The sequence below is a fragment of the Ranitomeya imitator genome, chromosome 5 (assembly GCF_032444005.1).
Source record: "Ranitomeya imitator isolate aRanImi1 chromosome 5, aRanImi1.pri, whole genome shotgun sequence".
Classification (NCBI taxonomy): Eukaryota; Metazoa; Chordata; class Amphibia; order Anura; family Dendrobatidae; genus Ranitomeya; species Ranitomeya imitator.
This window is the reverse complement of record NC_091286.1, coordinates 673,129,615-673,201,703: the sequence shown is the minus strand read 5'-3', so window position 1 is coordinate 673,201,703 and position 72,089 is coordinate 673,129,615. Positions and strand designations below refer to the sequence as shown.

Below are 72,089 nucleotides of genomic sequence, written 5' to 3'. Positions count from 1 at the left end.
TGTCCGGGCCCGTCTGAAGTTTGCTAGAGAGCATTTGGATGATCCAGAGGAGTTTTGGGAGAATGTCCTATGGTCTGATGAAACCAAACTGGAACTGTTTGGTAGAAATACAACTTGTCGTGTTTGGAGGAAAAAGAATACTGAGTTGCATCCATCAAACACCATACCTACTGTAAAGCATGGTGGTGGAAACATCATGCTTTGGGGCTGTTTCTCTGCAAAGGGGCCAGGACGACTGATCCGGGTACATGAAAGAATGAATGGGGCCATGTATCGTGAGATTTTGAGTGCAAACCTCCTTCCATCAGCAAGGGCATTGAAGATGAAACGTGGCTGGGTCTTTCAACATGACAATGATCCAAAGCACACCACCAGGGCAACGAAGGAGTGGCTTCGTAAGAAGCATTTCAAGGTCCTGGAGTGGCCTAGCCAGTCTCCAGATCTCAACCCTATAGAAAACCTTTGGAGGGAGTTGAAAGTCCGTGTTGCCAAGCGAAAAGCCAAAAACATCACTGCTCTAGAGGAGATCTGCATGGAGGAATGGGCCAACATACCAACAACAGTGTGTGGCAACCTTGTGAAGACTTACAGAAAACATTTGACCTCTGTCATTGCCAACAAAGGATTTATTACAAAGTATTGAGATGAAATTTAGTTTCTGACCAAATACTTATTTTCCACCATAGTATGCAAATAAAATGTTAAAAAAACAGACAATGTGATTTTCTGGATTTTTTTTTCTCAGTTTGTCTCCCATAGTTGAGGTCTACCTATGATGTAAATTGCAGACGCCTCTCATCTTTTTAAGTGGTGGAACTTGCAGTATTGCTGACTGACTAAATACTTTTTTGCCCCACTGTATAGTGAAATAATTAAAATTTACTCCAGTAAAAAAATATTTAGAATTACAATTAAATACATTTATTAAATATATACATATGTATAAGATATCTAAATTATTTTGTTTTGAAATAAATATGAAATTAATCTTTATCTTTCATTTTCCCTTAGAATTTTTCTTTCAAAACAAGGATTGAACAAAAAAATACCTGTTTTATGAATTTATGACTTATTCACACAGGAAGCTATACTAACTGCATGATTTTTATATATATTTAACACTTAAAAAATAAATAATATATCTAACAACCTAAAAATGTGTGTACTACATGTTTTTTTTTTTACATATGTGAGTTAAAGATATCATATAGCCTTGTTTTAGTTTTAGGAATTTTCCTCAGCTTTACATGCAAATGGATTCCTGTACCGAAATAGCGTTGGAACATTCAACTCGGGTTTCATGTAAATGGGTACAGTCGTTTCTATAGGTTAAAACATAGTGTTAGATAATATTTGGGGAATATTCAAAGGAATATTAGAATACTAAATTTTATAGATTACAATGCGCATTGATTGATAATTAGGATACAATATTTTGGGTTAATATATGTGTATTTTTTGTATGTGAAATATACATTGTGAACGTCTATGTGTGTCACCGTCTGAGTGACAGATGACAGAAGTGTATGGGCAGCTGCTGAGTGAACTTATGATAAGTGTGTAATGTAAGAGTGACCAGAGCGTGGTATGTGGAATGTGGAATGTGTATGCACAGTTTGACAGAGGCCTTATGATTCATGGTATGTTGGGAGAAAGAAAAAAAAAAAAACTTTGTGTTTAATTTAATAATAGCATTCAGTTAAATTATTAGAATATTAAGATATATTTAAACATTATTATTCAACATATATTTCTTGAATGATTATTATTTAATAAGTACAATAATACATCAATATGATTTTTCTAGAAAACCTACATTTAGAATAATGTTTCCAAATTATAATTTTATGATATTCAGTGTTTTTTTTATGGTTACATAGATGAGTACACATCTTCAAACAAATATATGGCACGAGTTGATATGACAGTTATAAAAAGAATTATTTTTCACATGGGTTTTTACAAATTAATTTTTTCATAAAATAATATTTTTTTATATTAAGGGAGAAATGTGTTTTTGATCCTGATCACATCATCACATTTCATCAATACCTCTTTTTCTCACATTTTAATAAATAAGAAATATTAATAAGGTATTATTGGGTACAATAACAATAAATATTATAAATATCATTTTTTTTCTCTAATGAAGGGTATTATATGCAAAGTTGCATAATTTCAATATTTTGGTGATCCAAGGTTATGACAACATTTAGATGATGAAAATATTAAGGGAATGTGTTACTGAGACATAACCTCAGCATTTGTCATCAACATATAAAGGCCTTATTCTTATTTTTATTTTTTATTCTCATTTTTATTTTTCATTTTTCATCAACAAATGAAGGCCTTATTTTTATTTTTCATTTTTTTCACTTTTTCTTCAATTTTTATTCTTAATTTTTATTTTTCATCTCAAGAAAACATCTTTATTTAATAAAGTAATGTCTACAAGCATATTGCTTTATCAAATATAGTGATCATATGGTTTCATTATATAAGAAATGTTTCAATTCTAAGTTAAATACAACAATTCTTTCACTCATTCATTCATTTATTCATATACATATTCTTATTTTGGTTCATAACTATACATACTTACATATTATTGGTCTACTGAACATAAATTAATAAAGTTTTAATAATAAATATCAGCACTTGTTACATAAAAGACACACTGACATCTATGGGTTCAAAAAGAAATTACACCTATGACATAAAAATGTCCAATCACATGAAGAATATGGTTAATAATGAATTATCATTTATTATTATTATTACTATTATTATTATTTTATTTTTCCAAATATAAACTCCATTTTAATATCATTTAATAATTATATGAATATTATTGATTGCTATGGTACGCTGTGATATTATAAGTTAGGGAAATTACCAGATTTGGTATAGAATAGGGAATGAAGACTTCAATCAAGATATTGACGTTACGTTAATAAAGACATTTCATTTTTCTAAATTCAATTGATTCTAAAAAGTCGCAAGAAGAAAAGCCGTTATCCAGAAGTTCCACAAGGTAACAATGCTATGATTTCTGAGAAATAATAGACTGTGTCAAATACAATTCATGTCACCATTCACAACTACAGCATCCATCACTGACAACTGAGTACAGTATCAAAGATGAATTGTGTTATTACGTTTTTATCACGTTCCAGTGGTTTCCTATCACCTATAAGACTTCCATGAAAGCTGGTGAACACTCAGGTAATTGTCAGGACGCTACAACAACCCTGACATGTGTCCTGTGCACTAAGGACTGGTTATGGTGCTATGTTTGGCAAGGAAGAGTCAATGTAACCCTTGCTGTGCTGACCAAAGACGTCACACCTGTCCCAAGACCAGCGCGGATGATATGAAGATTCCAGATGATTTCCAAGGCGAGCCAATGTAAGTCCAGGTCTCTAAAGGTGACACTGCACAGATATTAAAGCTGCATTTCATCTATGAACTTTGTTTTCTTATCAACATTTGAATTTATGGACTTTGATTGACACATGACACACAGTCTCTACCTATCTACATGCTATCAACTATTTCAAAAGACTTATAATAAAGATTGTTTTAAAAGAACCAAGAAGAAGAACCAAGATGACATCAGACTTGAGATGCTTCAAGTAGATATAGGGAAGTATAATAATATATATTTTATATGAATATTAGTCACGGCTTACCATAACATGAAGTTACATATCATTATATTATTGAGAACATATAACAATATTATTGATATTACTATTTATTACATCATTTTGCCAAAGAAGAAAGTAGATTTTATTAATATTTTAATTTGAGGGTTCCAATCAATGTCTGTCACCCTCAAAAGGGGGAATTGTTAAATATTAATTATTCTTATTCTGTACCGAGCACATGGTTTATTGCTGACACTATCTAAAGCTATTTCTGTGTATGTAGCTCAGAGTATAAGTTATCACCATATACAGGGAACACGTGATCCGTGTTGAACATATATAAACGTCTCTTAGGAGGGTGTGGGGGCTTTTTGTCACGTGGGACGGTCACCTCCCTGCCTTCACCATCATTCTCCATGGAGACGAGACAAGACACGAGGAACAACAGCTGTTAGCTACTCCATGCCATGATGACTTCAGACTTCACACAGACAGATGACTTTTACCATTCAGGACCTTGGGAAAGATGAGTAACAAGAAAAGCGCTGATATTTACACATGGACACTCTGTTTGTAACTATTTCATCTACTTTTATGTTTTTGCTGCGATGGTGGATAACTCAATAAACCACTATACTTTCGTCAGAATATCATGACATTTTTCTTTTAAGAATAACGCACCTGGTTAAGTCTTGATTAGATATTTTTGCGCAATAACGATTTTTAACAGTTATATACTACGTAGTTCTGCTATATACTACGTACGCTGTGTTACATACTACGTAGCTCTGTTATATACTAAGTAGCTATGTTAGATACTACGTCGGTTGTGTTATATACTACGTCACTGTGCAATATAGTACGTAGCCTGTGCTGTATACTACCTACATTTTCTAGAATACCCGATACGTTAGAATCAGGCCACCATCTAGTATATATATATATATATATATACAGTGGGGCAAAAAAGTATTTAGTCAGTCAGCAATAGTGCAAGTTCCACCACTTAAAAAGATGAGAGGCGTCTGTAATTTACATCATAGGTAGACCTCAACTATGGGAGACAAACTGAGAAAAAAAAAATCCAGAAAATCACATTGTCTGTTTTTTTAACAATTTATTTGCATATTATGGTGGAAAATAAGTATTTGGTCAGAAACAAACAATCAAGATTTCTGGCTCTCACAGACATGTAATTTCTTCTTTAAGAGTCTCCTCTTTCCTCCACTCATTACCTGTAGTAATGGCACCTGTTTAAACTTGTTATCAGTATAAAAAGACACCTGTGCACACCCTCAAACAGTCTGACTCCAAACTCCACTATGGTGAAGACCAAAGAGCTGTCAAAGGACACCAGAAACAAAATTGTAGCCCTGCACCAGGCTGGGAAGACTGAATCTGCAATAGCCAACCAGCTTGGAGTGAAGAAATCAACAGTGGGAGCAATAATTAGAAAATGGAAGACATACAAGACCACTGATAATCTCCCTCGATCTGGGGCTCCACGCAAAATCCCACCCCGTGGGGTCAGAATGATCACAAGAACGGTGAGCAAAAATCCCAGAACCACCCGGGGGGGACCTAGTGAATGAACTGCAGAGAGCTGGGACCAATGTAACAAGGCCTACCATAAGAAACACACTATGCCACCATGGACTCAGATCCTGCAGTGCCAGACGTGTCCCACTGCTTAAGCCAGTACATGTCCGGGCCCGTCTGAAGTTTGCTAGAGAGCATTTGGATGATCCAGAGGAGTTTTGGGAGAATGTCCTATGGTCTGATGAAACCAAACTGGAACTGTTTGGTAGAAACACAACTTGTCGTGTTTGGAGGAAAAATAATACTGAGTTGCATCCATCAAACACCATACCTACTGTAAAGCATGGTGGTGGAAACATCATGCTTTGGGGCTGTTTCTCTGCAAAGGGGCCAGGACGACTGATCCGGGTACATGAAAGAATGAATGGGGCCATGTATCGTGAGATTTTGAGTGTAAACCTCCTTCCATCAGCAAGGGCATTGAAGATGAAACGTGGCTGGGTCTTTCAACATGACAATGATCCAAAGCACACCGCCAGGGCAACGAAGGAGTGGCTTCGTAAGAAGCATTTCAAGGTCCTGGAGTGGCCTTGCCAGTCTCCAGATCTCAACCCTATAGAAAACCTTTGGAGAGAGTTGAAAGTCCGTGTTGCCAAGCGAAAAGCCAAAAACATCACTGCTCTAGAGGAGATCTGCATGGTGGAATGGGCCAACATACCAACAACAGTGTGTGGCAACCTTGTGAAGACTTACAGAAAACGTTTGACCTCTGTCATTGCCAACAAAGGATATATTACAAAGTTTTGAGATGAAATTTTGTTTCTGACCAAATACTTATTTTCCACCATAATATGCAAATAAATTGTTAAAAAGACAGACAATGTGATTTTCTGGATTTTTTTTTCTCAGTTTGTCTCCCATAGTTGAGGTCTACCTATGATGTAAATTACAGACGCCTCTCATCTTTGTAAGTGGTGGAACTTGCACTATTGCTGACTGACTATATACTTTTTTGCCCCACTGTATATACACACTGTGTTCCAAATTATTATGCAAATAATATTTCCTCATATTTTCTCTAAATTATCTATCTGAATTGCAGTCATTGTTATTTTCCAGTCATTTACTACTCTAGTATAATTGCAATGTTTTGGAACAAACTGCCTATGAAAACAGTATCTTTTTAAAAAAAATAAACTCTCAAAATGCATCTTCCAAATTATTATGCACAGCAGAGTTTTCTACCTTTTTTGTTTTATTTTGAACAAAAAATGGTCAATTGTGAAGTTATAAGCATTATCAGCTTATTACAAAATGATAACAAACAGTTTTCAAGTGAAATCTTTATTCTAGGTGATGTTACATTTGCACATAGGACCCCTTGTTCGAAAGAAGCTTCTGCACTCTATCGTCCATTGAATTTGTCAGTTTTTGGATGGTTTCTGCTTCAATTGTTTTGTATGTGGACAGAATACCCTCCTAAAGCTACCAAAAACCATTCCTCTAAATAAAGGCACAACAATCCTCTCCACAACTCAATAGCTATAACCAATAGAGATGGTGAAGTAAACACGATCACTAGTAAATATAAATATCAGCTCTTTATTATATGTTTAGAAAAATACATTAAACAATAACAATACATATACATATATAGAAGTGTCAAGACTAATATATAAATAGTGACAACAGAGATGGAAATCCAGAACACTCTGCTATCAATGGACTCTCTAGTGTAGCAACAAAGACATCCAATCTGAGAACTCCCATAGATACCCTCACTAAAAAGGTCCCAAGTCAGAAGAAAATACTATCAATAATAAAAGCGCTACAGCGGACTATAACTACACATACATAAACAATGGGCATAGACCTCTAAGTAGTATAGTATACACCCAGAGTATAGCGGGTAATCAATAAAGAGGCTCTACCCCCCCAGAGGCTATATCCCATCTCCCTTATAAATAACTATGATGTGTCCATACCTGCAGCCATAGTGAGGGTAAATACGCGGCTCCCAGATGACCCCGACGCGCGTTTCGCTGTCCTGCAGCTTCGTCAGTAGGTCCTGACGAAGCTGCAGGACAGCGAAACGCGCGTCGGGGTCATCTATACTATACTACTTAGAGGTCTATGCCCATTGTTTATGTATGTGTAGTTATAGTCCGCTGTAGCGCTTTTATTATTGATAGTATTTTCTTCTGACTTGGGACCTTTTTAGTGAGGGTATCTATGGGAGTTCTCAGATTGGATGTCTTTGTTGCTACACTAGAGAGTCCATTGATAGCAGAGTGTTCTGGATTTCCATCTCTGTTGTCACTATTTATATATTAGTCTTGACACTTCTATATATGTATATGTATTGTTATTGTTTAATGTATTTTTCTAAACATATAATAAAGAGCTGATATTTATATTTACTAGTGATCGTGTTTACTTCACCATCTCTATTGGTTATACCCTCCCAAAGCTGTTGCTTAGATGTTAACTGCCTCCCGCCATCATAGACACTCCTTTTGATGATGCTCCAGAGGTTCTCAATGGGGTTGAGGTCAGGGGAAGATGGTGGCCACACCATACAGTTAGGTCCATATATATTTGGACAGAGACAACATTTTTCTAATTTTTGTTATAGACATTACCACAATGAATTTTAAGCAAAACAATTCAGATGCAGTTGAAGTTCAGACTTTTAGCTTTCATTTGAGGGTATCCACATTAAAATTGGATGAAGGGTTTAGGAGTTTCAGCTCCTTAACATGTGCCACCCTGTTTTTAAAGAGACCAAAAGTAATTGGACAGATTAAATAATTTTAAATAAAATGTTCATTTCTAGTATTTGGTTGAAAACCCTTTGTTGGCAATGACTGCCTGAAGTCTTGAACTCATAGACATCACCAGACACAGTGTTTCCTCCTTTTTGATGCTCTGCCAGGCCTCAACTGCGGTGGTTTTCAGTTGCTGTTTGTTTGTGGCCTTTCTGTCTGAAGTTTAGTCTTTAACAAGTGAAATGCATGCTCAATTGGGTTGAGATCAGGTGACTGACTTGGCCATTCAAGAATATTCCACTTATTTGCTTTAATAAACTCCTGGGTTGCTTTGGCTTTGTGTTTTGGGTCATTGTCCATCTGTAGTATGAAACGACGATCAATCAGTTTGGCTGCATTTGGCTGGATCTGAGCACACAGTATGTCTCTGAATACCTCAGAATTTATTCGGCTGCTTCTGTCCTGTGTCACATCATCAATAAACACTAGTGACCCAGTGCCACTGGCAGCCATGCATGCCCAAGCCATCACAGTGCCTCCGCCGTGTTTTACAGATGATGTGGTATGCTTTGGATCATGAGCTGTACCACGCCTTCGCCATACTTTTCTCTTTCCATCATTCTGGTAGAGGTTGATCTTGGCTTCATCTGTCCAAAGAATGTTATTCCAGAACTGTGCTGGCTTTTTTAGATGTTTTTTAGCAAAGTCCAGTCGAGCCTTATTATTCTTGATGCTTATGAGTGGCTTGCACCGTGCAGTGAACCCTCTGTATTTACTTTCCTGCAGTCTTCTCTTTATGGTAGATTTGGATATTGATACGCCGACCTCCTGGAGAGTGTTGTCACTTGGTTGGCTGTTGTGAAGGGGTTTCTCTTCATCCTGGAGATTATTCTGCGATCATCCACCACTGTTGTCTTCCGTGGGCGCCCAGGTCTTTTTGCATTGATGAGTTCACCAGTGCTTTCTTTCTTTCTCAGGATGTACCAAACTGTAGATTTTGCCACTTCTAATATTGTAGCAATTTCTCGGATGGGTGTTTTCTGTTTTCGCAGCTTAAGGATGGCTTGTTTCACCTGCATGGAGAGCTCCTTTAACCGCATGTTTACTTCACAGCAAAACCTTCCAAATGCAAGCACCATACCTCAAATCAACACCAGGCCTTTTATCTGCTTAATTGAGAATGACATAACGAAGGGATTGCCCACACCTGTCCATGAAATAGCCCTGGAGTCAATTGTCCAATTACTTTTGGTCCCTCTAAAAACAGGGTGGCACATGTTAAGGAGCTGAAACTCCTAAACCCTTCATCCAATTTTAATGTGGATACCCTCAAATGAAAGCTGAAAGTCTGAACTTCAACTGCATCTGAATTGTTTTGTTTAAAATTCATTGTGGTAATGTCTGTAACCAAAATTAGAAAAATGTTGTCTCTGTCCAAAATATATATGGACCTAACTGTAAGTTTGTCCTCTTTTATGCCCATAGCAGCCAGAGATGCAGATGTGTTTTTTGCAGCATGAGACGGTGCATTATCATGCATGAAAATGATCTTGCTGCGGAAAGCACGATTCTTCCTCTTGAACCATGGCAGGAAGTGTGGTTTTAGAAACTCCACATAGATTATGGAGTTCATCTTTACCCCTTCAGGGATCATAAAGGGGCCGACAATCTCTCTCCCCATGATTCCAGCCCAAAACATTACTCCACCTCCTCCTTGTTAGCGCCTTAGCCATGTTTTCATGGGGTGTCCATCAACCAGCCATCCTCCACTCCATCCATCTGGACCATCGAGTGCTGAACGGCACTCATCAGTGAACAAAACAGTTTGGAAGTCAGTCTTCATGTATCGTTTGGTTTACTGGAGCCATTTCTGCTTGTGTGCAGTGGATAGAGGTGGTCGACAGGATGGCTTACGCACAGATGCAAACCTCTGGAGGACCATGCATCTTGTTGTTCTGGGGACGTTGGAGGCACCAGCAGCTTCATAAACTTGTCTGCTGCTATGACAAGGCATTTTTGCAGCTGCTCTTTTAACCTTATGCAATTGCCTGTTGGAAAGAGTCCACAATTTTTCCTTATCAGCATGCCCACGTGTGTGCTGGGAATCAGCTACATACTTCTTGATTGTGCGATGATCAAGATGAAGTGTCTTGGCAAGGTTGATTGTAGTCATGCCTTGACCTAAATACTCCACAATTTGTTGCTTCTCAGCAGCCTGAGCCGACACATCCTTTTTCTTTCCCATTTTGGCCAAAAATGTAGGCTGATTAATAATGTGGAACAACCTTCTTGAGTAGTCTTGCCTTTATTTGGACACACCTGCCAAACTAATTTGCACAGGCATCTGCAATTGCTTTCAGTGATATAAAAAGCCCTGACACACATCACCATCAATGAGTTTAAATGACAAACAAAAAAAATTCTAACCTTATCACTCCTAAATTCTTTGTGCATAATAATTTGGAACACAGTGTATAGACTGTATATATGTTTTCACGAATATTTGAGGCCATGGATCCGTTATATGTCAATTTTGCAAGCCGACGAGAAAATCTCGCCATGCGGATGTCACACGGATACTTTAGCGAGAAAAAAAAATCGCATCCTCGCATTGCACATGGATGACATACGGATCACTGTTCGGGAACATTTATGCAAATCTCGGCCGTGAAAAATGGATCGATTTTTTTTATATTTTATGTGTGACCTTAGCTTAACTCTTAATCCGATTCAGCTTTCCTTTAAAAAATTAAGAATCTTGGTAAATTAGAAAAGCACTCAAGAAATGAGAGCGGCAGCATTCTTGTTAGTACACCTGATCTTATAAGGCTGCGGTAACACTAGCAGTATGTGGTCAGTATTTTACATCAGTATTTGTAGCCAAAACCAGGAGTGGAACAATTAGAGGAAAAGTATAATAGAAACATATTCACCACTTCTGCATTTATCACCCACTCCTGGTTTTGGCTTACAAATACTGATGTAAAAAACTGACCAAATACTGCTAGTGTGACGGCAGCCCAAGGCTGGAGGGTAATTTTCCATTGATTGACTTTGTTGCTTTCTAGTTTCATGTTAGTGTTGGATTTCGCATTGTTCTGAAGTATAGAAGTGAGAGCTTAGTAGACAGAGAGGTCAGACAGGTTTTGGAGGAGGAGGGAAGGTTGCATAATATAAAAAACTATTGGTAAGGTGAATAGAGATTTTCCTTTAGTAGAAAGGTAATAAATAATTGTACTTGTCCAGACATAGATAAGCATTGACTATCTGGAGTAGAGGAAAGGTAAAGCCGTCATTAGTAGTGAAATGTAATGTAAAAAGCTTAAAAAAAATTACTAATAAAAAGAAACTAGCAATAAAACAAATTATGTATATTATGTAAAATGGCTTGCTGTTTTCACAGTGAAGAAGCAATGGCTTTTCAATAAGCCCTTCAAATGATCTGCCCTATTTTGGTAACTGCTTCATGTTTGGGTACCCTGGCCTATAGATAGAAAGTTTCCCATACAGTCTAGCACTATAAAAACAGTGGGCAGCCAGGAGATGAGTGGAGGACCTGGTTGTTCAGTGGCAGCAGCAGAAGATGCAGAGTAGAATGAATGGATGGCTCAGGCGAGGAGAAGTCTGCCAGTTGTAGGACCAACAATGGCCACCCTGTCAGCTGCGGGATAGTATAGCATTATAGAACGCAGTGACCAACCAGGAAATATGTGACTGACATTGCTGGGCAGTGTCAGAAGCTGCATTAAAGACAACGATGATGGGGTAGTCATGGAAGAATCTGGTAGTGTGCAGCCATCATATCCAACAGCAGCATACTACAATACATAGTATAAATGACATGATGAACAGGGAGTCAATGCCTGGCTGAGCATGGCCCAATGCACTGACAACAGAAGAATGGTATAGACAATTGACATTAAGGCAGGCAGATGATTTGGCCGATTTAGGCTAGGTTCACACTTGCTTACAGGGTCTTTGTGGATGGCTGAGAATGTGGCATCCCTAGGGGTATTTCCACAAAAACAGTTACTGACACTAAATACAAATACTAAAATAGCAAGACTGCACTACCACCTCCGGCCAGAAGGGGGAGTTCCAGAGACTCACCTTGATCCATTCTGGTCTGAGAGAAGAACTGGCAGTTGGGCTAAGGAGCTGAAAGTGAGAGGTCATACAACTGAATTTCTAACAGCCCTATGACGGTTTCCAGGCCCAAATCACCGGCCTGAGGAGAAAAGGGACAGAGAAAAAGGACATTGTGAGAACCGGGTAGCATTAATCACTACCCAGAACAGGCGCAAAGACGGATACCGGATCCGTGGCTGTATTCATTATATATAATACAGCAACCGGAAAAACGTGAGGTGATATCAGCTTCACTAGGGCCGGACGCAGCAACAGACACAGAGTTCAGCGGTACTCCCAGAGGGGGTAAGCCGATAAAAGGACTCGGGTTGCCCGTCGAACCAGGACCCGGAGAGGACAGATTGGGCCGGCTGCCAGTTCACATACAGCAGCAGGGCCACACAGAAACTGCATACAATAAGAGGCGAAGACCCCGGCAGGGACAAAGTAACTCAGAGTTCCCATACCGACTCCGGTGACAGGACTGGTTGTAAATCCCTTTATGTTGAAGTAAACTGGTTAAACGTTTCAGTGCCTCAGACTTTCATTTGGACAATAGCTATCTATCCAGGATCAGGATCATCACCGCTGAGAGAACCTGCTGCTGATCAAGTAAGTGCCTGTTCCCTCATGATACCCCTTACACTGTGCATTGCCTGAGGCCACAGCACCGGGTCAAGCCACCCGTGACATCTCCCTCAAGAGACAGACCCCATTGGTCCGGTGCTGGGTACCCCGGTCTCCTGGGCGTCACAATTGGCGTCACGAACAGGATTCAGCCAGCCCGTATACCGGGTATTGTGTGCCGTGATTGGAGCCCAAAACTGTGAAAACTTGGATGAAAAATCTTGAAAATTGACTTTATTAAAGAAAATTCCGTTCCCCATTGAAAACTATTGAAAGTGACTTTTCTCCATTGGTTATAATAGAGTAAAGATGGCCGCCATCCCCTGAGGTAATCACCTCATAATCGTTAGGCACGAGACTGTTAATTGAGCTACGCCATTACCTGAGCCCCAGTCTGACTGAAAAACTTCAGAATCCGCCATTACAGAGCGCGCGGCCGGCAGGAGCAGCAGGGGGCGTGTCATTGTGGGCGGCACCAAGCTGAGCGCTCTGACATCAGAGCAAGGGGAAAACAAATCCTGCTGCACAGCGGAACGAATCTACACTATCCCGACGGAAGCGGAGGACCGGAAGGGTCCGGATTAACTAAGGGGGCACAGTATGTCGCAGCACGGAGACGCCGCAGCACCCGGCGACGCTAATGCAGCTGAAAGACAGAGTGTCGATAGAGAGTCCGGTAGCGCAGCGGTGCAAGGAGTGGCGCCCATCATGCCGGTGCTGATGCCATATACCCCGGGTGGCCCATGGCTTCCAATGTATGAAGGTGAGCCTAATACCCTTGACGATTTCAAAGAAAAGATGCTGGCCCATTTTGACATGTTCCCCGTGGGTGAAGTTCAGCGTGTTAGTCTCCTGATGATGCAGTTAAGTGGCCATGCTAAGCGAGAAGTCACAGCATGGGCAGCTGATCTAAAAGGCACTGTTGAACGCATATTTGCTGGATTAAAAGCTACATTTGAAACCACTGCCGGCAGCAAAGCTAAAGTACGATTCTTTAATTGCAAACAAAAAGCTAATGAGGGCGTGAGAGACTTTGCCTTAAACCTGCAGGAAGCCCTTAAATCACTTACACTGGCTGAACTCATTTTTAACACCGGAGCGGATAAACTGCTAAGAGATCAATTTATTGAGGGACTCTACACCCCTTCTCACCGGGGGCATGTGAGTATGCTTGTTTTTAAGAACCCTGAATTGACATTTGCCCAATTAAAGGAGAGCGCTGTACGTCTCCAGGTGGCAGAGGCACCTCGGGATCAGGATCCTGCGCAACCCATGGCAGAGGCACCTCAACAACAGGGAGCGCAAGTGACATCAGCTATGTCTGGGGCCATTGCTAAGCCCCTGGGGCCCAGTACTAATGAGGCTCTTCAACAAAAGCTTGACTCTTTAACTGATGTTGTTGCTTCAATGGCTAAAACCATGCAGGAGATGAGAGGACCCAAGATGGAGTTGGCAAACCGTAGAGAGGATGTTCCATGGATGAGACCCCGGAAATACCCGACATGGAGAGGACGACCCCGCGACCGCTACCAACCGGATGGACAGCCCATTTGCCGTCGTTGCCAGGCCACTTTGCACGAGATTGTGATTTAAAAGGGAATCTCCTGGGAATGCGGGCCGCTTCACAGGAATGAACTTTCAAGGCCCAACACCCTGGCACGACAGGTACATCGGAGGACGACCCATTATCCCTATCGTTCTGGACGGAATTCCCCTCAACGCTTTGCTGGACACAGGTTCCCAGATTTCATCTATACCGTATATCCTTTATAAGAGGTACTGGGCTGATGCAGATATTGATAAAGGGCCCTCTGATGTTGAACTAGATATATGGGCCAGTAATGGTAAGTTGGTACCGAAACTAGGATTCAGGGAGATGACCATAAAGATTGGTAAAGTAGAATTGAAGAAACAGGGTATAATTGTTGTTGATGTTGACCGGCGTAACTGTGAACCAACTGTATTGATAGGAATGAATGTGTTAGAGAACTGCTTTGCCGAAGTTATTTCTGTCTTACAGCAAATTGCTGAAACTGCCCAATCCTACCAGCAGAGAGTTCTCCGGAGGGAAATAAAAGTATTGATGTTAAGGCAACAGGTAGAAGTTGCAGGTGGAGAAATCGGCAGTGTGAGGGTAAGTGATCCAACGTCTATTGTAATCCCACCAAAAACAGAAATGCTGGTATGGTGTAGAGCAGCCATTGGTACTAAGGGACAAGATTATCAAGCCTTAATAGAACCAGTGTACACCGACAGCAGGCCCACTATACTCACAGCACGAGGGGTAGTCGAGGTACACCGGGGACGAGTGCCGGTACGACTTTTGAACTGTGGAGAGGAAGAGGTCACTTTGCCAAGGTATGCTACAGTGGCAAAGCTATATACTGTTGACAACAATGCCATCACAACCATTGAGCCCTTAGAACCAACCTGTCAGGTGGAAGTCAACGGCTCAGATGGAGAATTGGAGGATTGGTGCCAACAGCTACACGTGGGCATAAATTCAACACCTACCCATCAAAAACAAGGGGTGTATAGGCTAGTGACGGAATATGAAAAAGTCTTCAGTAAACACCCATTGGACTTCGGACGGATAGAAGGGGTAGAACACACAATCCCCACCGGTGACCATCCCCCAATAAAAGAAAGATATAGACCCATACCGCCCGCTCACTATCAATGTGCAAAAGATATGCTGAGGGAGATGAAACAGGCCGGGGTAATAAGAGACAGCTGTAGCCCCTGGGTGGCCCCTCTAGTGATTGTAAAAAAAAAGGACGGAACCATGAGAATGTGCGTAGACTACCGGCGGATTAATAACATCACCCATAAAGATGCCTACCCCTTGCCTAGGATAGAAGAGTCCTTGACTGCTTTGAAATCTGCTAATTATTTTTCCACCTTAGACTTAACAAGCGGGTATTGGCAAGTCCCTGTGGCTGAGAGAGATAAGGAAAAGACGGCATTCACCACACCAATGGGTCTATGTGAATTTAATCGCATGCCATTCGGACTCTGCAACGCATCCGGTACCTTCCAGCGGCTGATGGAATGCTGCCTCGGACACAAGAACTTCGAGACCGTCCTCCTGTACCTAGATGATGTGATCATCTACTCAAAGACTTACGAACAACACTTAAAAGACCTGGCAAAAGTGTTCGAAGCATTTTCCCGGTATGGCATGAAAATCAAGCCATCCAAATGTCACCTTCTCAAGCCAAAGGTACAGTACCTGGGACACATCGTGAGTTCGGAGGGAGTAGCACCGGATCCCGAGAAAATAAGCGCCATAAGGGATTGGCCAAGACCTACCAACGCAAAAGAAGTGAGGCAATTCCTGGGATTGGTGGGTTACTATCGCAGATTTATAAAAGGATTTACCAAGTTGGCAGCACCCTTGCAAGACGCCTTGCAAGACGCCTTGGTAGGGCAGACGAAGAAACCTTCAAACCGAAACCCTCCTTTTCAGTGGAACGACGAAAGGGAAGACTCCTTTGAACAACTAAAGAAGGCACTAACCGGAGAAGAGGTTCTGGCATACCCAGATTACCATTAACCTTTCATCCTCTACACCAGTGTTCCCCAACTCCGGTCCTCAAGAGCCACCAACAGGTCATGTTTTGAGGATTTCCTTAGTATTGCACAGGTGATTGAATTCTTGCCTGTCCAGGTGATGCAATTATCACCTGTCCGATACTAAGGAAATCCTGAAAACATGACCTGTTGGTGGCTCTTGAGGACCGGAGTTGGGGAACACTGCTCTACACCGATGCCAGTAATGTGGGACTAGGAGCGGTGTTGTCACAAAAGCAAGAAGGTCGGGAGAAAGTCATCGCCTTTGCAAGTAGAAAGCTCCGGCCAACTGAAAGAAATTCAGAAAATTACAGCTCCTTCAAATTGGAACTACTGGCAGTAGTTTGGGCTGTGACTGAACGTTTCAAACACTATCTGGCCGCTGCAGAATTTATTGTCTATACTGACAACAATCCGTTGACCCATCTGGACACAGCAAAATTAGGTGCGTTAGAATAGCGATGGATAGCCCGGTTATCTAATTACAACTTCATAATCAAGTATCGAGCAGGTCGCAAGAATGGAAATGCCGATGCCCTATCCCGGATGTCACACTTGAGAGATGTAGAAGAAGAAACTGGGGAGCTTGAAGAAATTGAACTACCAGCCTTCCATCATCCCAAGGCAAAACATCATCAGTCAAGTACCTATCAGAAACAACAAGAGGTGAATTTTAATCCGTTAGCACACCATAGATGGGCTGACACCCAAGACAGCAATCCTGATGTGAAGTTGGTGAAGGAACTGCTGACTGAGCAAAGTGCATATCCCGATGAGGATGCCCCAGAAGAGACGCATCAACTCTGGAAAGAGAGAGGCAAAATGTTCCTGTATCAAGGGAAGCTCTGTAGAAGGTACACCAATCCGAAAACACATGAATTGGTTTGGCAGATTATCGTGCCTAAACAAGATGTGAAGATGGTCCTCGAAGCTTACCATAATGGTGCTGGTCACTTCGGTTGGAAAAAGTTAGAAGTACTTCTAAGATGAAGATTTTATTGGGTCGGGATGAGAAAATCAATCGAACAGTGGTGCAGAAATTGTGGCCCGTGCAACCTCAGAAGAAACGATCAAAAGAACCAAAGAGCACCACTGCAGCCCATAATCACCAAACAACCACTTGAACTTGTAGCCATGGACCACGTGAAGTTGACACCAAGCCGGTCCGGCTATGTCTATTCCTTGACCATCGTGGACCATTATTCACGCTTCTTGGTAGTAGTACCCGTAAAAGATCTGACAGCAAAAACAGCAGCCAAAGCATTCCAAACGTACTTTTGTAGACCCCATGGATATCCGGAACAGGTTCTCACCGACCAAGGTACAGCCTTTGAATCAGAGATCTTCAGAGAATTCTGTAATATGTATGGTTGCAAAAAGATCCGGACGACGGCCTATCATCCACAAACAAACGGCTTATGCGAGAAGATGAACCATATTGTAATAGACCTACTAAAGACTTTACCTGAGACAGAAAGGAATCAATGGCCAGAGAAATTGCCTGACTTGGTGGATCTGTATAATCATGTCCCGGTGAGCTCCACCAACTGCACCCCAGCTTACCTTATGCGTGCAATTACCAATCGATCTAGAAATGGGAATTCTGAAACCAGACGCAGAAGTTCAAGACTCCAATTGGGATATCATACGGAAAAAAGCAGTATCGCCAAGTGCAAGAGAGTGTGGAAAGAAGCCTTCAGCAAACTAGAGAAAGACAAGAGCGAACTTTCAACCAGAATGCTCTAGCGACCCCATTAAGACCGGGTGATCAAGTGCTCAAGAGAAATCGTCGAACCAATAAACTAGACAATCAGTGGGAAGCCGTACCCTACACAGTTTTACCAACAAGAATGGATAATCCTAAAATGTGTCTCATTAGCAAAAACGGAGGCTTAACATCTGTATTAGTGTCAAGAGACAATCTTAAATTGTGTCCGGAAGCATTGATAGAGCCCGAAGTTGTCCAGCCAGAACCAGAAGTTATTCAACCCATTTAGGTTCAACCAGTAAAGGAAAAAGAAGAGGAAATGTATCACACCTGTATAGGAGACTTTCCCAAAACCCTACTAACATACCATGGTGCAATAGTGGTTCCCATGGTGGCCTTTTACCCAACACCGAACCCAATACCAGAAGTCCCAAGACAGGAAGAGGCTGACCCCGTACTACAGGAGGTTCCAGGGCAGGAAGAACAGATTCCTGATCAGAGTAATCCCATTCACGGTGGACTTGCCAACTCCATAGTCATGGAATTATCTTTAGCAGAGTGGGCAGATACTACATCCGCAGTAGACAGTAGTACACCACATGAAGAGATACCGCTATTACGTAGATCACAGCGTAGTACCCAGGGTCAATTACCGGCCAGGTATGCAGATTACCAACTATAAAACTATAGTCATTGTTATCATTCTGCAACGTTTAAGCCCAGTGCCTACAGAGACTTGTCTGTATGAACTTCTTGCATATTCTTGAACTTGTTATCAACCCGGAGGCACTAAATCAAAGCTCCGGAAAGACTGCTTTTTGAACTTTGCTTTTTGCTCTTTTTGAACTTTCTTTAGACTTTATATTGACAACTCTGTTGGAAAAAATGGAACTAAATTCCTGGACACAAAGTGCAGTGCCTTTCCTAGTACCTTCAAGGATAGAACTGTATTAATGGACGCTATTTGAAGTGACTTTTTACAGAACTCTATTTTTGTTTCCTTGAGTGGTTTTTGTAACTTTTCATTTTTAAGACTCTGTACATATTAATTGTTATTTCAAAATGTTATCGTCCCACAGTCCCGGAGTACTGTTCTTTTACTAAGGGGGAATGTGGCACCCCTAGGGGTATTTGCCACAAAAACAGTTACTGACACTAAATACAAATACTAAAATAGCAAGACTGCACTACCACCTCCGGCCAGAAGGGGGAGTTCCAGAGACTCCCCTTGATCCATTCTGGTCTGAGAGAAGAACTGGCAGTTGGGCTAAGGAGCTGAAAGTGAGAGGTCATACAGCTGAATTTCTAACAGCCCTATGACGGTTTCCAGGCCCAAATCACCGGCCTGAGGAGAAAAGGGATGGAGAAAAAGGACATTGTGAGAACCGGGTAGCATTAATCACTACCCAGAACAGGCGCAAAGACGGATACCGGATCCGTGGCTGTATTCATTATATATAATACAGCAACCGGAAAAACGTGAGGTGATATCAGCTTCACTAGGGCCGGACGCAGCAACAGACACAGAGTTCAGCGGTACTCCCGGAGGGGGTAAGCCGATAAAAGGACTCGGGTTGCCCGTCGAACCAGGACCCGGAGGGGACAGATTGGGCTGGCAGCCAGTTCACATACAGCAGCAGGGCCACACAGAAACTGCGTACAATAAGAGGCGAAGACCCCGGCAGGGTCAAAGTAACTCAGAGTTCCCATACAGACTCCGGTGACAGGACTGGTTGTAAATCCCTTTATGTTGAAGTAAACTGGTTAAACGTTTCAGTGCCTCAGACTTTCATTTGGACAATAGCTATCTATCCAGGATCAGGATCATCACCGCTGAGAGAACCTGCTGCTGATCAAGTAAGTGCCTGTTCCCTCATGATACCCCTTACACTGTGCATTGCCTGAGGCCACAGCATCGGGTCAAGCCACCCGTGACATCTCCCTCAAGAGACAGACCCCATTGGTCCGGTGCTGGGTACCCCGGTCTCCTGGGCGTCACAAGTACTTCCTCCCTGAAGCTCCGCCCACTTCTGCACTTCTTCCGTTTAGGTCCACCTACTTCTGTATGCGTCCTGCGCTGCTATCTTCAACATTGGGTATGCAGGACATGCGGATGCAGGCGGATGTATGCGGATGAATCGTTTTGATGTGCCTGCTGACCCCAAGGCATCGCAACTTGTTGCGCAGGGCCGCGCTTAGTAACCCGATGTTTACCCTGGTTACAAGCGTAAAACTAAAAAAAAACAAACAGCACATACTTACATTCTGGTGTCCGTCAGGTCCCTTGCCGTCTGCTTCCCGCACTGTGACTGCCGGCCGTAAAGTGAAAGCAGAGCACAGCGGCTGTGCTTTCACTTTCACTTTACGGCCGGCAGTCAGTGAGTGCGGGAAGCAGACGGCAAGGGACCTGACGGACACCAGAATGTAAGTATGTGCTGTTTGTTTTTTTTTAGTTTAACGCTTGTAACCAGGGTAAACATCGGGTAACTAAGCGCGGTCCTGCGCTTAGTTACCCAATGTTTACCCTGGTTACCCAGGGACCTCGGCATCGTTGGTCGCTGGGGAGCTGTCTGTGTGACAGCTCCCCAGCGACCACACTACGATTTACCTACGATCACGGCCAGGTCATATCGCTGGTCGTGATCGTAGGTAAATCGTATAGTGTGACGGTACCCTTAGTGATGAAGGAGATAAGAATTCCTTTTTGATCCTGCTGGGATTCCATGTGGTTCTAATCTCAGGTGTTGCATCTTTTAGCCGCTCCTTTCCATTATTTAAACTCTTGCAAAGAAACAAGAGAAGGTAGCACACATGAGCAGGACCAGTGAGACCACGAACAGTTTAATGGCTGTGACAGACGAGAGGCCACTAACCTTCTAGGGTCATGCACCCCTGCATAACCTGGGTATAGAGTGAGGAAGGAGTGCTGTAACACCATAGAAATCATGGTTCAGTCTGTTGTGGACAATAAAGGTTGGTGCCTTTTTTAATGATATTTCCTTGCGTCATCTCTGCCTTAGCGCTCCGTTCAGACCGCACTGTTTCCTTTTCTCATTATTTAAACTCATTCCTAGCTCTCTACTTTGCCAGGTATAGGGTTTTTATTAGCTTACATAAAACTCTTCACGGCCGGGGGTGCAGATGTACAGAGTGCGGCAAGCCTGACGACGGCCCACCTGGCGCTTCCACGGGTCTTTTCTACTTGGATGGACTTTGTGATGTGTATTGGCTGAAGCACCCAAGAAGATCCGGCGGTCACACCCCCATCACAGGTGAGCAGGAGTAATTTTTCTACAGAGCGGTGGTGCGGTCAGCTGTATTTTCTCATAGATCGATAGGAAATTAAAGGGTTGAATATAAACATATGTTATTGATGTAATTGAAATTTACCATGTAAAACATTGTGTTCTGGTCGCAGAGGAGGTGAACTTACCAGTATACTGACTCCAGCTGATGGTGTTACTGACAGAGGTTACATTATCCTGCTGTAACTGAGATGGATGATGTGATGTTTATTCCTTTTACACCCACTCCTCTGTCACATTTAACACACTTGGCAGATGCAAAGGAGGTGATATATATTTGGCACAACCAGTGTTGGGATGGTTGCTGCCAGTAGTACTAGCGGTGGTGTTGCTGCTAGTGTTTTTACTGAGTTTTTTCTATGTGAGCTGTTTTTTGATATTAGTGGTAGGACCCGCAATATTATGAGGACCCTTGACGTTGGGTTGCGGGATTTACTTTATTTTGGCCAAAATATTAAACCAATACCTCATATAGTGTATGTGTGCATCATATGCATACATTTTTTTGCACTATATCATATCCTTTTTTGCAGGATGTGGCCAGGCCTTTTTATGTTGGTTAGGTTTTTCTGGGATGTCTGTCACTGTGGGCTGCATATTATAGTGCTGGGCAGCCCGCCTGTTAATACAAGGGGTGTCATTAATAGGTTGCATACAGACACTGTGCACCACACTTATCAGTGTGACTGGCGTCCTATGTGAGTTATATCAATGTGCATTTTTTCTACTAGGCAGCCAACCCCTGCAATGTTTGGTTGGTGTGGGGGTGGCTGTTTTTAATAAGTAGTTTGCACCTGTGCTGCTCCTAGCCTTTATCAGCGGAGGCTAGGGTTCAGACAGGGTTTTGGGAAGGCCGTATCTCATGGTATGTATTTTTTCTGAGTTTTTTCTATGTGAGCTGTTTATTCCTTTTACACCCACTCCTCTGTCACATTTAACACACTTGGCAAATGCAAAGGAGGTGATATATTTGGCATAACCAGTGTTGGGATGGATGCTGCCAGTAGTACTAGTGGTGGTGTTGCTGCTAGTGTGTGCCACATTTTTTGTCATGTTATGTTTTATTTATTCTCTCAAACTAACACGCTCATTGTCAGTGCTACAATTTGGCTTAATATACATTTTGAAAACAAGTAAAACATTTAAGTCATTTGTAAAAATCTTTTACCACACTTAGACAACCCAGAAAAAATATGAAATCAACTAGGAATGCTAAAAAGGGTTCAGGTGATGGCTAAATAGTTGCTGCTAGGGTTGAACGAAACTGATCGGACAAATTCAAAAATTCATGAAACCGGACCCGATCCTAGTGTGGGATTGGCCATGAGGTCGCCGATCTGCGTGCAAAAGTCGCGTTTCGTATGACGCTTTCAACGCCATTTTTCAGTCAATGAAGGAGGACGCAGAGTGTGGGCAGCGTGATGACATAGGTCTCGGTCCCCACCATCTTAGAGAAGGGCATGACAGTGATTAGCTTGCTTTCTGCGGTGTCACAGGGGCTATAAAGGGGCGTGCACGCCGACCGTCATCTTACTTCTGCCAATCTTAGCATAGGGAGAGGTTGCTGCAGCTTCATCAGAAGAAGGGATATAGTTAGGGAGGGAAGATTAACCCCCAAATTGCTTGTGCTGTAGCGATTTCCATTGTCCAACACCACCTTTTTTTTGCAGGGACAGTGGAGTTTATATTTTTGTGCATCAGCTCTGTAGCTTATTAAGCTGCCTTATAAGGCTCCCTGATAGCTGCATTCCTGTTTGTACGCCTCAGTGCAACCCAACTGCTTTTTTTAAAGCAAAAATCCTGTTGCTCCTTTCTGCACAGTTATCTTGTTTATTTGTCCACACTTTTGTGTGCAGCAGTCCTTTTTATTGCTGCAATACTTTTCCTGAGATTATTGTAGGGAGATTGAAATTGTACTACAGTCCTTGTATTTTTTCATATATCTTCCAGCCACGTTCTGCCACTTACATTGTGTTGTTTTATACACAGGGCCTGAGTTTTGGTTCAGTCTCCCCCCCAAAAAAAAAGGGAGATTTAAATTCTCAACAAGTTTATATACACCTTCTACCTTGTTTTACAGTACCATATAATGGTTGTTATTTTGGTTAGATTTTCCAAAAAATGAGGAAGTCTGGTGGAAGAGCCCGTGGGCGGTGGTTGCCACCTGGTACTGATGGTGGTGATGGTGCATCTGGTGGTAGTGGCAAAAGCACTATAGCACCTAAGGCTGGAGATGTTGAGCCAGCGTCATCGTCTGGCTACAAAAGGCCTTGAAGGCTCCCTTATCTGGGAGTAGGAAAACAGCTTCTAATGCCGGAACAGCAGGAAAAAGTTTTGGCTTTCCTTGCTGACTCAGCCTCTAGCTCTTTCGCCTCCTCTTCAGAAAGTTCCAAATATAAAAGCAGCGAGTTGTCAGTGGATGCTCCCGGTCAGGAACAAGACGTTCCTTCACCCAAACCAAAAGTGAAGGCGACACTACAGGTTACTCCATGGAGCTCTTTTCACATACTGTGCCTGGGTTAGAAAGGGAAATTGTTAACTCCCCATTACAAGATGAATCGGACATGGAGTGCACTGATGCACAGCCACAGCTAGATTATAATGCTGTTCCATTGACTCAGATCACTACATTACCCTCGCAGTGTACTGAGCCAGAATTTGACCCTGATGAGACTATGGTGCCCCGTCCGAACGCTATAGCACCTTACATGGTGACACAGAGGAAGGTGCACATGACATTGAAGAGGAGGTGATAGATGACCCATTTGTTGACCCAGATTGGCAGACATTGGGGGAAGAGGGTGCAACTTCCAGTAGCTCAGAAGCGGAGGAGGATGATCCGCAGCAGCCATCTACATCGCAACAGCTTTCATCTGGCAGGCCTGTATCAGGCCAAAAATGTTTGTCAAAAACAAAAACAGTTTTAGGATAGCGTGGCCATCCGGTGAAAGTAGCACAGCGTGCAATGCCTGAAAAGGTATTCCATAGTAGGAAGAGTGCAGTGTGGCAATTTTTTAACCAAAATCCGAATGCTCAGTCAAAAGTTATCTGTAAGAAATGCTCAAAGACATTTAGCAGAGGGAAGAATCTTCAAAATTTAAATACAACGTGCATGCTTAGACATTTAACCAGCATGCACTTGCAAGCCTGGACTAACTACCAAATATCCCGTACCGTTGGTGCACTTGCTCAGAATGAAGGTAGTCTGCAACGCTACGTTGCTTCCCTCACTGTAAGCCCACCAATTAGGACACCACCGGCAGCAAATGTGGAGGTATCGTCGCAAAGCCAAAGCAGTCAGGAAATCACAAGGTTATTGGTAGGAAACACTGTATGTAGGCCAACATCAAGAATACCATCACCAACCCTCTCTCAATCCGCCATGTCTACCACCACCATCGCTAGTCCCACCATATGCAGCACTCCAGTCCAGCTCACCCTACAAGAGACTCTCGTTAGGAAAAGAAAGTACTCATCCTCTCATCTGCGTACACAGGGTTTGAACACCCACATTGCTATACTAATCTCGTTAGATATGATGCCCTACCGGTTGGTTAAAAGTGAAGCCTACGTAGTACCACGCTATGACCTACCCAGCTGGCACTTCTTTGAGAGAAAAGCCATCCCAGCCCTCCACCAGCATGTCAAAGACCGCATTGTCCATGCACTGAGGCAATCAGTCAGTGGAAAGGTGAACCTCACAATAGATGCATAGACCAGTAGGCATGGCCAGGGACGTTACGTGTTTATCACGGCGCCCTGGGTTAATGTGGTGGATGCAGGGTCCACAGGGGACAGCCATAGTGGAACAGTTCTGCCTAGCCCACGGTCTAGGAAACAGTTGGCTGTTGGCATTTGCCACCCCTCCTCCTCCTCGTTCTCCTCCAGAAGTGAAAGCTCGTCCACAGAGCGCAGTCGCATGACCACTACATCCGCAGCTGCCAGTGTTGCACACGAGGTGTTCCATTATCGAACAGCTAGTGGTAAGCATCAGCAGGCTGTGTTACAAATGAAGTGTTTGGGTGACAACAGACACACCGCGGAAGTACTGGCTGAGTACTTGCAGCAACAAACTCAGTCATGGTGTACATCTTGGGGCAGGCAAGGTAGTCAGTGATAACGGAAGGAATTTTATGGCTGCCATAGCCCTTTCAGAACTGAAACACATACCTTGCTTGGCTCTTGGCTCACACCTTGAACCTGGTGGTGCAGTGCTTCCTCAAAAATTATCCAGAGTTACCAGCCCTGCTCCTGAAGGTGCAAAGTCTTTGCTCGCACATCCGCCAGTCGCTTGTGCACTCCAGCCGTATGCTGAACCATCAGCGAACCCTGAATCGTCCCCAGCACCGCCTAATAATCGTCATTGCAACAAGGTGGAACTCCACACTGCACATGTTTCAGAGGCTGTGCGAACAGAGGCGTGCTGTAACTAATTTGTGGGAGGATACACATACACAGGCAGGCACCTGGATGGCAGACATGGAGTTGTCTGGTGTGCAGTGGTCAAAGCTACAAGACCTCTGTCAAGTCCTTCAGTGTGAGGAATGCACACGGCTGGTAAGTGGAGACGACGCCATCATAAGCATGAGCATCCCACTAATGCGTCTGTTGATGCAAAGGTGCAGGCGTCTGCAGCCGAGGAGGAGGGAAGCCTTGATGACAGTCAGCCATTGTCTGCTCAGGGAACTCTCCTGGACGAGGTGGCGGACGAAGAGGAGGAGGAGGAGGAGGATGATGGGGATGAATATTTATGGGAGAAGGATGCTTCTCAGGGGACAATAGAAACTGTTGGCATTGCAAGGTCAGGTACAGGGTTTTTGCGGGACACAAGTGATGTTGATTTGCAAGAAAGTGCTCCTCAACCCAGCACACACAGTGAATTGACACCTGGAACATTGGCCCACATGGCTGAGTATGCCTTGTGCATCCTAAAAAGGGACCCCCGCATTATCAAAATAATGACCGATGACGATTACTGGTTGGCCTGCCTCCTGGATCCACGATATAAAGGAAAATTACAAAATATCATGCCACAAGAGAACCTTGAGCAAATATTGGCTACCAAACAAGCAACTCTTGTAGACCGTTTGGTTCAGGCATTCCCAGCACACAGCGACGGTGATGGTTCTCACACGAGCCGTAGGGGGCAACATGGCAGAGGTGTTAGAGGTGCACAAATCCGAAGTGGTGTTGGACAGAGAGGTTTTATGACCAGCTTGTGGAGTGATTTCGCAATGACCGCTGACACGACAGGTACTGCTGCATCGATTCAAAGTGACAGGAGACATCATTTATCTAGTATGGTTACGAACTACTTTTCTTCCCTTATCGATGTTCTCCCTCACAGGTCATTCCCCTTTGATTACTGGGCATCGAAAACAGACACCTGGCCTGAATTGGCAGAATATGCATTACAGGAGCTTGCTTACCCTGCTGCTAGTGTGCTATCAGAAAGAGTCTTCAGTGCTGCTGGTTCAATACTAATGGAAAAAAGGACACGTCTGGCTACCCTGAATATTGATGATCTAACCTTCATTAAAATGAACCAATCATGGATTTCTAATTATTTTGCTCCACCTTCCCCTGCTGACACATAGCTTGCCTGAAAAATGTCTTGCTTTTGGCCTCCTATTACTGACTTCTCCAATTCCTCCATTTGCAGCTGCTGAATGTCCACCATAGGCCATTTTTATACCTCCCTAAATGGGCTGACTCCCCCCACAGGGCCGTGGTCACCACCTGGCGCAAGCACCCGTGCGAGTGCCATTTGTCTGGACAGGTGGGTGGGCCCACTATTGGGCGACGGCACTGGCACAGGGTCCCTCATAGTACAATGAAGTGTCTCTGATGGTGGTGGTGCACAATCAATGTCAGACACACCGTCATAATATGAGGGGCCCTGTGCCAGTACCGCCGCCCACGAGACAGTGTTCCCCCCAGCTCGAACAGTGCTCTACCACTTGCAATACTTTCCTCTCCCTGCTCCACCACTGTGTAGTCTGTGCAGTTAAATCCTTCAATGGCACTGCCAATACAAATTTGTTGAAATGATAGTTAAAATATACAGGGCCCTGGCCTCCATTTAGACCAGTTAATACTTTGCGCCTACTACCACTGTCTGCTACACGGCAGAGGAGCTTACCCCTGTACCTAGCTTTGCCACCTGTTTGTTTATGAACAATTTTTTGGCAGACTTTTTGCCCACTTTATAATTTGGGCCTACTAACTGTGTCTGCCACTCATTACAGTTTTCCTCCACTGAACAACGCAATGCCGCCTGTTTAGTCCTGTTACCACATTTGAACTTCATTTAGCCTACTTTATTATTTGGGCCTACTAACTGTGTCTGGCACTCATTACAGATGTCCTCCACTGAACAAACCTATGCCACCTGTTTAGCCCTGTTTCCAATTTTGAACTGCTTTTAGCCTACTTTTGTATTGTGGGCCTACAAACTGTGTGTGCGCCACTCATCACAGTCGTCCTCCACTGAACAAAGCTATGCCACCTGTTTAGTCCTGTTTCCAATTTTGAACTGCTTTTGGCCTACTTTTGTTTTGTGGGCCTACAAACTGTGTCTGTGCCACTTATTACATTACAGTCATCCTCCACTGAATAAAGCTATGCCGCCTGTTTAGTCCTGTTTCCAATTTTGAACTGGTTTTAGCCTACTTTTGTATTGTGGGCCTACAAACTGTGTCTGCGCCACTCATTACAGTCATTCTCCACTGAACAAAGCTATGCCGCCTGTTTAGTCCTGTTTCCAATTTTGAACTGCTTTTAGCCTACTTTTGAATTGTGGGCCTACAAATTGTGTCTGCGCCACTCATTACAGTCGTACTCCACTGAAAAAATCTATGCCACCTGTTTAGTCCTGTTTCCAATTTTGAACTGCTTTTAGCCTACTTTTGTATTGTGGGCCTAGAAACTGTGTCTGCGCCACTCATTAAAGTCGTACTTCACTGAACAAAGCAATGCCGCCTGTTTAGTCCTTTTACCAATTTTGAACTGCTTTTAGCCTACTTTTGTATTGTGGGCCTACAAACTGTGTCTGCGCCACTTATCACAGTCGTACTCCACTGAATAAAGCTATGCCACCTGTTTAGTCCTGTTTCCAATTTATTTTGAACTGCTTTTAGCCTACTTTTGTATTGTATTGTGGGCCTACAAACTGTGTGTGCGCCACTCATTACAGTCGTCCTCCACTGAACAAAGCTATGCCACCTGTTTAGTCCTGTTTCCAATTTTTAACTGCTTTTAGCCTACTTTTGTATTGTGGGTCTACAAACTGTGTCTGCACCACTCATTAAAGTCGTACTCCACTGAACAAAGCAATGCCGCCTTTTTAGTCCTTTTCCCAATTTTGAACTGCTTTTAGCCTACTTTTGTATTGTGGGCCTAGAACTGTGTGTGCGCCACTCATGACAGTCGTCCTCCACTGAATAAAGCTATGCCACCTGTTTAGTCCTGTTTCCAATTTTGAACTGCTTTTAGCCTACTTTTGTATTGTGGGCCTACAAACTGTGTCTGCGCCACTCATTAAAGTCGTACTCCACTGAACAAAGCAATGCCGCCTGTTTAGTCCTTTTACCAATTTTGAACTGCTTTTAGCCTACTTTTGTATTGTGGGCCTACAAACTGTGTCTGCGCCACTCATCACAGTCGTCCTCCACTGAATAAAGCTATGCCACCTGTTTAGTCCTGTTTCCAATTTTGAACTGCTTTTAGCCTACTTTTGTATTGTGGGCCTACAAACTGTGTCTGCGCCACTCATTAAAGTCGTACTCCACTGACCAAAGCAATGCCGCCTGTTTAGTCCTGTTCCCAATTTTGAACTGCTTTTAGCCTACTTTTGTATTGTGGGCCTAAAAACTGTGTGTGCGCCACTTATTACAGTCGTCCTCCACTGAACAAAGCTATGCCGCCTGTTTAGTCCTGTTTCCAATTTTGAACTGCTTTTAGCCTACTTTTGTATTGTGGGCCTACAAACTGTGTCTGCGCCACTCATTAATGTCGTACTCCACTGAACAAAGCAATGCCACCTGTTTAGTCCTTTTCCCAATTTTGAACTGCTTTAAGCCTACTTTTGTATTGTGGGCCTACAAACTGTGTCTGCGCCACTCATCACAGTTATCCTCCACTGAATAAAGCTATGCCGCCTGTTTAGTCCTGTTTCCGATTTTGAACTGCTTTTTGCCTACTTTTATATTGTGGGCCTACAAACTGTGTCTGCGCCACTCATTACAGTCGTTCTCCACTGAACAAAGCTATGCAGCCTGTTAAGTCCTGTTTCCAATTTTGAACTGCTTTTAGCCTACTTTTGTATTGTGGGCCTACAAACTGTGTCTGCGCCACTCATTACAGTCGTCCTCCACTGAACAAAGCTATGCCGCCTGTTTAGTCCTGTTTCCAAGTTTGGCATCTGGCGATAAGAATGTCATCCATGATCCTCTAGTGGATAGGAAGGACATTGTCTTTCCTCCCTTACACATAAAACTTGGATTGATGAAGCAGTTCGTCAAAGCTCTCAATCACAGTGGAGAATGCTTTAACTATATATGTTCAACTTTTCCTGGTCTCCGTGAAGAGAAGAAAAAGGCTGGAATATTTGATGAACCTCAAATACGAACACTTATGAGAGACCCAAATTTGATCACATTAATGAATGAGAGAGAAGAAAGAGCTTGGAATGCATTTTGTAATGTGGTGCAGAATTTTCTAGGGAATAAGAAAGCAGACAACTAAGAAGAGATTGTGGAAGAGCTACTAATGAGTCTGCGAAATCTTGGATATAGAATGAGTATCAAGATTCACTATTTACACAGCCATTTGGACTTTTTCCAGAGAACCTTGGGGATGAGAGCGAGGAGCAAGGGGAGCGTTTTCATCAGGACATTAAAACAATGGAAGAACGGTATCAAGGTCGGTGGGACTCACATATGATGGATGACTATTGCTGGAGCTTGAGGAGAGACAACCCAGAAGCTGTACATCACAGATCAGCCAAGAAAAGAAAGTTCAAATAACTACCATTTGTCCTTCATCTGTGCGCCATATATATGTGTTTTTATATTTTGTAGTTTAATTCTGTAAGTATATTTGATTTGCTGTACATAGACTTTGTAATCTTTGTTATTCCTTGATTAAAAATATATAAAATGTAGTACCGAAAATCATGTGTTTTTAACATAAAACATTAGGAGTAATTTTCATCAAAAATTGAAAATATCTCGAAATCCTGATGTGATAGCCAAAAACGGAGTTCATATTCGTAATCAGCAGCCAAAATTGACTTAAAATATGTTTTATAACCTTTTGCCAGAAAATTTGCGTTGACCAGTATTATTCATTATTTATCAAGGTCATAAATGAAGCTAGCTTGTTAATAAGTGAACCTTTGTAAATGCAAAGTACTAAACTGAGGCTCATTACCAGAGCAATAAGCAGAGCAAGATATCAGGTTATCTGTAAAAGCTAATCTGCTGCTGATAGTTTTCATGTTCCTTTGCATTCAAACCAGGAGCTGAGACAGAGTTACTTTTTCATTCTATTTTTATTGGGTTTCTTACAAAATGCACACGTAATACTGACAACAATGAAATATACAAGAATATAACGTACATTTACAAATAGCATTAAAGGGCAGGAATATTTATTTTCATAATTACAGTCACTCCTCAAGAAACTGAGAGTTGTCAATGACTTACTACGTTATGTTTCCCAAGTAACGTGACCTGACAGACATCGGAATGTGAGTATGTGGTTTTTTTTTTTTTACTTTTACAATGGTAACCAGGGTAAATATCGGGTTACTAAGCGCGGCCCTGCACTTAGTAACCCGATGTTTACCCTGGTTACCCGGGGACTTTGGCATCGTTAAAGACAGTTTCAACGATGCCGAAGTTTTTCCCCTGATCGTTGGTCGCTGGAGAGAGCTGTCTGTGTGACAGCTCCCCAGCGACCACACAACGACTTACCTACGATCACGGCCAGGTCGTATCGCTGGTCGTGATCGTTGGGAAATCGTTTAGTGCAACGGTACCTTAACACTTGCAGTGGCTGACATGTTTTGTTTAATAATGTGGAATTGCACATATCTCATGTTCTTGGGGGCGTGTGGAGAAGCCAACGGTACCATTGAGATCCAGCTTTGCTCCGGGAGGAGCCTTGAATGTGAAGTTCTGAAGCAGCTTTGTAAAGAAGAGGAAAAGTTCCATTTTAGCCAAGTTCTCTCCTGCACAACTTCTCTTCCCTATAAAAATGAGCAGATAGAAAACATAAGACCATGGAGTGTTCTGGTATCAGAAAGTCCCTGAGATGGTTGAATTATTCACCATCTCTACTTTTGAGAATACTCACCAACAGAAAATGGTATAAAGGCCTCATTTTTGACAAAATTTCCATCAGAGTCCAAAAAATGTTCAGGATAAAAGTTGTCAGGTTTCCTGAAGTACTTGTCATCTCGAAGGACAGATGTCAGTGATGGTATTACATGAGTTCCCTGCAAAAAAATCATGAATTCATTAATGATTCTTCATGCTAAGATGTACTAAATGTAGGGCAGAACCCTCAGCACTAATAACTGGACCTCATAAGGGCACATTATTAGATCCCCATGTGGAAATGTATTCAGTACTTTTTGTGGACAACAGAGGAGGCTGGCGTATTTCGTCTCAAGCAGCCTCTCATTTATTATTATTATTATTATTATTATTATTATTATTACTCATTTTTAAATCAAGTGACATCTGAAAGTGATCTCTATGCAGCCTCTTTGGCCCAAAACATATATTTATTTAGGCAAGAGAAACTGAACAATAATCTTGGACATTGTGTTAAAGGGGTATTACAAAAAATCTTAACTTGCTGATTGCTGATGCTTTGACCACTGAGACTCCTAGTTATCCTGTTATCGGGGCTTTGGGACCTTTTACATACTTGTCATTAGTTTGGAGTATAAAATCCTGATAACATCTCCATATTGCATGACTAAATAAATGACCTCTTCTAATATTTCCTAATACCTCAGGATGTCCTATAAACTATGGAAAAATACAAGGTCCCATTAATCAAGAATTGAGATAAGTTGATCGCTTCAATCTTTGAATTTGTCAGGTTTGATAACTTTACCTCCAAAATTGATTTGATTAGAATATATTTGCCACAAATCCCTAAAAAGTCTCTAACTGCCTGAAAAAACGCGTCTAGGAGCTTATTGAACCCTTTCTCAGCTCTGCATTGAAAAGACAGCCTCTCTAATGTCTAAATTATGTCAATATATCTAAATAGGTGTAAATGGATGGTAAGTGGAGGTGGTGGCAAATTATCTTTTGGATATGAAATATATTTATGACTTGCTGATCTCGCAATGCAGGAAGCATACTTTCTGTTGAACTCCAGCCTTGGATTCAGGATTTTGTTTCAGTAGCAATATTTTCACCGAGGGGCTTATTGCTGCCCTCCTTGATGGCAGTATGTGAAAAAATGCTGATATTAAGGTGTGTCTATCTCAGATCAATCAATTTGCAGTCACACTGACAATACAGGTACAGTGTTTCACTGCTTAGGCCTATATCTATCCCTAGGGGGAATGAGCTGTGTGCTCTGACCTTTTTTATTACACTGTAAAAGCATAAAATTTCACTCCTTGACCAACTTCCATCTTTTAGGTTTGCTGTGATAACCCCATGATTGGCTGTGTTAGTCCATGTCATGTGATAGCTGTAGGGTATCATGGTGAAGCCATGCTGGAATGCATGACTTTATTGCCCCACTCTTAGTCATTGGTTGTGTGTTAAACAATGCTGGGCACTTTTTTCTTTTGGCCGATCCTCACAAACTCAATGGCAACATTTTTGATTATGTGAGTATCTGCAAATTTCAGGAAATTCTACTAGAAGTTGTTCCTCTGCGGATTGATTCACTCAACTCTAAGCAAGATGCTACCAGGGAATATTCTTTTTTTAATACCTACTTTTGGCAGGAAGAAGCCCTTCACTGTGACATCTTGAGTGGTCTGACGTGGCACATTGGTTGGCACAAGATTGGCAAATCTCTGAATCTCGTGGATGACAGCGTCCGTGTATGGCATTTCTTTGCGATGTATCATCTGAGGTTCAGCTAAACCGATGACTGTTTCGATTTCTTTATGAACATTTTCTGTTATTAAAGAAATAATTATCCTTAATATCTCAAATTCTTAACTAGAACCATGTATCCTGTTTTATAAAGTCCCAGATCCCCAGCTTTCCCTCATAAAATCATAGAGGTACTTGTAAATTAGCAGACCTTGACCCTCTAATTTGCATTAGGCATCTAAGGTACCTGTTTAAAGGTCATTGTGAAGGAAGGAGAAGGAGGTGGGCTGTGACATGCTGCATTGTGAATGGTGGATCTTGTGTTATCTACTGTATATAAAGATCTTATCAGTCATTGCCCAGGAAGGTGAAGAGGTGAGCTGTCACATTAAATATTGAAAATGGTGGATTATTTGTTATATAATATATATAGGTGTTATCAGACATTTCAGAGGAGGAGGAGGTGAGCTGTGACATTACCCATTATGAATGATGAATCATCTGTTATCTACTGTATATAGAGGTGTTTTCAGTAGTGATGAGCGAGCAATAAAATGCTCGGATCAGTAGCGTAGCTACCGGGGGGGCAGAGGGTGCTGTCGCCCCGGGCCCGGAGCTCAGAGGGTGCCCACCCGGAGCTACGCCACTGTAACTGCATCGAATTGATCTCCCTGCTCTGTCAGTATGGGGCTCCTGAGCAGGCGGGGGGGGGGGCCCGGTGCCAGCAGTGGGCCCCCCGCCTGTCGTCACAAGGTGAGCTGTATCGGCAGCTAGCCAATACAGCTCACCGCATTGATGGGAGAAGGAGCGGTGCGCTCCTTCTCCCATCATCCTTCTGTCAGTGTCTGGCCTCCTGGCATCGCCGACACTGACAGCGGGTGCCGGGATGACATCATCGTAGCCGCTGTCAGTGTCGGAGATGAGCGGGAGCTCGTCGCAGTGCAGGAAGCAGGTGGAAGAGAGGTGAGTATTGTGTTTCTTTTATGGGGGCTGCCTTAAACTACAGGGTCTGCCTTTGGGGGTACTGTATTATATAAAAGGGTCTGCCTATGGGGGTACTGCATTATATAAAAGGGTCTGTCTATGGGGGTACTGTATTATATAAAAGGGTCTGCCTATGGGGGTACCGCATTATATAAAAGGGTCTGCCTATGGGGTACTGCATTATGTAAAAGGGTCTGCCAATGGAGAAAATGCATTATATAAAAGGGTCTGACTATGGAGGAAATGCATTATATAAAAGGGTCTGCCTATGGAGGTATTGCATTATGTAAAAGGGTCAGTCTATGGGGGTACTGTATTATATAAATAGATCTGCCTATGGGGGTACTGTATTATATAAAAGGATCTGCCTATGGGGGTACTGTATTATATAAAAGGCTCTGCCTATGCAGGTACTGCATCATATAAAAGGGTCTGCCTATGGGGGTACTGCATTATATAAAAGGGTCTGACTATGGAGGAAATGCATTATATAAAAGGGTCTGCCTATGGGGGAACTGTATTATATAAAAAGGGTCTGCCTATGGAGGTACTGCATCATATAAAAGGGTCTGCCTATGGGGGTACTGTATTATATAAAAGGGTCTGCCTATGGGGGTACTGTATTATATAAACTGCCTATGGGGGTACTGTACTATATAAAAGGGTCTGCCTATGGGGGTACTGTATTATATAAAAGGATGTGCTTATGGGGGTACTGACTTATACAACAGGGTCTACCTGTGGGGGTAATGTCTTATATTATTATTATTATTATACATTTTTATAGAGCCATTTATTCCATGGCGCTTTACATGTGAATACAGGGCAAATATAGACAAATACATTAAACATGAGCAAATAACAAGGCACACGGGTACATAAGGAGGGAGGACCCTGCCCATGAGGGCTCACAGTCTGCAGGGGATGGGTGATGAAACACTAGGAAAGGGTAGGGCAGGTTGCACGGCGGTTCAGTAACTTCAGGATCACTGCAGGCTGTAGGCTTGTCGGAAGAGGTGGGTCTTCAGGTTCTTTTTGAAGGTTTCTATGGTAGGCGAGAGTCTGATGTGTTGGGGTAGAGAGTTCCAGAATATGGGGGAAGCACGGGAGAAGTCTTGGATGTGGTTGTGGGAAGAAGAGATGAGAGGGGAGTAGAGAAGGAGGTCTTGAGAGGATCGGAAGTTGCGTGTAGGTAGGTACTGGGAGACCATGTCACAGATGTATGGAGGAGACAGGTTGTGGATGGCTTTGTATGTCATTGTGAGGGTTTTGAACTGGAGTCTCTGGGCGATAGGAAGCCAGTGAATGGCTTGACATAGGGGAGAGGCTGGGGAATAGCGGGGAGACAGGTAGATTAGTCGGGCAGCAGAGTGTAGGATGGATTGGAGTGGTGCCAGAGTGCTAGATGGGAGTCCAGAGAGTAGGAGGTTGCAGTAGTCGAGGAGGGAGATGATAAGGGCATGCACTAGCGTTTTTGCGGTGTTGCGGTCAAGGAAAGAACGGATCCGGGAAATATTTTTGAGTTTGAGACGGCAGGAGGAGGCAAGGGTTTGGATATGTGGCTTGAAAGAGAGGGCAGAGTCGAGAATCCCCTGAGACAACGGGCGTGTGGGACTGGGGAAAGTGAGCAACCATTGACATTGATGGATAGGTCTGGAGGAGAGGTAGAGTGAGATGGGGAAAGATGATGAATTCTGTTTTGTCCATGTTCAGTTGTAGAAAGCGAGCAGAAAAGAAGGTTGAAATAGGAGACAGACAGTGCGGGATTTTAATAAGTAAGGAGGTAAGGTCAGATCTGGATAGGTAGATCTGCGTGTCATCAGCGCAGAGATGGTACTGCATACCGTGGGATTCTATGAGCTGTCCCAGGCCGAAAGTGTAGATGGAGAAGAGTAGGGGTCCTAGAACAGAGCCTTGAGGAACAAAGGCCGAAGTGAGGAGGTGGATTGGGGGAGGGAGACACTGAATGTTCGGTCTGTCAGATATGATGAGATCCAGAAAAGGGCCAAGTCTCTGATGCCAAGAGATGAGAGGATTTGTAGCAAAAGGAAGTGGTCCACAGTGTCGAAGGCAGAAGACAGGTCCAGGAGAAGGAGGACAGAGTAGTGTCGCTTGCTCCTGGCACTTAGTAGGTCATTGGTGACTTTAGTTAGGGCAGTTTCAGTTGAGTGATGGGGACGGAAGCCAGATTGTAACTGATCAAAGAGGGAGCAGGAGGAGAGGTGGGAGGACAGTTCAAGATGGACGTGTTGCTCCAAAAATTTGGAGGCATAAGGGAGAAGAGATATCAGGCGATAGCTAGACACAGAGGATGGGTCGAGGGAGGGCTTTTTGAGGATGGGTGTGATGTTGGCATGCTTTAAGGATGAGGGGATACTACAGGGTCTGCGTATGGGGTACTGTCTTATACTACAGGGCCTGCCTATGGGGTACTGTCTTATACTACAGGGTCTGCCTATGGGGTACTGTCTTATACTACAGGACCTGCCTATGGGGTACTGTCTTATACTACAGGGTCTGCCTATGGGGTACTGTCTTATACTACAGGGTCTGCCTATGGGGTTACTGTCTTATACTACAGTGTCTGCCTATGGGGTACTGTCTTATACTACAAGGTCTGCCTATGGGGTACTGTCTTATACTATAGGGTCTGCCTATGGGGGTGCTGCATTGAGCTATACTGAGGACTATCTGGCACATTATACTATATAGAGGTTATCTATGGGGCCATCATACAGTGTGGGGATTACAATGAAGGGGCCATCATACAGTGTTTGAGCCATGAAACAGTTTGGGGGCTACTAAGGGGCCATTATATTGGGTGAGTGGTACTATACAGTGAGGGGGTATTATACTGTGCATAAGAGAGCATCATACTGTGTATAGATGAGCTGTACAGGGGGGGGCGACTCGGGACATTATTAAATGTAAAGTGGGCACTTATTGTTATAGGGGAACACAGGTTACTGTGACTATCAAAAGGGCACACAGGGCATTATTACTTACTAGGGGGCACAATGTGGGCTCTGTTTTCTAGGGCACTTGTGCCTGGCATTCCTATATTATAGTGGGTTGCTTTAGAATTTAGAGGGCATAGAGAACCGCACAGCAGATGCAGTAATAGAGACACATATGGCAGCAGAGGCTCAGTATTGGGGTATCAGTTACAGTAATAGGGACACATACGGCAGCAGCAGCTCAGTATTGGGGTATCAGGTGCAGTAATAGGGGCACATATGGCAGCAGCGGCTCAGTATTGGGGTATCAGGGGCAGTAATAGGGACACATACGGCAGCAGCGGCTCAGTATTGGGGTATCAGGTGCAGTAATAGGGTCACATACGGCAGCAGCAGCTCAGTATTGGGGTATCAGGTGTAGTAATAGGGACACATACGGCAGAGGCTTAGTATTGGGGTATCAGGTGCAGTAATAGGGACACATACGGCAGCAGCGGCTCAGTATTGGGGTATCAGGGGCAGTAATAGGGACACATACGGCAGCAGCGGCTCAGTATTGGGGTATCAGGTGCAGTAATAGGGTCACATACGGCAGCAGCAGCTCAGTATTGGGGTATCAGGTGCAGTAATAGGGTCACATATGGCAGCAGCGGCTCAGTATTGGGGTATCAGGTGCAGTAATAGGGTCACATACGGCAGCAGCAGCTCAGTATTGGGGTATCAGGTGCAGTAATAGGGACACATACAGCAGCAGCGGCTCAGTATTGGGGTATCAGGGGCAGTAATAGGGTCACATATGGCAGCAGCAGCTCAGTATTGAGGTATCAGGGGCAGTAATAGGGTCACATACGGCAGCAGCGGCTCAGTATTGGGGTATCAGGTGCAGTAATAGGGTCACATATGGCAGCAGCAGCTCAGCATTGAGGTATCAGGGGCAGTAATACGGTCACATACGGCAGCAGCGGCTCAGTATTGGGGTATCAGGGGCAGTAATAGGGACACATACGGCAGCAGCGGCTCAGTATTGGGATATCAGGTGCAGTAATAGGGACACATACGGCAGCAGCGGCTCAGTATTGGGTTATCAGGTGCAGTAATAGGGACACATACGGCAGCAGCGGCTCAGTATTGGGGTATCAGGGGCAGTAATAGGGACACATACGGCAGCAGCGGCTCAGTATTGGGGTATCAGGTGCAGTAATAGGGACACATACGGCAGCAGCGGCTCAGTATTGGGGTATCAGGTGCAGTAATAGGGACACATACGGCAGCAGCGGCTCAGTATTGGGGTATCAGGTGCAGTAATAGGGACACATACGGCAGCAGCGGCTCAGTATTGGGGTATCAGGTGGAGTAATAGGGACACATACGGCAGCAGCGGCTCAGTATTGGGGTATCGGGTGCAGTAATAGGGACACATACGGCAGCAGCGGCTCAGTATTGGGAGATCAGGTGCAGTAATAGGGTCACATACGGCAGCAGCGGCTCAGTATTGCGGTATCAGGTGCAGTAATATGGACACATAGGGCATCAGCGGCTCAGTATTGGGGTATCAGGGGCAGTAATAGGACACATACTGCAGCAGCAGCAGCTCAGTATTGGGGTATCAGGTGCAGTAATAGGGACACATACGGCAGCAGCGGCTCAGTATTGGGGTATCAGCAGGATGAGGAGTTTGTGCAGGTTGGGAATAGATGTGACGGAGCTTGAATATGAGAAGTGAAATGTGTCTTTGTTGTATTCTCTGCAGACGAGTCCTGGGTGGAAGAAGCTGTCATGTCAGTTTGGGCCAGATAGAAAAAACGGGAAAAGTGAACGATTCCATAAGAAAGGACGGCAGCGGTAAGACATTAACTGTGCTGTGATCTCTTATATGTTCTCTAGGGCTGGTATCTACCACTGACTATATGGCGGTACTATCCATGTTGGTCTTTATATAGAGATTATCTTCAGTAATAGCGTGGTCATCTGCTGAGGTTCTCCTCCACTATTAGGGTGCGTCACCCGTTTCACACTGGTCTGGCTCCAAGAGTGGTGTTCCACACCCCCTTGCAAAGTGAGACATGAAGTTGGCTTGACGTGAGGTGGGTGAGGAGGGGGATGAGTCCAGTGCTGTAGCTCTCTCACTTCTATTTTTAGGCAATAAAGATGTATTTCCCAAAAGAACTGGTCTATACAGCTTGTCTGATTTCAGTCTGACAGGAGATTCTATAGCACATAGCTTACTCTTAGATGTCCAGAACACAATAACAAATTTCCCATTATCCCCCGTGGTTAAGCTAACCACTCCCTGTCAGCAATTACAGTTTTATCCACTATAGCGCTGGATTTTTCTAAATCAACAGTGTAGCTTCTATCAGTCACAGTTAGACATAACTGCTTGTATATTTCTATTGTATTTACAACAATCATTAGTCATGTCTCCTTACTTTGGATTTCAGGATATTTCATCATCAGTAGAAGGCCCCATCTCAGGGTGGTAGAAGTCGTCTCCATTCCAGCAGCGAACAAGTCAGTTACAACAGCTGTTAAGTTTTCATCATGAAAATATAATTCAGGATTTGGTTTCTCCTGAAAAGCACAAAATGCAGAATACATCTATTAGGGAACACTGTAGACAAATACTAGAAAAAGCAAAAAGGATATTGGAGCAAAGTAAATCTCCATTTTTTTTAATACTGTTTCATTTTTTATTTCAATTGTTTTTGAATAATTTCTAACTATAACTTAAGAGCACTTGAATTTTTGTTTTGGATATACAGAACTCCAAATCCCCTGTATAGATCTTCTTTTAAAAGTAAACTTGCCCGCTAGTGTTGACGAGCGGGACCAATAGAGGGAGCTTACTGTGTACTGTGTGATTATTGAGTTCAAGGTACAATCAGTGTGCAGAAATCTCCTTCTAGTGGTGACTTCAGGATGCCAACACAATAATATATAAGGGTGTTTAGATGGCTTTATCAAATTACCGTGTTAGATAGTAGCTTGTGAACCATACTTCAGCTCAAACTTAATTAATGCACTCAATAAAAACAATTGTTCTGCATCACAAAGGATTATGAGTAGAAAAAAATTATTTCTTAGAGAATAGAAATTCTACCCGCAGACCGAAATAGCCGTGGGGCTGGAAAACAGAGTTCCATGGGCCGCACCGTGCCTACCTGCTTGCTGTCTCCATCTGTGCTGACTTCTCTGGTGGGGGAGGGGTCTCTGTCCACTTCCTCCACCAATCAGCGTGTGAATCGGCTGTCATGATGATGTAATTTTTTTGTGTCAACTGTGTGCTACTGAGAGTCAGCGCACAGGAGACACCAAGACGGAAGCAAAGCGCCGGGGAACAGGACCGAGGAGAGTATGTGGTGTTCATTTTTTTTCATGTGCATGGGATGTTTGGGTGAGCATGGAAAGGCTATGAGGGTGTGGTACTGCACAAGGGGAGGCTATGGTGGTGACATGGTGCACTTGGAGAGGCTATGTGGGTGTCGATATGCACATGGAGAGGAGATGGAGGTGTTATGATGTAAATGCGGAGGCTAAGGGAGCATCGTGCTGCACATGGAGATGCTATGGGGTGTTGTGCTGAACATTAGGAGGCTATTGGGGTGTTGTGCTACGCATAGGGAGGCTATGGGGACATTGTGCAGCACATGGAGAGGCTACGGGGTGTTGTTCTGCACATGGGGAGGCTATCGGGGTGTCATGCTGCACATTGGGAGGCTACTGGGCCTCCTGCTGCACAAGGGGAGACTATGGGGGCCTCGTGATACACAATGGGAGACTATGGGGCCCCGTGCTGCACATGGGGAGGTTATGGGGACCTTGTGCTGCACAAGAGGAGGCTATGGGGGTGTCGCTCTGTGCATGGGGAGGCTATAGGCATGTTGTGCTGCACATGGAGAGGCTATAGGGGTGTTTTGGTGCACATTGGGAGGCTATGGGAGCATTGTGCTGCACATAGAGAGGCTACAGGGTGTTGTGCTGCACATGAGGAGGCTATTGGGGTTTCGTGGTGCACATAGGGAGGCTACAGAGCCCTGTGCTTCAAAGGGGAGGCTATGGGTGCCACGTGCTGCACAAGGGAAGGCTATGGGAGCCTTGTGCTGCAGTAGGGGAGACAATGGGGGCCTTGTCTTGCACAAGGGGAGGCTATGGAGGCCTCATTCTTCCCATTGGGAGCTGTGTGGGGCTTATGCAGTATGAGAGTAGGTTGTGTGGGGCTCGTGCTATGTATGGGGAGGCTGTGTGGGGCTTGCGCTGTGTATGGGGAGTCTGTGTGGGGCTCATTCAGTATATGGGGAGGCTGTGTGGGGCTCAAGCAGTATATGGGAGGCTGTGTTGGGCTCATGCCATATATAGGGAGGCTGTGTGGGGCTCATTCATTATATAAGGAGGCTGTGTGGGGCTCATGCTGTATATAGGGAGGCTATGTGGGGGCTCTTACAGCATATAAGGCTCTGTGGGGGTCTCATATGATATACAAATGGGCCTGTACTCGGGTTCAAATGATATATAAGGGGATGTCAACTTAATTCTGCTCAATATTAAGTGATACAATTAATATTAATATAACTATCAATAATATAATAATTATAATATATTGATGTTAATATTGAGCAGAATTAATTTCGGCTTATTGGTGCAGTCCTCGACAACAGTCGCGGTCTCTCATGTGGCCCCTCAGGAAAATTAATTGCCCACCACTGCATTAAAGCATTGATCTCTAACACATGGTCTGACGCCACATGGAGCCCTTGAGGCTGTCAACTGTGGCCCACGGGGCACTGAAGCTCTCGGGACAGCACAGAGCAGATCGTAGAAGAGGCTTGATGTCGCCCCTTACTGACATTACACCAGAGCACAATCTGTCAGGATTTTGGAGTTGAGGGGATTCTTTCCTACCCTTCTGAATTGCTGGTGGCAGATGAATGTGTAGAGGAGGATTTTTTTTTTACTCTTTCAGAGGAAGGTGATTTCTATAAATCGCCATACATGTACGACGAAAGGATATCATCAGTCAGTGTCAGTTGTAAATGGTAGCTAGCTATCGAATAACCCAAGCTATGAAATGGTACCATAACCCAGGAAGACTGAGCAGGGGTGAGACTATGAACAAAGAACAAAGTTGTGGTCTAGAGATCTTATGAATACAGAGAATGGTCCCCCCTCCCACTAACAGCCTTTCCTTGAAGGAATCCAGTAAGGTTTGAAAGGGTCCTTTAAATTGAATGTCTTAATGAGTAACAGACCTCTAGATTTAATTTGGAATTTCTCACCTCTCTTCTCTGCCATATTCCTTCCAGTAAATTAAACAACCAAAGTACTATAGTGCGCATGTGCCGGCTTCACTTCAGAGTCATCGATACTGGATGGCCTTTCACGGTGCATGCGCACTACAGTATTCTACCCTCGTCAAGGCAGAGAGAAGTGCACCTAAGCAGGAGTGCAATTGTGGTATACTGTGTGGATGGCATAGGACGCATCATCCACATGAAGCGGGAAGAAGGACCGCAATTGTAAGAAGAGATGAGGTTCCAGATCAAGGCCAGAGATGCCCATTTAACCGGACCGCTCTGTCTGTAGGTATCATGAAAGCTATTTTCTGTGTTATGCAGAGAAGAATGGAGACATATATACAACATGCCAGAATGGTGTAAAAGAGGCCTGAAAAATGATGGCCACTCTTTAGAAACCTGGTGAAAGGTTCAATCTTAGAGTGCTGCACCTGAACTAAACTGATCAAACATTTGGGCTGATAGAATTTTTGATCTTTCAATTAGATCAGACTATCACCAGGATAAAATAAGACATTGTGATAGAAAATGTCATAGAAGATATTGTTCACAAAGCATTAAAAGACTGGCTTAAAATGAACTAAAGCATCAAAGGAGAAATAAGGCCCAGTAAAAGTGGTTATCTATAGATGGAGATTAGATAAAAAATAATTTGAGAAGGCAGCAGACTGGCAGCGGACCTCTCATAGAAAGCACAGGAGCGCTCTGCTGGATCAGCCCTAATGGGTTTGGGAGAAGCAGCAGAGATGGCTGCCAGCCAAACGATCGGCCGAACAATCATTCCGTTGACAGACATCTAATTTATGGCTTTCTTTCGACCAAGGCATGACCCAGAAGCATTGTCACATTGTCACAGTTGGGGGTGATCCAAAGACAAAGTCATTTTCATTTTTAATTCCTTTCTATATGTTGACGTGATCTATACTATTTTGTAATATTCTTGCATTAAAAATTCCCTATTGGTCCCGTGATGATATCATAGAATCAACCCAGGAAATAGCATTAAGTTACAAAGCAACAGATCACTGGATCACACGAGTTCAAGTGTTTGTCTCAGCAAAACAAAGTTTTGCTCAGGAAACTGGATTTGTACCAAATGGAAAACTCAACCGTACTCACTCATCAGCATCCACTAGCATCCAACACAGGCCACAATGTAGTCTTTGCAGCGACAGGAAATAGTGATGCCCCCGTTGCCCCTAGCTGCCTGACCACTGAAGCTTGTGATTGGCTGCAGCAGTCAGGCGATTTGAGCAGCGTGTCATCAGATGTTATATGGTGATACACTTCACAAAGTCATCTGACTGCTGCAGCCAATCACAGGCAGCATTGATCTGGTGGCTGGTGTAATATTGGCATCCATTCTTCCTAATTCTTTGCAGACCAAGTCCCTACTGTCAGTTTGGTTATTGTGATCCAAGCTCTGTCTATTTTTCATGGACATGTAAATTTTGCTTAAAGAGGTTGTCCACTATTTTTACATTGATGACCCAACCTTTGGATCTGTCATCAATGTCTGATAGGCTGGGGTACGACATCTGGCACCCTCCAGATCAGCTGTTATCGGTGTCGGCACCGGCCGGAAGTACTCACTTGCCGAGCAGCTCCATCTACTTGTAGTGTCCGGGGCTTGGTACTGCACTACAAGTAGATGGAGCAGCTCAGCAAGTGAGCACTTCTGGATGGTTGCCACCATCACTGAAACCAATAACAGCTGATCTGGAGGGTGCCAGGTGTCAGACCCCAGCAGATCAGACATTGATGACCGATCCTAAGGATTGATCATTATAGTAAAAATAGTGGACAAACTCTTTAACCTAAATTTACATGTCCATGAAATACAAAAATAGACAGTGATCGTATCACAATATCCAAACTGATAGTCAGGACTCAAAACTTGAAATAACTTTTCCATTGAAATATACAAGCAGTTAGCTCAGGTCAAGAGTGTCACCATAGCTCATAGCTATGATTAAGGAATTAATTTGGAAATGCATAAGAATATGTTTTGACACATGTTATTAAATGTTGTCTATGCCCATCATTTTGAATAAAGAACAAGACTTTGTCTTGGAAGACACAGCCGAACTTTTCTTCGCATGCTGTCCATGTTTCAAAGACGTTTGACCTCCACCTTTTAAAGCTTTGACAAAACTGGTTTTATTGCATTATATCATGAAGATTGGATTCCCAGGGGTCCCAGCATTCTTACTCTGCCTTTTTGCCGTGCTCAGCAAATATTAACCTTCTCCTTTCGCCCCAGAGAACCAGTATTATTAAACAAACATCTATCTTATTACTTTACCTCTTTCTGCTTGACCAAAAAAGAATCTATAAGACTACTCTGGTCATTCACATCCAGTTCCTTCCTTTGTTTGGTGAAGACCTCTTTAACAAATGAATGTAATTCAGTAACGTTTTGCTGGATACATTTATGGGTTCCAGGAAACCAGCGCATCAGGAAAGGAAATGCGTTGTACAACTGTGGAGGGAAATGTATATGAAGTCATTGCATCTAGGAGTACTGATGGGTGTAACAACTCATCAGTATTACATACATCGTACCATTACCACTACCTTCCAATTGATAATGCAAAACTTTAACTTTCTCCGTACTCAGAAAGATGGCTGATTATTTATTTCTTGTGTTTTGGGGGTTTGACAATACCTATCTTGACCATACGAGGTTACTCAGCTGGACTTCAACCCTAAGGACTCTCACTAGACTACAGGGCAGACATTTCTGGCTGGGTTCAAGTCTACCCCGCTCATACTTTGGAAAAAAAAAATATTTTAGTACCTCAAAGGGTTACCCCATACTTTGACCAATTGCGTCCAAACTGTTCAAATTTATCGAATTCTATTAAGGATATAGTTTTACACCCAGTAAACAACATTGGGTTTTGCCTTGGCCTACACTTACAGGGGAACAATAGACTTACATCCTTACAAGAAGTTCTTAGTCTAGCAAAAGAGACCTCTATCTTCTGTAGTTCTCACCTCGGAGTCTTCTCCAACAAGGCACAGTTCCGTGCCACTATGAGGTTACCATCTCATACAGCCTCCCACCACAAATGCTAAAGTCATGGGGTTTCACAACTTAGTGAGTCTCTCTCCACGACTCAGTGGTTTCTCATGGCAGCTATGCCAATATCACAACTACCCTAGGCTGGAAGCGTGCAACCTGCATGTTATGACTTATCTACTCGCTCCATCATATGGCAGATATTGCGCTATGGAGTAGAAGGATTAATTCAAGGTTAATTTTGTCCCATTTTAAATTGGTTATGCAAGATTAATAATATATTTTTTGCATTCAGTCACTGGTTTGCCCATTGTATATAACCAAATCTTTACTCATCCACCTCCGGTCAAGAGCTTCCTCTCAGCCCGTGCCCCCTGTCCTTGTTGAAAGTCTCTAGCAGTCATGTCATAGTTACACAGCATTTGACCGTTGCTACCAATTTATGAGCTCTACAGTGATGTTAAGAAGGAGAGAAATGTAAGCAAATCATAAAAATGGTTGATGGTGTGATGGATAAGCAACTTTTGACAGCAGACGGTGCACCCTCCCACACCCTTTGCCGAACTCTGCAACCATTTACCACATCAGTAGCTTACCAAGGCCATGGGGCTACCAGCAATCATGGCCAACTCCATTACTAATTTCAAAAGTCTGTGAAGTTTTTGGTCATCATAGTCAAAGCGATGGCCGAATAACATAGATACAATGATATTACAGACGGCAGTGTTCATCATCATGGTGTTGTCAAAGGGTTCACCTAAAGGAACAGCAAAAAAAATGGAGGATAATGATTGGAAAGCTGAAGGCTGAATTCATTGATCAGTATGAAGACAGAAAATAAAAATAGATTCCTGACAACTGTAAGGAAATACAGAAATATATTAAGATAATAAAGAAGAGAGCTTTCAGGGAACCTGTCACTTATGAAACCTTTGTTTATCTGCAGGCAAAATTCATGTGTGGCAGTGTAACTGGAAAAGCGGCTACAGGGAGAAAATACAGATATTATATATTGTCTGCAGCCGCTTGTTTCCAGTTATCGGAGTAGCTCAGGGGGCAGTAACAGTCACAACACAGTCAGCGTGCTGTTATCGCTCCCTCTACACCTTGACTGGCAGCATATCTACTGCTTGTTTGTGACTGGAAGTGATCGGCTGCAGGGAGAATATAAGCTCATTTTCTCCCTGCAGCCAAGCTTGCATGAGACCAGCCTAACATGAGTTATATGCTATTTACTACAGATTAATGCTATACCTGCAGCTAAGCAGTGTTTTTAAGGAGACCGGTTCCCATTAGTAGTAATAGTTAAAGGGGTTTATCCATTAACAAAGTACATTTTAATTAATAGATCTTGGAATAAAAATAAGTTTCACAATTGAATGTGTTAAAAAATGTTTTTCCAGTGCTGAGATAATTTTTTAAATGTGCTCCTGCTTTGTACTGTGTAATGGCTGTCTGACTGTACAATCATCATAGCTCCTGGGAGGGGGAGGAAGCAAAAGACTATACAGACATTACAGCAGAAGATCACAGCTGATTCTTTTGCGGGACAAAGCATTTTACTGCCAGTTTTCAAGCAATTTTTTACCATAAAGAAAGAATAATTTGAGATCCCATACTGTTCTGTCTATATACTCTTTTGCTTCCTCCCCTGCCCAGGACCTGTGATATAAACAGACAATATCCCTGTACGGTGAGACATGGACATTACACAGTACACAGCAGGGGCACATGTATAAGATTATCTCAGCAAAAGAAACAATTTTTTAAACACATCAAAATGGAGAACGTATTACTATTCAAAGATCTATTGACTAAAATTAACTTTCTATGTGGGAAAACCCCTTTCAGTACATTGAGGCTTTATCATGGTAAATAAAAGATTGTAAATAGGTGGCTGGATTATATTAGTTATATACTTGTACATAGGGGCAGTATTATAGTAGTTATGTTCTTGTACATAGGGGGCAATATTATAGTAGTTATATTCTTGTACATAGGGGCAGTATTCTAGTAGTTATATTCTTCTACATAGGGGGCAGTATTATAGTAGTTATATTCTTGTATATAGGGGCAGTATTATAGTAGTTATATTGTTGTACATAGGGAGCAGTATTATAGTAGTTATATTCTTGTACATAGGGACAGTATTATAGTAGTTATATTCTTATACATAGGAGCAGTATTATTGTAGTTATATTCTTGTACATAAGAGGCAGTTTTATAGAAGTCATATTTTTATATGGAGAAGAATTAAAGTAATTGTTTTCTTTCTCATAGAGCTTAGTATTGTGCAGTTGGTGTAGTATTTTATTTTTTTTGCAGTGTAGGAGATATGGCCATGACAAGATGTACTAATAGTTTAGCACTAGTGATGAGCGAGTATACTCGTTGCTCGGGTTCCCCCAGCATGCTCGAGTGATCTCCAAGTATTTTTTAGTGTTCAGAGATTTCGTTTTAATTGCCCCAGCTGAATAATTTACAGCTACTAGCCAGCTTGATTACATGTGAGGATTCCCTAGCAACCAGGCAACCCCCACATGTACTCAGGCTGGCTAGTAGATGTAAATCATTCACCTGAGGCAATAAAAACTAAATCTCCGAACACTAACAAACACTCAGAGACCACCCGAGCAAGGAGTACACTCGCTCATCACTATTTAGCACTCAGTTACATACATACATACATTTCAGTATAATAATACTTTTTTTCTGACCTTTGTAGGATCTAAATATTTTTATTAGATAATTGGCTTCCTCATTAATGTTCTCTTCTATGGCTCTTGTCCCCATACCATAATCACGTAATGTGGAAAGAGTAAACCGTCGCATGGCTTTCCAGTTATGTCCATTAGAGAAGACAATACCTGTGAAATAGACATAATAAATCATTTTTCATCTTCTCAAAATCCTTTCCTTGTATAAAATAATATTGCATTAAATGGGCCTCAGTCTAATAGATGGAGATGTTCATTAAAGGGAACCTGTCACCCCGAAAATCACGGGTGAGGTAAGCCCACCGGCATCAGGGGCTTATCTACAGCATTCTGTAATGCTGTAGATAAGCCCCCGATGTCACCTGAAAGAGGAGAAAAAGACGTTAGATTATACTCACCCAGGGGCGGTCCCGCTGTTGGTCCGGTCGGATGGGTGTCTCTGGTCTGCTCCGGCGCCTCCCATCTTCATTCCAAGATGTACTCTTCTGATCTTCAGCCACGGCTCCGGCGCAGGCGTACTTTGTCTGCCCTGTTGAGTGCAGAACAAACTACTGCAGTGCGCAGGTGCCCGGCCTCTGTGACCTTTCCGGTGCCTGCGCACTGCAGTACTTTGTTCTGCCCTCAATAGGACAGACAAAGTACGCCTGCGCCGGAGCCGTGGCTGAAGATCAGAAGAGGACGTCTTGGAATGAAGATAGGAGGCGCCGGAGCGGACCTGAGACACCCATCCGAGCGGACCAACAGCGGGACCGCCCCTGGGTGTGTATAATCTAACGTCTTTTTCTCCTCTTTCAGGTAACATCGGGGGCTTATCTACAGCATTACAGAATGCTGTAGATAAGCCCCTGATGCCGGTGGGCTTACCTCACCTGCGATTTTAGGGGTGACAGGTTCCCTTTAAGAGGAAAATTGACTCTGCAACTACACGATAAATTGGACAAAGAGGATGGAGACATTTAGCATCCAGGGCATTTTTACAGGGGTAAGACAACATTTCCTCACAATGTAAGTAATTTACAGTTTTGCTCTTTATTCCACTGACTAAATTTGGGCAATCCAATGGCTTTTATAAAACTAACATTGACCAATCAATGCCATTTCAAACCTCGCTTTTAAGGGGTAAACACCCTACTATCTCTCAGATGCATATTTAAAACAAAAACTTTTGGCATGTAAGTTATTGCATGTTATTGACTGGGCAGGACTCGTAGTGCTGAGCCTGTGTGGCTCTTGTGCTCGGTCTCGTAAAAACATCTACGGTTCATACCTTGAGCCAATCTCTACAGATTCAATGCAATGTGGCAAGTCGTTTGGCTCAGCCAGTGAAACCCAGTGGTCACTGATCAAAACCCCCCAAATATCATAGCATTATTGCCTCCATTTCGATTTCCATTTTTTCCTTCATTTGTTTTTTTTTTGTGCTTATTTTAGCCTTGATTCACTTAAATAAACACTCTGGGGAAAAAAAAAAAGTATGACTATAGTATATATGCCCAGATCGGGGCCAGATGGGGCAGTGCATTATATCGCGATTTCCCTTTTTGAGAGCTCTCCTTAGTGTTGTGTCATTACAATATCCAAATGCTTATTAGGAAATATGGATTCCATCAGGGTGCAAACCTCACTCAGGATCTCTAATTCTGGTAGACTTTAGTCATCCATGTAGTACATATGAATGATTACTATGCATTACTATTTAAATTTATCAGAAGGAAATTCTTTGCTCATTGTAGCTTCTCGGACACAAAATAAGGAGCCAGAATTCAGTCCAAAATGCAGTCGTTTAATAAGCAAAAATTGCTGAAAAACATGGGTGGTCCATCTCTACTTATTAATTTTTCCAACCAGATGCATAAAAAAGGATAATAACAGAACATATAAATGTTACCGTAGCCTTTCGAATAATCAATGAAAACAGGTATGTTCGGTCTGTCGGTGAACATCTCTGCTCGGTTCACAAGAGCTTCTTTCACAACGTCATATCCGGACAATACAACCATCTCCTGAACTCCAATCTTTATACTGTAGACTGGACCATACGTCTTTGCAAGCTGCAAGTACATACAACCAATTGCAATGTTTTAACTGGACCACAGAAGGTTGGAGTTTACTCAAATTTAGTATTTCTAACATTTTTTTTTTTACTTTTCTAATTTTTCAGGGCATAACGAAAGCAAGGTTACAGTTACTCAATGATTTGGAATTCAAAATGTTTGTAAGTATGCAAATACTCAAGTAGTTGTCACCTGAAATATGTTCCTAAGTTGTAAACTGCAACACTGAAGAATTAGTCTGCTGCTTCTAATACGCAAGAACCTCAATCCCATCACAATACTTTTAACTTGAAAAAGGGCTGGACTTAACAATTATTAACAGTGTAAAATATTTTTAATAATCAGAGGCATAACTGAAAGTCTTGGCAAAACCATCAGCAGGGACCCTAAGTAACGTGTTCCAGTTATGACTGATAGTAGAGACACAGTAGAGGTACGGCATACCTAAAAGTACTTGGAGATGCTTCAGATATTTATTGAACCATATTTCACATTTTTTGGTTATACTGCTGTAAGTACAGTATTACCAATGTTTTGAGTGAAGACCTTTCATCGGATGTATAGGCTATGTTCACTGCATATAGGTCAAGGGGATCAAGGGAGAGGGCCTTAATTCAGCTGGATCCTGGTTGTCCTTGTTTGGGGAAATCCTACGCCGCACCCTGAATTCCATCGACCTATATGCAGTGAACATAGCCTATATGTCTCATGAAGGGTTTTCACCCAAAACGTTACGTAATACTGTACTTAACACGGTGTAACTAATGAATATTAAATACTGTTAATAAATCCTATTTGAAGCATCTCCAAGTACCTATAGATATGCAGTTCTTTCACTCTGTCTACTATTCGTCTGCAGGAGCTCAGTGGTGGGCTCCAGAGGAACCAACACTCTTCTCAAGCTAAGGCTTTGTTACTGGGTGTGTCACATACCTGTTTGATTATTTATGACTCTGCTGTCTGTGTATTTGGAAGAGAGGCTTAAGTGTGTGATCTGGCCTGTATCTGATCTCAAATGCTACTTTCTGTAATTACTTACCTTGGGTAGTTTCACAGTGATAGAGCAATGCTAGTAAGTAGATATTTTAACCCTACATGAATATGAGAAATAGATCTGTTTCTGTTTACAGGTCTACCTTATAATTCACCACTAAACTTTAAGATGTCTTAAGGCACTGGAGATATGTATAAGATGACTGATCAGCATTATGGTCTTTCAAGATGGCCAATCAAGTCTTAAGCCATATCAACCAATTGACAACCAATTGCATTATAATGTATGTATTATCATCTGTTTTAAGATATTCTCAGCCTTGGAAGGCATCTACAGATGATGAAAAGTCAATGATCTCCAGATCTTACCTCTTGAAATGATAAGTAAGGTTTCTGTACATCCAAGTTGAGAATATTTCCAATTATTGGCCATGGCTTTGGACCAGGAGGATAATTTGGGTGAACACGTTCCTTCTGTTTATACATAACAGTTGCCAAGAAAATGCATGTTACAATGGACAAGAGAACTGTGACTGGATCGAGGGGCAACATGTCCTCAGAAGAACCTGTGGTGGAGAAATAAGAGTCCTTCATTGCAGTGTAATGTGTACAGCTAATGACATGCATCTTCCTAACCACTGATGATCACAGGATTTGGTAGGATTTCAGATTCAGAAATCTTTCATTCCACCATATTCTACAGAGTTGGTCACTTAAAGGGAACCTGTCACCCCGAAAATTGCGGGTGAGGTAATCCCACCGGCATCAGGGGCTTATCTGCAGCATTCTGTAATGCTGTAGATAAACCCCCGATGTTACCTGAAAAAGGAGAAAAAGACGTTAGATTATATTCACCCAGGGGCGGTCCCGCTGCTGGTCAGGTCGGATGGGCGTCTCCGGTCCGCTCCGGCGCCTCCTATCTTCTTTCCATGACGTCCTCTTCTGATCTTCAGCCATGGCTCCGGCGCAGGCGTACTTTGCTCTGCCCTGTTGAGGGCAGAGGATAGTGCTGCAGTGCGCAGGCGCCGGTAAGGTCAGAGGCCCAGCGCCTGCGCACTGCAGTACTTTGTCTGCCCTCAACAGGACAGAGCAAAGTACACCTGCGCCGGAGCCGTGGCTGAAGATCAGAACAGGACGTCATGGAAAGAAGATAGGAGGCGCCGGAGCGGACCGGAGACGCCCATCCGACCGGACCAGCAGCGGGACCGCCCCTGGGTGAGTATTATCTAACGTCTTTTTCTCCTTTTTCAGGTAACATCGGGGGCTTATCTACAGCATTACAGAATGCTGCAGATAAGCCCCTGATGCCGGTGGGATTACCTCACCCGCGATTTTCGGGGTGACAGGTTCCCTTTAACATGAGCACTTCAACCTAACTTTACATACTGTAATTACTTTCTAGCTATTTCATGCTTACAACATGTTTTTAGAAAGATTAGTAATAATTTCAAGTTTTTCAGTAAATGGAACCCATTTGAAAAGCAACTACTCATGTTTAAAATTTTGGCAGACCAAATTAAATATTTCATTCATCCATACTTTACCAATTGTTGTCTTAAAGGGGAACTCCGGGGAGATAAAACTTTATTTTTTACTGCCCCTGCCTTATAAACTATAATTATGAGATACCCAGAGCAGTTAAATTATCTTTATAACACTTGTAATTTAGTGTGACAGGAGCTGCTCCTCACTGACCTCCCCCACTGTAAGGGGCAATACCTCACTCTCCAGTGTGTAGCTCCCTGCTGTGAGGAATAGCCTGCCTGGAAAGATGGTGGCCTGGCCACACCGCCTGTTTTCTGCAGAGAAACAGCTATTATCAGAAGACTGACTGATAGCAACAGCAGGGAACTGCACCCTGCTGAAATGTCCCAAAAAAGGGTGAGCAATGAAGAGCAGCTCGTGTCACAATGAATTACAAGAGTTATAAAGATAATACACTGGATATCTCATCTTTTTAGTCTATGAGGGCAGTTACTGTACAATTTTTTTATTATCCCCAGAGTACCCCTTTAACATGAGCAGATCAACATAATGTTGCATACTATAATTACTTTCTAATTATTCCATGCTCACTTTTTTTTTAGAAAATTTTGTAATAATTTAATTTTTACTGTAAATTAAACCCATTCGATAAACAACTACTCATGATTGATATTTTGGCAGACCAAACGTTTTCCAATGCCAACTGTTATGTGTGTGATACTGTCTCCTAGAAGAACTGACTCTTGAATCCACAAGTAAGATGTAAACTCCGCCCATATGACAAAAAACCGATCCCGCCAAATTCAGGGGACAGGTTCCCTTCAAAGTGTGAAATGATAACATTGTGAATGAGGCCTTGTTTACATTGGACAATTAGGTGTTACTAAAAAACTTAAGGTACCGTCACATTAAGCAACGCTGCAGCGATATAGACAATGATGCCGATCGTTGCAGCATCGCTGTTTAATCGTTGTGTGGTCGCTGGTGAGCTGTCACACAGACAGCTCTCCAGCGACCAACGATGCCGAAATCCCCGGGTAACCAGGGTAAACATCGGGTTACTAAGCGCAGGGCCGCACTTAGTAACCTGATGTTTACCCTGGTTACCATTGTAAATGTAAAAGAAAAAACACTACATACTTACCTTCCGGTGTCTGTCGCGTCCCCCGGCGTGGAGCAGCTTAATATACATTTTTTTGCAAAAAAAAACGTATTAACTAAATACCCTGTATTTTTATCATTTTTTGACTAGCACTTGCTCATTTACTGTGACTTCTTTACAGCAGAGTATTTTTGACCTTTGCTGGGCTCTTTTTGTGTCTTCAAGTTTCTTGGTGGTGTGAACAGGCTTCTACAGACTTGTTCACTGTGCAAGTAGCCCATGTGTTTTTGGTTCTATAATTGTTCTCTTGTTTCTACAAGACTGGGGAGTTCACCACTCCTCTGTGGGCCAGTTGCACTAAAGCTGTTCCATCCTGCATGTCCACATGAATATTTTCTCTCTGAACCCTGCTTATTCAGGTACTATACAGATGATCAGGTTTTTAAATACATCAGATAGGGATTATATACATTAGATAGGACTGCTCTATTATGGGTATACCTTGGCGATTGGTGGAGCAGCTTAATATATATTTTTTTGCAAAAAAACGTATTAACTAAATACCCTGTATTTTTTTCATTTTTTGACTAGCACTTGCTCATTTACTGTGACTTCTTTACAACAGAGTATTTTTGACATCGCTGTGCTCTTTTTGTGTCTTCAAGTTTCTTGGTGGTGTGAACAGGCTTCTACAGACTTGTTCACTGTGCAAGTAGCCCATGTGTTTTGGTTCTATTTTTGTTCTCTTGTTTCTACAAGACTGGGGAGTCCACCACTCCTTTGTGGACCATTTGCACTAAAGCTGTTCCATCCTGCATGTCCACATGGAAATTTTCTCTCTGAACCCTGCTTATACAGGTACTATACAGATGATCAGGTTTTTAAATACATCAGATAGGGATTATATACATTAGATAGGACTGCTCTATTATGGGTATAACTTGGCGATTGGTGGTGCAGCTTAAGATACATTTTTTTCAAAAAAACGTATTAAATAAATACCCTGTATTTTTTCATTTTTTGACTAGCACTTGCTCATTTATTGTGACTTGTTTTCAACAGAGTATTTTTGACATCGCTGTGCTCTTTTTTTGTCTTCAACTGCCCCAACCAGTAGCATCCCAATTTTGGCTGGCACCCACAGAGAGGAGGTAGCGACAAGCTTTGGAAGCTGACTGAGCACAGTGAGAGTTATGGCAAGGTGACCTGATTGCCCTAACCTGGGTTCTCCAAACTTCTTTGTGGGTTCAGTGATGGGCAGTGGTCACTTGGGGTGATGTCCTGCAGAGTCTCTCTGAAAACAAAGGCAGATTCCTTTTCTATTCCACAACTCCCTTCCAGGTCATTTTCCCACCGGATTGGGAAAGGTGGGGAGATGTAAACCCTTACTGTTCAATTGTTCAATCAACCTTCATTTTTGTCCTCAAAGATGTGTGGACTAGTAAAGTGCAGGTAGCTTCTGCAATATGTAATCAGCAGGCATTCCACAAATTAACAAGCAACAAGAGTCAATGTACAAGCTCATATGAAAGAATGGTGCATGTCCCTGGACCTAACAAACAGACGAATAATAAGTTTGGTATAATTAAGAATAATCCACCCTTATCCCAGTAGCCAGATGGCTGCTGTGTGGTCTCAGCCAGTATACTAGCTAAGGAGCACAAACTTACAAACCCTTGCTATAGAGCTTGCACATGTAGTTCTTTAGCTTACTGGATCGCTGTACTCAGCCATTTTTGTTTCCCCTGCTCTCCTCTGATGTTGCAGAAGCAAAGCTAACTTGTGAAAGTGCACAGTTTGGACCAATGGTGCCACCATGCTTCTGGTCTAAACTGTCAATCATCAGAAGCGGACCTTCCCTGCAGCAAGCAGGAGGCAGAGGAGCAGTGCGCTCCTAGATATGGGATAATCAGACAACATCTGTAACTTCCCATTCAGAATCAAATGCGACATTTTCAGGGATGCTTTAATGAAGAACATGATCAGTCATCTCTGCTTATATTCTCCCATAAATAGGAAAATGCATTTACAATGTAGCTAAATGCAAGAATAACATAAACAGAGAATATTACATACTTTAGATTACATTAGATACTCTGTCATAGTTACTTTGTAAATTTTGTAAAGAAATTATACTTTTATATTATATTAATTTATAATTATTTTTTAAAACAATTTAAAGTCATATTTAAATGTTATTGAAACCAGTTGAAAGACTACATTGCTTACCAGGCAATTTAGAGAATACAGCTGGATGCCTGTTGTCTCTTCAGTCCGTCTGTAATATATTATCACGGAGCCTAATATATAGCAGCAAATACTGAGAAAATATTTAAACCCTGAACTGACGTCACCTGGTGCATTCTATCTCGAGAAAATCTATAGATATTGCAAAACTTTTCCTTATAATATTTCCTCCAGCAATAACATTGAATATCTCCCCATTGTTAATTAATTTCTTGTAGACGAGCCGTAATACAATGGTGAAATCAGTGATATTCAGACATATTGCTCTGAAAGTTATAGTTCTAGAGAGTTTTTTTTCTATACGTGGAGTTTACATATATTATTATTATTATTATTATTTATTTATATAGCACCATTAATTCCATGGTGCTGTACATGAGAAAGGGGTTACATACAGGGTTATAGAATATAGATATATAGATATCTAGAATATAGAATATCTACATATAGATTTTGTCCACAAATAAGTTGCATTTAAACAGACATTGCATTAGTTATATTGCACTGATCGTAAATTACCGCTAATCAGTGACCCTGCTGTTCGGAATCTCCTTTTCTTACTTGGTGCAACTTCAGGACATCTTCCTCTACCACCAGTTAAGATGAATTGAACTTTTGTTTTTAACCTCAGAGAATGCTTGTTTTATACTACAGAGCTGCAATCACAATTCTGTTGATTGTGACTAAAAAGCAAGTTTAGAAAACAATAGTCAGCAAGTTTGCAAAAAAAACAACTTTATATAAAATAACAAGGAGGGCTAGAGCCTGAATATGCTAAAAGATGTCCTCCTGATTTCATTCCAGAGGTTTTCAATGGGGTTCAGGTCTGGAGATTGGGCTGCCCATGACAGGGATTTGATGTGGTGGTCTCTTAATTGTTGCCAGAGCAGTTATGTCCTGCCTGGCCACTGAGTTTAGCATAACAATGGTCGTCATTATAGGGTGTCAACCTTTGTGGCCAAGCAGAACATACATCTACAGGGCTAATGCGAGCCGGAAGGATTTTTTGGTTGTGATTTATCTTTGTAATCCTGATCTTTATTATACAGTGGGTACGGAAAGTATTTGTTAAATTCAAAAAAGTTCATTTTTTCTCATTAATGTACACTCTGAACCCCATCTTGACTGAAACAAAAATAGAAATGTAGTAGTTTTTGCAAATGTATTAAAAAAGAAAAACAGAAATATCACATGGTCATAAGTATTCAGACCGTTTGCTCAGTATTGAGGAGAAGCACCTTTTGACCTAGTACAGCCATGAGTCTTCTTGAGAATGATGCAACAAGTTTTTCACACCTTGATTTGGGGATCCTTGGCCATTCTTCCTTGCAGATCCTCTCCAGTTCCATCAGGTTGGATGGTGAACGTTGGTGGACAGCCATTTTCAGGTCTCTCCAGAGATGCTCAATTGGGTTTAGGTCAGAGCTCCGGCTGGGCCAGTCAAGAATAGTCACAGAGTTGTTCTGAAGCCACTCGTTTGTTATTTTAGCTGTGTGACTGGGGACATTGTCTTGTTGGAAGGTGAACCTTTGGCAAAGTCTGAGGTACAGAGCACTCTGGAAGAGATTTTCACCAGGATATCTCTGTACTTGGCCATATTCAGGTTTCGTTCATGTTTCCTTCAGTGGCAACCAGTCGTCCTGTCCCTGCAGCTGAAAAACGTCCCCATGGCATGATGCTGCCACCACCATGTTTCAATGTTGGGATTGTATGGGGCAGGTGAAGAGCAATGCCTGTTTTTTTCCACACATACTGTTAGAATTGTCACCAAAAAAGTCTATCTTCATCTTATCAGGCCAGAGAATCTAATTTCTCATAGTCTGGGAGTCTTTCATGTGTTTTAAAGCAAACTCTATGTGGGCTTTCATATGTCTTGCACTGAGCAGAGGCTTCCGTCGAGCCACTCTGCCATAAAGGCCCGACTGGTGGAGGGCTGCAATGATAGTTGAGTTTGTGGAACTTTCTCACATCTCCCTACTGCATCTCTGGAGCTCATCCACAGTGATATTGGGGTTCTTCTTTACCTCTCTCACCAAGGATCTTCTCCCTTGATTGCTCAGTTTGGTTGGACAGCCAGGTCTAGGAAGACTTCTGGTAGTCCAAACTTCTTTCATTAATGGATTATGGAGGCCACTGTGCTCTTAGGAACCGTGAGTACTGCATACATTCTGTTGTAACTTTGGACAGATCTGTGCCTTGCCAAAATTCTGTCCCTGAGCTCCTTGGCCAGTTCCTTTGACCTTATGATTCTCATTTGGTCTGACATGCACTGTGAGCTGTGAGGTCTTATATAGACAGGTGTGCACCTACCCAAATCAAGTCCTATCAGTTTAATTAAACACAGCTGGACTCCAATGAAGGAGTAGAACTATCTCAAGGAAGATCACAAGGAAATAGACAGCATGTGACTTAAATATGAGTGTCTGAGCAAAAGGACTGAATACTTATGACCATGTGATATTTCAGTTTTGCTTTTTTAATACATTTTCAACAATTTCTACATTTCTGTTTTTTTCAGTCAAAATCGGGTGCAGAGTGTACATTAATGAGAAAAAATGAACTTTTTTGAATTTACCAAATGGCTGCAAAGAAACAAAAAGTGAAAAATTTAAACAGGTCTGAATACGTTCCGTACCCACTGAACTTACATTTTTGTGCAGTCATTTAACCCCTCATATTGCCAGATGAATCTAATTATGATGGCTCTCTTGGGCTCAATTTTCTAAATATATGTCTTGGTTCTTATGAATATATTTGTTGTGTGCATTTTAATTGAAGTTTAATAAACATTAATGGCTTTAATTTGTGCTGTTTAGTTTCCAGTAGCCTTAAGACATGTCAATCAGATTTTTTTTATAACTTGTGTCTTTAAACTTACATGCTTAAAAAGCCAAATATTAGGAAAACTCTTTTAAAAGTGTAACTTATCCATTAGGATTGTTAATGGAGAGGGTATTTAATTGTAATAATTCCAAATTTAGTAAATACATGAATAAACAATTAGATGCATGAAAAAGATATGAAATACATAAAACCCAAATCTTTCAAAAACCGAAATTCACATTTGATGCCTTTTACATATTTAGGTTTTTAGAATATCTTTTTAATTTTTTTATTTGTTGTATTTTGGATTGTTAGAAATTTACCTTTTCACTTTAAAAACACGGATTAATAGATGATTAGAACCTTTCAATAGGATTGCTATTTTTGTGCTTATTAACTCGTGGTCTATTTTATTAGATCACATATGGAGAAAAGCCTGAGCGTTGTGCATCTAAGTGACCTACAAGAAATGTTTTCTTTTGATACAAGCAAACAATGATTTGCTCCTGATCTGTGCTCCATTATCACTAAATGTACTAAACAAAGAGAAGTTACACATCTTGCAACAATTCCCTAGCTATTTTTTGTGCAATGCACGGTCAAAATAGTGATATTATGAATAGCTAATGTGGTTGTTCAAGAATTCGAGTCACCTACATCTAGCTTTATAATCTGGAATTTGCAGAATGTACATGTATGTGGAAATTCATGGAAGAGCTGAATTCAAGCACAAGTTGTACTTTTGAACGACATCATTGTTTTTACGATGTCATGTACTAGGAACCAGGAAAAAAATTCCAAGTACGATGAAATTGCAAAAAAAGTGCAATCCCACACTCGTTTTTTGTTTGCCTTTTTTGCTAGGTGCACTAAATGCAAAAACTGACCTGCCATTATGATTCTCCAGGTCATAACGAGTTCATAGACACCACAAATGTATAGGTCATATTTAATCTAAGTGGTAAAAATAAATTCCAAACTTTTGTAAAAAAATAAAAAAAAATGCGCAATTTTCCGATACCCGTAACGTCTCCATTTTTCGTGATCTTGGGTCCGGTGAGGGCTTATTTTTTGCGTGCCGACCTGACATTTTTCAAGATAGCATTTTGGTGCAGATACATTCTTTTGATCGTCCGTTAATACATTTTAATTATATGTTATGGCGACCAAAAAAACGTAATTCTGGCGTTTTGGATTTTTTTTCTCACTACGCCGTTTAGAGATCAGGTTGATACTTTAATTTTTGTTGATAGATCGGGCGATTCTGAATGAGGCGATACCAAACAAGTGTAGGTTTAATTTTTTTTTATTGTTTTAATTTGAATGGGGCGAAAGGGGGGTGATTTAAACTTTTATTTTTTTTTATTTTTTTCATATCTTTGAAAACTTTTTTTTTACTTTTGCCATGGTTTAACCCCTTCATGACCCAGCCTATTTTGACCTTAAAGACCTTGCCGTTTTTTGCAATTCTGACCAGTGTCCCTTTATGAGGTAATAACTCAGGAACGCTTCAACGGATCCTAGCGGTTCTGAGATTGTTTTTTCGTGACATATTGGGCTTCATGTTAGTGGTAAATTTAGGTCAATAAATTCTGCGTTTATTTGTGATAAAAACGGAAATTTGGCGAAAATTTCGCAATTTTCACATTTTGAATTTTTATTCTGTTAAACCAGAGAGATATGTGACACAAAATAGTTAATAAATAACATTTCCCACATGTTTACTTTACATCAGCACAATTTTGGAAACAAAATTTTTTTTTGTTAGGAAGTTATAAGGGTTAAAATTTGACCAGCGATTTGTCATTTTTACAACGGAATTTACAAAACCATTTTTTTTAGGGACCACCTCACATTTGAAGTCAGTTTGAGGGGTCTATATGGCTGAAAATACCCAAAAGTGACACCATTCTAAAAACTGCACCCCAATGGTAAAAGGAGAAACTGAACCACGAAAGTTGTTGTCCAATTTGTCCTGAGTATGCTGATACCTCATATGTGGGGGTAAACCACTGTTTGGGCGCACGGCAGGGCTTGGAAGGGAAGGAGCACCATTTGACTTTTTGAATCAAAAATTGGCTCCACTCTTTAGCGGACACCATGTCACGTTTGGAGAGCCCCCGTGTGCCTAAAAATTGGAGCTCCCCCACAAGTGACCCCATTTTGGAAACTAGACGCCCCAAGGAACTTATCTAGATGCATAGTGAGCACTTTGAACCCCCAGGTGCTTCACAAATTGATCCGTAAAAATGAAAAAGTACTTTTTTTTCACAAAAAAATTCTTTTAGCCTCAATTTTTTCATTTTCACATGGGCAACAGGATAAAATGGATCCTAAAATGTGTTGGGCAATTTCTCCTGAGTACACCAATACCTCACATGTGGGGGTAAACCACTGTTTGGGCACATGGTAAGGCTCGGAAGGGAAGGAGCGCCATTTGACTTTTTGAATGAAAAATTATTTCCATCGTTAGCGGACACCATGTCGCGTTTGGATAGCTCCTGTGTGCCTAAACATTGGCGCTCCCCCACAAGTGACCCCATTTTGGAAACTAGACCCCCCAAGGAACTTATTTAGATGCCTAGTGAGCACTTTAAACCCTCAGGTGCTTCACAAATTGATCTGTAAAAATGAAAAAGTACTTTTTTTTCACAAAAAAATTATTTTCGCCTCAATTTTTTCATTTTCACATGGGCAGTAGGATAAAATGGATCATAAAATTTGTTGGGCAATTTCTCCCGAGTACACCGATACCTCATATGTGGGGGTAAACCACTGTTTGGGCACTCGGCAGGGCTCGGAAGGGAAGGCGCGCCATTTGACTTTTTGAATGGAAAATTAGCTCCAATTGTTAGCGGACACCATGTCGCGTTTGGAGAGCCCCTGTGTGCCTAAACATTGGAGCTCCCCCACAAGTGACCCCATTTTGGAAACTAGACCCCCCAAGGAACTTATCTAGATGCATATTGAGCACTTTAAACCCCCAGGTGCTTCACAGAAGTTTATAACGCAGAGCCATGAAAATAAAAAATAATTTTTCTTTCCTCAAAAATGATTTTTAGCCTGGAATTTCCTATTTTGCCAAGGATAATAGGAGAAATTGGACCCCAAATATTGTTGTCCAGTTTGTCCTGAGTACGCTGATACCCCATATGTGGGGGTAAACTACTGTTTGGGCGCACGGCAGGGCTCGGAAGGGATGGCACGCCATTTGGCTTTTTAAATGGAAAATTAGCTCCAATCATTAGCGGACACCATGTCACGTTTGGAGAGCCCCTGTGTGCCTAATCATTGGAGATCCCCCAGAAATGACACCATTTTGGAAACTAGACCCCCAAAGGAACTAATCTAGATGTGTGGTGAGGACTTTAAACCCCCAAGTGCTTCACAAAAGTTTATAACGCAGAGCCATGAAAATAAAAAAAAAAAATTATTTTCTCAAAAATGATATTTTAGCCTGCAATTTTTTATTTTCCCAAGGGTAACAGGAGAAATTTTACCCCAAAAGTTGTTGTCCAGTTTCTCCTGAGTACGCTGATACCCCATATGTGGGGGTTAATCACTGTTTGGGCACATGCCGGGGCTCGGAAGTGAAGTAGTGATGTTTTGAAATGCAGACTTTGATGGAATGCTCTGTGGGCGTCACGTTGCGTTTGCAGAGCCCCTGATGTGGCTTAACAGTAGAAACCCCCCACAAGTGACCCCATTTTGGAAACTAGACCCCCAAAGGAACTTATCTAGATGTGTGGGGAGCACTTTGAACCCCCAAGTGCTTCATAGAAGTTTATAATGCAGAGCCGTGAAAATAATAAATACATTTTCTTTCCTCAAAAATAATTATTTAGCCCAGAATTTTTTATTTTCCCAAGGGTTACAGAAGAAATTGGACTCCAAACGTTGTTGTCCAGTTTCTCCTGAGTACGCTGATACCCCATATGTGGGGGTAAACCACTGTTTGGGCACATGCCGAGGCTCAGAAGTGAAGTAGTGACGTTTTGAAATGCAGACTTTGATGGAATGCTCTGTGGGCGTCACGTTGCGTTTGCAGAGCCCCTGATGTGGCTAAACAGTAGAAACCCCCCACAAGTGACCGCATTTTGGAAACTAGACCCCGAAAGGAACTTATCTAGATGTGTGGTGAGCACTTTGAACCCCCAAGCGCTTCATAGAAGTTTATAATGCAGAGCCGTGAAAATAATAAATACGTTTTCTTTCCTCAAAAATAATTATTTAGCCCAAAATTTTTTAATTTTCCCAAGGGTAACAGGAGAAATTTGACCCCAATATTTGTTGTCCAGTTTCTCCTGAGTACGGTGATACCCCATATGTGGGGGTAAACTACTGTTTGGGCACATGCCGGGGCTTGGAATTGAAGTAGTGACGTTTTGAAATGCAGACTTTGATGGAATGCTCTGCGGGCGTCACGTTGCGTTTGCAGAGCCCCTGATGTGCCTAAACAGTAGAAACCCCCCACAAGTGACCCCATTTTGGAAACTATACCCCGAAAGGAACTTACCTAGATGTGTGGTGAGCACTTTGAACCCCCAAGTGCTTCATAGAAGTTTATAATGCAGAGCCGTGAAAATAATAAATACGTTTTCTTTCCTCAAAAATAATTATTTAGCCCAGAATTTTTTATTTTCCCAAGGGTTACAGGAGAAATTGGACCCCAAAAGTTGTTGTCCAGTTTCTCCTGAGTACGCTGATACCCCATGAGTGGGGGTAAACCACTGTTTGGGCACACGTCGGGGCTCAGAAGGGAAGTAGTGACTTTTGAAATGCAGACTTTGATGGAATGGTCTGCGGGTGTCACGTTGCGTTTGCAGAGCCCCTGGTGTGCCTAAACAGTAGAAACCCCCACAAGTGACCCCATTTTAGAAACTAGACCCCCCAAGGAACTTATCTAGATATGTGGTGAGCACTTTGAACCCCCAAGTGCTTCACAGACGTTTACAACGCAGAGCCGTGAAAATAAAAAATCATTTTTCTTTCCTCAAAAATTATGTTTTAGCAAGCATTTTTTTTGATTCACAAGGGTAACAGTAGAAATTGGACCCCAGTAATTGTTGCGCAGTTTGTCCTGAGTATGCTGGTACCCCATATGTGGGGGTAAACCACTGTTTGGGCACACGTCAGGGCTCGGAAGTGAGGGAGCACCATTTGACTTTTTGAATACGAGATTGGCTGGAATCAATGGTGGCGCCATGTTGCGTTTGGAGACCCCTGATGTGCCTAAACAGTGGTAACCCCTCAATTCTAACTCCAACACTAACCCCAACACACCCCTAACCCTAATCCCAACTGTAGCCATAACCCTAATCACAACCCTAACCACAACCCTAATTCCAACCCTAACCCTAAGGCTATGTGCCCACGTTGCGGATTCGTGTGAGATATTTCCGCACCATTTTTGAAAAATCGGCGGGTAAAAGGCACTGAGTTTTACCTGCGGATTTTCCGCGGATTTCCAGTGTTTTTTGTGCGGATTTCACCTGCGGATTCCTAATGAGGAACAGGTGTAAAACGCTGCGGAATCCGCACAAAGAATTGACATGCTGCGGAAAATACAACGCAGCGTTTCCGCGCGGTATTTTCCGCACCATGGGCACAGCGGATTTGGTTTTTCATATGTTTACTTGGTACTGTAAACCTGATGGAACTCTGCTGCGAATCCGCAGCGGCCAATCCGCAGCCAAATCCGCACAGTGTGCACATAGCCTAATTCTAAAGGTATGTGCACACGCTGCGGAAAACGCTGCGGATCCGCAGCAGTTTCCCATGAGTTTACAGTTCAATGTAAACCTACGGGAAACAAAAATCGCTGTGCCCATGCTGCAGAAAAACTGCACGGAAACGCAGCGGTTTACATTCCGCAGCATGTCACTTCATTGTGCGGATTCCGCAGCGGTTTTACAACTGCTCAAATAGAAAATCACAGTTGTAAAACCGCAGTGAAATGCGCAGAAAAACCGCGGTAAATCCGCCATAAATCCGCAGCGGTTTAGCACTGCGGATTTATCAAATCCGCAGCGGAAAAATCCGCAGAGGACCAGAATACGTGTGCACATACCGAAACCCTAACCCTAACCCTACCCCTAGCCCTAACCCTACCCCTAACCCTACCCCTAACCCTACCCCTAACCCTAACCCTACCCCTACCCCTAACCCTAACCCTACCCCTAACCCTACTCCTAACCCTAACCCTAACCCTACCCCTAACCCTAACCCTAACCCTATTCTAACATTAGTGGAAAAAAAAAAATTTCTTTATTTTTTTATTGTCCCTACCTATGGGGGTGACAAAGGGGGGGGGTCATTTATTATTTTTTTTATTTTGATCACTGAGATATAATCTATCTCAGTGATCAAAATGCACTTTGGAACGAATCTGCCGGCCGGCAGATTCGGCGGGCGCACTGCGCATGCGCCCGCCATTTTGGAAGATGGCGGCGCCCAGGGAGAAGACGGACGGGACCCCGGCTGGATCGGTAAGTATGATGGGGTGGGGGGGGAGCACGGGGGGGGGATCGGAGCACGGGGGGGGAATCGGAGCGCGGGAGGGGTGGAACGGAGCACGGGGGGGCTGGAATGGAGCACGGGGGGGTGGAACGGAGCACCAGGGGGGGTGGATCGGAGTGCAGGGGGAGTGATTGGAGCACATGGGGAGCGGACAAAAGCACGGGGGGGAGCGGAGCACTGGACGGAGGGGAGCCGGAGCAGTGTACCGGCCAGATCGGAGGGCTGGGGGGGCGATCGGTGGGGTGGGGTGGGGGCACATTAGTATTTCCAGCCATGGCCGATGATATTTCAGCATCGGCCATGGCTGGATTGTAATATTTCACCCGTTATAATAGGTGAAATATTACAAATCGCTCTGATTGGCAGTTTCACTTTCAACAGCCAATCAGAGCGATCGTAGCCACGAGGGGGTGAAGCCACCCCCCCTGGGCTAAACTACCACTCCCCCTGTCCCTGCAGATCGGGTGAAATGGGAGTTAACTAGTGTTGAGCATTCCAATACCGCAAGTATCGGGTATCGGCCGATACTTGCGGTATCGGAATTCCGATACCGAGATCCGATACTTTTGTGGTATCGGGTATCGGTATCGGATACATAGAGATGTGTAAAATAAAGAATTAAAATAAAAAATATTGATATATTTACCTCTCCGGCGGCCCCTGGTGAGTCCACGGGTAACCGGCAGGCTTCGTTGTTCAAAATCAGCGCTTTTAGGACCTGAGAATCACGTCCCAGCTTCTGATTGGTCGCGGGCCGCCCATGTGACCTCCACGCGACCAATCACAAGCCGCGACGTCACCGCAAGCTATTAACGCGCTCATTTTTAAAAATGAGCGCGTTAATGGCTTTCAAAGACGTAGCGGCTTGTGATTGGTCGCGTGGCCGCGACCAATCACTAGCCGCGACGTCACCGCAAGCTATTAACGCGCTAATTTTTAATAGCGTTAATAGCTTGCGGTGACGTCGCGGCTTGTGATTGGTCGCGGCCACGCTACGTCTTTGAAAGCCATTAACGCGCTCATTTTTAAAAATGAGCGCGTTAATAGCTTGCGGTGACGTCGCGGCTTGTGATTGGTCGCGTGGCCGCGACCAATCACGAGCCGCTACGTCTTTGAAAGTCATTAACGCGCTCATTTTTCAAAAATGAGCGCGCTAATAGCTTGCGGTGACGTCGCGGCTTGTGATTGGTCGCGTGGCGGTCACATGGGCGGCCCGCGACCAATCAGAAGCCGGGACGTGATTCTCAGGTCCTAAAAGCGCTGATTTTGAACAAAGAAGCCTGCCGGTTACCCGCGCTGAGTTCAGGGGCCGCCGGAGAGGTAAATATATCAATATTTTTTATTTTAATTCTTTATTTTACACATCCCTATGGATCCCAGGGCCTGAAGGAGAGTTTCCTCTCCTTCAGACCCTGGGAACCATGAGAATACCTTCCGATACTTGATGTCCCATTGACTTGTATTGGTATCGGATATCGGTATCGGCGATATCCGATATTTTTCGGGTATCGGCCGATACTATCCGATACTTTCAAGTATCGGACGGTATCGCTCAACACTAGAGTTAACCCTTTCACCCAATCTGCAGGGACGCGATCTTTCCATGACGCCACATAGGCGTCATGGGTCGGATTGGCACCGACTTTCATGACGCCTACGTGGCGTCATGGGTCGGGAAGGGGTTAATAGTCTCCATGCGAGGCTAGAAGATAGCACAACTGGATGGCCTCTGCTACATAGGAGAGATCGTCAGATCACCCCTATGTAGTAGATTTACTGCATTGCTATGAGCGCTAACCACAGGGTGGCGCTCATAGCAATTTGGCATCAACAACCATAGATGTCTCAAGGAGACCTCAGGTTGTCATGCCGATGCATCGCTGACTCCCGATCATGTGACGGGGTCGGCGATGTGCTCATTTCTTGCCAGATAGCCGGAAGAGGTAGTTAAATGATGCTGTCAGCGGCATTTAACTAGTTAATAGCGGTGGGTGAATCGCAATTTCACCCGCCGCTATTGCAGGCACATGCCAGCTGTTCAAAACAGCTGGCATGTCCTGGCTTTGATGCAGGCTCACTGCCGGAGCCCACATCAAAGCAGGGGATCTGACCTCCTCCATACTAGTAGGGCGGAGGTCGTGAAGGGGTTAATACTGACCTACAAAGCCATCCATAACCTGTCTCCTCCGTATTTCTCTGAACTAATCTCCCAATATCTTCCCTCACATTATCTCCGGTACTCTCAAGACCACCTTCTCTCCTCCACTCTTATTAGTTCCTCGCTTAATTGCCTCCAAAACTTCTCCTGAATTTCCCCCATCTTCTGGAATTCTGTGCCCCAACACATCTGACTATGAACCACATTCAGATCCTTCAGATGGAACCTGAAAACCCATCTCTTCTAGAAAGCCTACAGCCTGCAGTGACCTCCCTGCCTCCTCACCACTACAGAAGCTACCGCCTCAATAACACCAGAGCTCCTGCACCCCTCAACCTATTGTCTCCTTCCCCACCATCCTGTAGAATGTAAGCCCGCAAGGGCAGGATCCTCTCCCCACTGTATCAGTCTGTCATCGTTAGTTTGTGTACTGTAATTTGTATGGAACTACTCCTCATGTACAGCACCATGGAATGAATGGTGCTGTATATATAAATAATAATAAAATAATAATAATTTATTTCATGTTGATTTTTTAGGAAATTAATTAACTCGGCACATTTTACAATTTGCCTAAGTCACCTTGAACGTCAGCAACTATGTTACAAATTTCAGAAGAATGAAGCAGTAAGAGTAGGGTCACATGACCTTGGACATGGTGATATTGGCTTACCCAAAATGAACTGTAACTATTAGGGTTGAGCGACCTTGACCTTTTTGGAGTCGAGCCATGTTTCGCGAAACCCGACTATCTTAAATGTCGAGTCGAGTGGAATCGGCCGATTATCGCGAAAAGTCGGGTATCGACCGAAACCCGAAACCCAATGTAAGTCAATGGGGGAGCATAGTCGGCAGTGAGTGGAGGCCAGGAAATCACCTACACTGCCCATTTTAAAGGCAAAAACATCCATTCTTGTTACAGAAGCTTGTCAATCGTAATTTAGCCTATAATAATTGGAAGGCATTTGAAATTGGGGGTAATTTTCTAAAGTTGTGGGGGGTAGGGCTGGTTCAAGTAATTAGTGGGCCCAGTAAATCTGGACCATGTCACGGCAGTGGAGCAGGGAACGGTAAGTATTTCAACTTTGCAAGTGCTGTGATCCTGAGCAAGCAGGGGGGGCCCACTCATTGGCATTGGCACTGGCACAGGGCCCCTCAAAGTACAGCGGTGTGTTTGCACGGCGGGGGCGCCTCCCACCGGCAGCAACACTTTTGCACACTATGAGAGGCCCTGTGCCAGTGACGTCGCCAACTAGTATTCCTCCCCCCACCTGATGAAGGAACCTGCACTTTCATCTGCACCTTCCTCTTTGTCCCCGTGTAAGGTGGTATGGTATGCGGGAAGGGGGACCTGACTTTCAGCAGGGTCACAATCTTGCAGTGTAGCGTGCACGGGAAATATTGCGTTATGGGTCAATGTACCAGCAGACTCATCTATCACTGGCTGGGCAATGGGCAGGATGAGGAGGAAACACAGATATAGGCCCAAAGAATAAAGTGGGCTAAATGCAGTTCAAAATTGGTAACACAGGACTAATCAAGGGGCATTGCAGTGGAGGACAACTGGAATGAGAGGCTGACACAGAGAGTAGGCCCAAATCAGTAAGTAGTCGAAATGCAGTTCAAAATTGGCAACAGTAGTAAACAGGCGGCACAGCTTTGTTCAGTGGAGGAGAACAGCAAGGAGTGGCAGACACCGATAGTAGGCCCCAACCCAACTAGTAGGCCAAATGCAGTCTAACATTAACAACTACTTAACGAGAGCCTGAAAATGGAATTTCAGAACAGGAAACCAGGAGAACAGCAAGGAGCGGCAGACACTGTTAGTAGGCCCCAAACCAACTAGTACGCCAAATAAAGTTGTTCCATTTAAGCACTATTTAACAAGAGCCTGAAGATAGAAGCTTGGGAAAGGCAACCTGGAGAACACCTTTGAGCGGAAGACACCGTCTCTACACCCCATACCCAATTTGTAGTCCTAATGCAGTGTAGTTTTCACCAACTACTAAACGAGAGTAGGAAGATCGAAGCAATGTGGACGAAACATGGGGAACACCTTGGAGTGTAACACACCGTCTCTCTACACGCCATACCAAATTTGTAGGCCTAATGCAGTGTAGTTTTCACCAACTACTAAACGAGAGTAGGAAGATTGAAGCAATGTGGATGAAACATGGGGAACACCTTGGAGTGTAACACACCGTCTCTCTACACCCCATACCAAATTTGTAGGCCTAATGCAGTGTAGTTTTCACCAACTACTAAACAAGAGTAGGAAGATCGAAGCAATGTGGATGAAACATGGGGCACACCTTGGGGCGGCAGACACCGTTAGTAGGCCCTACCAAAGTTGTAGCCCCAATGCAGTTTTACAATTCCTAGAGGCTGAAAACAAGACTATTGACGCTCTGCTTTTTTCAAAGGAAGACAGCTGTATTGAGTGGTGCAGACAGACACAGGTAGAAGGCCTTAAACCAAAAATGTGGCTCACTGCAGTTTAAAAAAGGTTACAGGGGTACACAGGCAGCATTGCTCTGGGCAGTGGAGGACAATTTCAATAGTGGACCGCAGACAGACTTTGTACGCCTACTATTAAAAAAAGGATGCTCTATGCAATAAAAAATAGGTTCCAGGGGTACACGGGCAGCAGTGGTCTGGTCAGTGGAGGAGTAGTAGAAAGAACGGGCCGCAGACAGGCTTCTAAGGCCTAACATAATAACATATGGCTGTAGGCACATTATAATTGGTTCCAGGGGTACACGGGCAGCAGTGGTATGGTCAGTGGAGGCCTAGTGGAAGGAGGGACCGCAGACAGGCTTCGAAGGCCTAACATAAAAAAAAATTGGGCTGTAGGCACTTTTAAATAGGTTCCAGGGGTACACGGGCAGCAGTGGTCTGGTCAGTGTAGGAGTAGTAGAAAGAACGGGCCGCAGACAGGCTTCTAAGGCCTAACATAATAACATATGGCTGTAGGCACTTTATAATTGGTTCCAGGGGTACACGGGCAGCAGTGGTCTGGTTAGTGGAGGCCTAGTGGAAGGAGGGACCGCAGACAGGCTTCGAAGGCCTAACATAAAAAAAATTGGGCTGTAGGCACTTTTAAATAGGTTCCAGGGGTACACGGGCAGCAGTGGTCTGGTCAGTGTAGGAGTAGTAGAAAGAACGTGCCGCAGACAGGCTTCTAAGGCCTAACATAATAACATATGGTTGTAGGCACTTTATAATTGGTTCGAGGGGTACACGGGCAGCAGTGGTCTGGTTAGTGGAGGCCTAGTGGAAGGAGGGACCGCAGACAGGCTTCGAAGGCCTAACATAAAAAAAAATTGGGCTGTAGGCACTTTATAATTGGTTCCAGGGGTACACAGGCAGCAGTGGTCTGGTCAGTGTAGGAGTAGTAGAAAGAACGGGCCGCAGACAGGCTTCTAAGGCCTAACATAACAAAATTGGGCTTTAGGCACTTTTAAATAGTTTCCAGGGGTACACGGGCAGCAGTGGTTTGGTCAGTGTAGGAGTAGTAGAAAGAACGGGCCGCAGACAGGCTTCTAAGGCCTAACATAATAACATATGGCTGTAGGCACTTTATAATTGGTTCCAGGGGTACACGGGCAGCAGTGGTCTGGTCAGTGGAGGCCTAGTGGAAGGAGGGACCGCAGACAGGCTTCGAAGGCCTAACATAAAAAAAAATTGGGCTGTAGGCACTTTTAAATAGGTTCCAGGGGTACACGGGCAGCAGTGGTCTGGTCAGTGTAGGAGTAGTAGAAAGAACGGGCCGCAGACAGGCTTCGAAGGCCTAACATAATAAAATTGGGCTTTAGGCACTTTTAAATAGGTTCCAGGGGTACACGGGCAGCAGTGGTCTGGTCAGTGGAGGAGTAGTAGAAAGAACGGGCCGCAGACAGGCTTCTAAGGACTAACATAATAACATATGGCTGTAGGCACTTTATAATTAGTTCCAGGGGTACACGGGCAGCAGTGGTCTGGTCAGTGGAGGCCTAGTGGAAGGAGGGACCGCAGACAGGCTTCGAAGGCCTAACATAAAAAAAAATTGGGCTGTAGGCACATTTAAATAGGTTCCAGGGGTACACGGGCAGCAGTGGTCTGGTCAGTGGAGGAGTAGTAGAAAGAACGGGCCGCAGACAGGCTTCTAAGGCCTAACATAATAACATATGGCTGTAGGCACTTTATAATTGGTTCCAGGTGTACACTGGCAGCAGTGGTATGGTCAGTGGAGGCCTAGTGGAAGGAGGGACCGTAGACAGGCTTCGAAGGCCTAACATAAAAAAAAATTGGGCTGTAGGCACTTTTAAATAGGTTCCAGGGGTACACGGGCAGCAGTGGTCTGGTCAGTGTAGGAGTAGT

General features: G+C 43.2%; 1 protein-coding gene across 1 annotated transcript; it reads right to left on the bottom strand.

Moving 5' to 3' along the window:
• Positions 1-31,141: 31,141 nt before the first annotated feature.
• LOC138680970 (cytochrome P450 2K6-like) lies at positions 31,142-56,244 on the bottom strand. The gene is made up of 10 exons (XM_069768156.1): positions 56,213-56,244; positions 51,766-51,962; positions 50,238-50,400; positions 48,350-48,499; positions 46,229-46,389; positions 44,913-45,089; positions 39,746-39,887; positions 33,273-33,457; positions 31,658-31,799; positions 31,142-31,550 (listed from the first exon to the last, which is right to left on the bottom strand). The coding sequence occupies exons 2-10, from the start codon at positions 51,946-51,948 to the stop codon at positions 31,372-31,374; spliced, it is 1,482 nt and encodes a 493-aa protein (XP_069624257.1). The 5' UTR covers positions 51,949-51,962; positions 56,213-56,244; the 3' UTR covers positions 31,142-31,371.
• Between the last annotated feature and the right edge of the window lie 15,845 nt (positions 56,245-72,089).

What these genes read in the sequence shown, in the direction of transcription:
- LOC138680970 (XM_069768156.1), bottom strand. Translation starts at nt 51,948, where the DNA reads ATGTTGCCCCTCGATCCAGTCACAGTTCTCTTGTCCATTGTAACATGC. An exon ending in TGATTATTCGAAAGGCTACG is followed by an intron (nt 48,500 to 50,237) that starts GTAACATTTATA and finishes TCTATTTCACAG; the next exon opens with GTATTGTCTTCTCTAATGGA. An exon ending in TTTTGGTCAAGCAGAAAGAG is followed by an intron (nt 39,888 to 44,912) that starts GTAAAGTAATAA and finishes TGTGCTTTTCAG; the next exon opens with GAGAAACCAAATCCTGAATT.